Here is a 60,948-nt window from a genome sequence, read left to right on the forward strand (position 1 = left end):
GCATTCAATTAATCGATAATTTCATTTACATGAGTAGTAAGGAATTTCATACCTCAAGGAGCTTTCTAGTGTTATTTATAATATTTTTATCTCATGTTTGTTGTGTAGATTTAATTATTTGCACTTATTAGTAATTGACAATCTTGCTAGTGAGTTCGATCCTCAATACCCCTATACTCAATAAACGACTCGTATACTTGCTGAAAAGCACGTGTAGGCCTGTCAACGGTCCGGGTCTAGATCCGGACCCGACCCGGATCCGTAAAATTATTACGGGTATGGGTAGGGATTTAATTCCGTTACCCGGACCCGGATTCGGATCCGTTTTGTCAAACAAAAAAATGAGTCGGATACGGAATATAGTATTCCGACCCGTATTAGATCCGGATCCGGATATAAATGGATTAATAATTTAAAATATGTATATTTATCAATATAATTTGATTAGGGTAATGTATTTAAGTAAATTCAATTTGATTTCTTTTCTTATTTGATTTTTTTTTTGTATTAGGTAGAAATTAGTGTATAAATATATTTTTTTTCTCATTTTTATTAGAAATTGTAAAACTTGATAATTTTTTCGGGTAGACCCGACCCGGATCCGAGACCCGTCGGATCTGGATCCGAAACATAGAGTAGAAGACCCGTCGGGTAAACGGGTCGGATCCGGATCCGATTTGGTATGCCGGGTCTGGGTCCGGAATAATAAATTCCGGTCCGGACCCGGCCCGTTGACAGGCCTAATCACGTGTGGGGTATTTAGAAGTCTATAAATGTAAAATTTAATTGTGGATGTGTGACAGCCCCACTTTTTCCTAAGGCGAACCAAAGGGTTCGGCAGACCGCCTGCCCAACTCACGCCGGGACTCACTCACTTACTTCGAGCCCAAGTACTAAAACCACAAAAGATCACAAGAACAAGTGCATCATTAAGTCCAAACTTAAAACATATACTTATATACATATCCATCTCAAAAGGAAAACAGCTCAAATATACAAAGGTTCTCTATTCTTCATACATCCAACCCGTGCTAAACGCTAGGGCGAGAACCATTACCAAAAATTCAAAGAACTAGACTAGACTAGTCTATACAGAACTCTCGTCCTAGCTCGCCTTCCGCTGTTAAGGAAAACAAAACTAAAGAAATGAACTAAAAGCTCAGTGAAGTTCCAAACACATAATCAAACAATAAGACCAATACATCAACCATAGATAACAAATAATTCAAGAAACATTTATAATATAAAGCGGTAATAACACATTCATTAAAAGGATACGTGCTCACATGGAGTCATTCATTTATTCATTTTCCTTTCATTTCCTTATTCCTCCAATCATTTGAAAATGCATTTTATAAGTAAAACCCTTCATTTACATTACCACTCGTTCATTCATTTCATTTCACCCCCTTCCGGACGTTGGCCGGACTCCACCCGACAACAAGGTAATACTCGAGTATACCAAACATTCACCCAGGGTCACCAAATCCCCCGACCGAGTCCGTTTCTGGCTCGAGTAGATCGGTAACGAAGGGCAGGGCCCAGTTCAGCCAAAGGCTTACATTCATGCACATATAATCATTCAATCATTGTCAATTTCACAATCATTTAGGTCGAGTGCGATAAAGTACACACTCGCCTAGAAAACTCGTTTTAGCAATCATAGAACGCATTTAACATGTTATCAATCATTCATAACAAGCCATATAATCAAGAAAACATAACAAACAAGAAACACTCACCTATTTACGCAAAATAACGTTCAAAATATCCTTCCGGATAATGCCTTCAGTCACCGATGAAACCTAAGATTAAGCAAGAGAGAATATTACAGTGCATCTAGTAAAACAATTAGGTGAAATCAACGAAAATCCGATTACCTATGAGTAGAACGTATAAAGATGACTTAAAGTGAAAAAAGGGCATTTGGATCTGAGAACGGAAATAATTAAGGGTTTCTCAAATCAAATACAAAACTAAACTCAAAAGGGTTGTAGAAAATTCCAAAGAGAACCACTTGGACTGAAGACCAATCAGAATCCAGCTAGATAGGCTAAAGAAAGATTTGATTTTCCGTGAATCTTCTATTTGGCTCAAAATCCACATATATTCAAGTAGATATTATATAACAAATGTATTGATGAAAATCATGTGAAAAGGAGGACAAAATAACTTAATTTCATACTTAAAACCTTACTTGAAAGTAGTTTTCTCGTGGCTGAGAAATCCCTAATTCATACCTCTTTATTTTGGTAAGGAGTAAGTAAATATTTGAAGCTTCAAACTAAAGAGGTATCATGTGTTAAAATGGTAAAACGGTCTCGATATTCGCCAAGCGAAAATATATAAGTTCGAATAGAAATGTAGCTTCTCGAACACCCTTCGAGAGAACCGACGTAGTTCTCAATGAAGTGCGTCCAACTCGACACAAAAATCACATTTCTAAATCCACTTTAACTTACTCAAATTACCAGAAAATAAACGGACAGCATTTCCTTTTAACCACTTCACTTTCACCTTTTCATCAAATACCAATTCTCATAACAATTAATCACAATCACATAGAATATATTGGAGGCTCTTAAACCCCCTTAAAGTACAACCAATTGGAAACTCAAGAACCAACCATGAGAAAGCCCATAAATTAAAACCCTAAAACTGCAATTTCCGCACAATCGCTGAAATTTTCCGCAAATAACCACAATTAATATACACAAGCTTCATCATATACCATATCAAGCTATCATTCCATGATCAACTAACAATAATCCTATAAAATCAGAAAATTCCCCAATAAATCAGAAATTGGTCCAACTTTATTTAAAATCATGAAATCTTCTACAAAATAGCATAATTAACCACTAACAACCACCAATTAACCATTATTAAAGCAAGAGATGCTTTCTTATTCTTATCCAACTTACCTCAAACTCTAGAAAGCTAGCAACTTAGAGCTTTCCTTTCAAAAACAACTCCACCAAGACCTTTAGTCCTTCGTAGCTAGCACTTGTACGGAGTAGTTTGTAATTCCACCGGTTAAAACTCAAGATTTGAGCAAAAATTGAAGCTAGAAAATGAAGAGCTTTCTTGGTTTTTCTCTCAAGACAGCCGGTCAAGCAAGGAGCAAAAATGAAGATATTTCAGCCAAAAGTAGGATAAGGAAGAAGAAAACAACCGGTCAAACCTGGCTGCCGGACCTGCCACGTCACAATCCGGCCGGATTCAAGGTAGTGGCGGAGTAAAAATTTTTCAAATCCCTCAAGCAATCCGGCCAAGAACTGGTCGGATTTTCGGCCAAATTTGGTACAAAACATTTTCAGCAGAAATTTTTCTTTCCACGTTCACATGCCGCGTTCGTCCGTACTTCCAACAAAGATATATATATATATAATCTCACACAAATACACTTAATATACACAACCACACGCTCACGTTTATAATGAAAACATTCCTTAGAAAACTTGGTTAGCAAATTTTCATTTTAAAAGGGAAGTGAGAATAGAATAAAATAAAAAAATACGGAGAATATGTGAAAATTGTAGGGGTTCTCATAGGATGAGTTAATTATTATATGTATACCCCGCGCTTGTCAGTAGAATATAAGATCATTTACATGTTTTGTGTGAAGTTATTTCTTCTAATGATATACAAAATGACCCTAGCATAAATGATCTATCTAATGCGTGTTTCAATGAGAAAATGTTCATTTTGCAAGATAATATCCTTGGAACCAATGATAAACTTCAAGAAATGAATATCAATGATATATATTTAACCTCTCTTGAGGTGTGCTTTGAAAATGTAGGTTCTAAAGATGTTATCTCCCAAAAAGGTTATTATGAACATTCCTTTGGTGAGTTCTCATGTGACATACATTCAAGGTAATATCTATGAATTACTTGAATTAGGTAAGCTATTTCCATCTCTCATATCATGTGATTATGTGGCTTTTGCTATCAAGTCATCTTTTAATGATCCACCACGATCTAAAATGGTGGATTACTCATTGACTAAACCTCCTTGAAAAATGAGGTTATACAGTGAAGCTAATGACTATAAAGAAGCGCTTGTTGGGAGGCAACCCAATAATTTAAATGATGTTAGTTAGTTTAGTGTGTATTTTATGCTTTAGGAAGCTACTATTTATATTTGTTTTGTTGGTTTTGTAGGAGATGCAAGTTTGAAGAAGCAATTCTTCATAAGGATCGAAGATCAATGTGAAAAAGGGAAGCTTAACCTTTCTTTTTGAAATTACAATGCTTAATTTCTTGTTATAAGGTTCAGTTAGTCATTTGTATAAAGTTGAAGTGAATTCAAGCGTTTAAATGTGTTCATTGTGACGACCCCACTTTCCCCTAAGGCGAACCAGGGGGTTGGCGGGCCGTCTGCCCAGCTCTCGCCAGGACTCACGCACGCACACTAACCCGAATCCTTCCGAAGAATAACCTAATCTATTACAAAACAACTTTTCCCAAATAGGATCATCCTTAAATCTACATTAACTTCAGAGATAGCAGTGATAAAAATAACCAGTCGAGACTCTTAAACGTCCCACGTGCTACGTACCCAAGATATGATGTCGTACCAATCCAGAGATAGAATACATAAATCCCAAAAACAAACTTACAAACCAAGTAACCGAATTAGGGTTTACACATTTTCCAGCTTCAAGTGGCAATCAAAAACAAAAGTACATAATTCAAGTTGAAGCATAATACAACCCACACAATAGCCGTAATTCTCCATTACATCCAAAAGAAAAGAAGCATAAGTAAGTTCAAGGCTTTCAGTTTCCCGAACCTGTCAAGGAAAACAAATAAACGTGGGGTGAGCTAAAGCTCAGTGGTGCCCCAAAAACATGCAATCAATTAAAACAATTAACACGTATTGATTCGACTGAAGTAAACAAATAGGGAGGCGATAATACCCAAGTGTACCTTAGACTGGTCGAGGGATTCACCCAACGACGTTACGTCCAGCACTTATATTATTATTATAGACTGGTCGAGGGATTCACCCAACGACTTTACGTCCAGCACTTGATTTATTATTATAGACTGGTCGAGGGATCCACCCAACGACTTTACGTCCAGCACTTGATTTATTATTATAGACTGGTCGAGGGATTCACCCAACGACTTTACGTCTAGCACTTGATTTATTATTATAGACTGGTCGAGGGATCCACCCAACGACTTTACGTCTAGCACTTGATTTATTATTATAAACTGGTCGAGGGATTCACCCAACGACTTTACGTCTAGCACTTGATTTATTATTATAGACTGGTCGAGGGATCCACCCAACGACTTTACGTCTAGCACTTGATTTATTATTATAGACTGGTCGAGGGATCCACCCAACGACTTTACGTCTAGCACTTGATTTATTATTATAACCATTAAAATCAAGTTCGGCCTTATATATAAATTTAATATTCATAATATTCATTTATCCCTTTTATATCTACTTATTATCTTAATCATTTTCAAACCATAAAACATACCTGTCTTCAAAATTAATTTGTATACTCATTCAATCTAATGAACTTTCTCAATCCAATATTAATTATGACTTATATATACTCCATTCCCCTTACACCGTTATCAGGATATTTTTAAAATCTCAATTTTGATAAGAATTCAATTAAGCATTTAATTAACCACTTATTCATTATATGACATATTTCTAAGCTCAAGGTAAGTAAAATAAAATAAATGCAAAGCTTACACATGATTTCTCGAGTTCTCACATCCTTTCCCCCTTAAGAAAATTTCGTCCTCGAAATTTCATATTTTTAATCGTAAAGGTCCTTGGTATTCTTTCCGTAATTTATCTTCCATTTCCACATCACTTCGTCTAATCGTTCATGTTTACAACAAAATCTTAACCAAAGGAATTTGATCTTAGTGTGTTTTTTTTTTTTTCCTTTCGAAATTTTAAGTGTCGTAACGACTACTTCCCAAAGTATGTAAAAGTTCAACTACTTGAATTTACAATCTATCTGCGCGTTATATTTAATAAATAAAAGAAAAATCTTCACCTAAGGTAGCATTAGAAACCTGGCATTATCGTCCCTTAAGTTCTATATTTCTCACACGAGTTGATTTAAAATAAGTAATAACCAATTATGCATACATACGATTGCGGTTAATTTCACTCCATATATATCATTAATATCAAGTAAATTCATGATCAATTTAATTACATCACAGAACAAGTCCATTACTGCATATATCAAGCTCAAGTACACTCTAACCAGAAATCAAACAAATCTCTTTTTTTTTCTTTTCTTTTTTTTTTCTTTTTTTTTTTTTTTTTTACTCTCATAGTTCTATACACCACCTTGGTTACCAAAATTCACTCAGATTAGTAATTATTTAATTCCCGAGACTAATAAATATTATAGCGTTACAAAAATTAAACACGTAATCATCAAATTATATACTCACAATATAAGTCACATTGCATACCAAATTCATACAACTTCAAAAGCTAGATAGTTCACGAATACATTCAATATTTTCATACATAACTCAAACTTTAATCTTTATAAGCATGAAAGAAAACAATACAACAATACGCAAATTATCATAACCACATAGCTAGTAGCCTAACCCTTAGTTTAGGTTCAACTTAACCTTCATTAGTTTAGTCCTAGACAATCCCACTAGACCCCCTTAGTAACACTAATCAAATCTCCTTAGTAAATTGTAGATCTACTACGTCTAGTGCCAAATCAAATAATATGATCATTACTTAAGTACATCAGTGGCTCTTAAGTATTCTAAATAAACTCAAACATTTCATTCATCAAGTTTTCTAATAACCTAACAACTAGGTATCTTTATTCCATTGGATATTAGCCCCGAACAGTCCTTCAATAAAATTCAAAGACCACAATGTCATCTATAGCTCACCTTTAATTATTTGCAAATGATAGCATACTAATCATGTGGCAAATTTATCAAACTTATCTCTCCTCCAGATTTAGAACCATTCACAACTGCATAGTTCTTATTTAAACTGCTATTCCACTCAAATTCTAAGTATAAAGCCACATTTTTGGTAAGAGGTGACATATATTCCCTTTACCATCGAATGACTAGTAAAATTTTCATCTCAAAACAGAATTGGCACTAATCTTCAAGGTCTCACTATTGGCTCTTCACCTTAACTCTCAAAAGCTAGACTTGTCCTTTCGATTCTACTTCGCCAAATTTAATCATGCTTTCTAGTCCCATCATAATGCGGTATACTAAATTCTTCACAATTTGCAAATACACCATTGAATGAAATATCTGGTATTCGAGTACAGGAATCTAGCAATAGGATAATTCACATCTCAGGCTGGCCAGTCCCAAGAGTAACTTACCTACATTTGAGATTCCTACCCAACATACATATCTAATATCCCCAACTATCGACTTTTGTTTCGCACTTAACAAGTCAATCCCCACAGTCCGAGAGTCCTATCCCGGCACGAGCTCGATAAGAGCTCTGATACCACCTGTGACGACCCCACTTTCCCCTAAGGCTAACCAGAGGGTTGGCGGGCCGTCTGCCCAACTCTCGCCAGGACTCACGCACGCACACTAACCCGAATCCTTCCGAAGAATAACCTAATCTATTACAAAACAACTTTTCCCAAATAGGATCATCCTTAAATCTACATTAACTTCAGAGATAGCAGTGATAAAATTAACCAGTCGAGACTCTTAAACGTCCCACGTGCTACGTACCCAAGATATGATGTCGTACCAATCCGGAGATAGAATACATAAATCCCAAAAACAAACTTACAAACCAAGTAACCGAATTAGGGTTTACACATTTTCCAGCTTCAAGTGGCAATCAAAAACAAAAGTACATAATTCAAGTTGAAGCATAATACAACCCACACAATAGCCGTAATTCTCCATTACATCCAAAAGAAAAGAAGCATAAGTAAGTTCAAGGCTTTCAGTTTCCCGAACCTGTCAAGGAAAACAAATAAACGTGGGGTGAGCTAAAGCTCAGTGGTGCCCCAAAAACATGCAATCAATTAAAACAATTAACACGTATTGATTCGACTGAAGTAAACAAATAGGGAGGCGATAATACCCAAGTGTACCTTAGACTGGTCGAGGGATTCACCCAACGACGTTACGTCCAGCACTTATATTATTATTATAGACTGGTCGAGAGATTTACCCAACGACTTTACGTCCAGCACTTGATTTATTATTATAGACTGGTCGAGGGATCCACCCAACGACTTTACGTCTAGCACTTGATTTATTATTATAGACTGGTCGAGGGATCCACCCAACGACTTTACGTCTAGCACTTGATTTATTATTATAACCATTAAAATCAAGTTCGGCCTTATATATAAATTTAATATTCATAATATTCATTTATCCCTTTTATATCAACTTATTATCTTAATCATTTTCAAACCATAAAACATACCTGTCTTCAAAATTAATTTGTATACTCATTCAATCTAATGAACTTTCTCAATCCAATATTAATTATGACTTATATATACTCCATTCCCCTTACACCGTTATCAGGATATTTTTAAAATCTCAATTTTGATAAGAATTCAATTAAGCATTTAATTAACCACTTATTCATTATATGACATATTTCTAAGCTCAAGGTAAGTAAAATAAAATAAATGCAAAGCTTACACATGATTTCTCGAGTTCTCACATTCATGACCTATTTGCACTCTTTTACCATTTGAGCACCATCATGTGCATTGGAAGTGTCGAGAGAACTTTTTGATCCAAGAACCTCAACCCTCAATTTGCATTCTACATGTTTTTTATCTATTTTGAGGTGTTGAGATTCATGTTTAAATCACATTCCATGTGCATGAAGTGTTGAATTGTTGAAAATTTTGTTGTAAAGTGTAAATTGGGAAGTGTGTTTTGAATTGTGGTCAAACTGAAATTGCAGAAAATTTTATAGTAAATGCAGATTCAAAGGATCCGAGCTCGGATCCTATTTCTGCAATCAAAGACCAATCCGAGTTGTTTGATCCGAGTCCAATTACCATGATCTGACCTCGGATGGTTCCAGAAATATGTCAAAAACGAAGGTTTGGATCACTTCTTCTTCACTTTTTCATTTCTTCTCCGTTAAACAAGATTAGGCATACACATACACTCACATCTAGGACACACACTACTCACCAAAATCTCGCTTTTCACCATTTCCTCTTCAAACAAATTTCACCAAAGCACACTCCACATCCTCTAGAGTGGTTTTCATGGTTTAAAATCTTTCAAAAGCACCTCCAATTTTGCATTGATGCTTTAAGTAGGCTAGGGTTTCATCTTCTTATATCTTTCAACTGGAGCCAAATTGGAGTGCATTTCTAAGGGGATTTCACATCATTTGTATCTCTAATCATTACTCAATGAGTTAGAGGTAACAAATCTCCACTAAACTTTGTCTTTTGATTATTGCCATTTGTGAATATTTCCTTTTTTTGTGGCAAATTCGTATTTCTTGTCTTCATGAAGTTTGGTGATTTTTATTACACTTATTCATGTTGTTGATGATTATTGATGATGAGCAAATCATGAGTTTATGAATATTTGGTAAATTTGGTGACAATTTGCTAATTTTATGCTTAATTTGGCTTGGTGACAAAATTGCATATTAAATGGCCAATGTAGTGCTTAAATTAGCTTAATGGGAGTTTATGATATTCATGTGAGTAGTCTAGATTACCTAATGAATGAAAATGTGCTTGGTTGAATGATTTTTTGAATTCTTAGGTAATTCTAGAAATTGTGGTGAATTGAAACTTGACCTTTAATGGACAAATTCATGAGTGTACTTATGATCTCTGAGGTTCAATGGTTTTTAGCATTTCATGATTTCTAAAAAAGGTCACTTATATTTTGATTTAGTTTTTGCCTCCATTTTGGGATTACTTTTGTACTTGAGGGGACTTGAAACATAATGAAACTTACTTTGTTCGTGATCCTTGGCATATTTGCAAAATTAGCTTAATTTTGCATTGGATATTCTAATTTTATGCTTGAACATTGTGTTAGTTCCACATGCTTGATCCCTTTCCCTTTTTCTCTTAATATTTTTTTTCTCTTAATATGCTTCTTGATGGTTGCACATTTTTACTCTTAAGAAGTTATTTTACTTTGATTTTTCCATTTGAAGTGCTGCATTAATTGAACTCTCATTTCTTTGTTAAATAAGGTTGGAAGTTCATCACATAGTCATGGCTTTGGATAGCACAACTTAATGAGGGAAGTATTATCTCTTACTCTTTATTTATTTTCCTTTTCTCACATTGAGGACAATGTGAAATTTACGTGTGGGGGAGGGGAATAATTGGCTTGCTATTTGATGTCATGTGATGATATTTGTGGATTCAAATGCATTAGAAATGTTGAAATTGTGTTTGAAAAAAATTGCCATGTGGATAATTTTCTTCAAATTGAATTTGTTGGCAGGGAGTTTCATCCAGTTATAAGGGGAAACTCTATCAAAAATTTTTCAAAATCTTTTTCAAAATTTCACTATGGCCCAAAAATTCTTCAAATTTTTGCAATTTTATTTTAAAAAGGGCCAATTTGATCCAACCTTAAGAGCTCTAATTATTCCACTTGTCAAAACTTTATATATATTTTGGGAAATTTGGTTCTCATTTGACTTGAAAATGGTTATTATGCAATTAGAATGTTTGTATTTTAGAAAGTATATCCTGTAAAGTGAGGAAATTATGCCTATAATTTTGCATGTTTAATGAGATTTTTCTTCTTTACTTAATTTTACAAGTAAGTGATTGATATAGTCAATAAAAACTATACTTTTCCTTTGATTATTTTATATATTTGCTAAGAGGGAATGTTCATCTATTGTCTTTTACTAAAAAAAAGAAAGAAGAATAAGAGTTTTTGTTTTACTTCAATGATTCTTGTACCGAATAATCAAGGGTTGGCATTCACAAATGTCGACATTCGCGTAAAAAAGTACTTGAATTAAGAGTATGCATAGCAATTTGAATAAGTGAAATGTTGAGTAACCGGAGATCTTTACCTAAAAGTGTTGATTTTCGTGTCAAAAGACATTTTCACTATTTAAGTTTAAAAAAGTATGAATAAATCCCTCTTACTTGTGAAATTTGAGAAAAAAGATGATTTTAGGAAGAGGTTAGCTATGAATTGACTATGTGATTTGTTTGCTTATGAAATTAGGTTAGGGTGAGAGATTAAATTTAACTTGTTGAAATTAGCGTATAATTATCTTTCCTTTACTTAATATTATGAGTATTTAATATAAATTGAATGATTGTATAATGAGTGTTTGCCAAGTCATGAGAGGCTAAATTCGAAAAAGTGCATATAGCAGTATTTCAACTCTTGAATCGTTGTTTGAATGGTTTGTTGTATTGTTTGAGGACAAGCAATGGTCCAAGTGTGAGGGAGTTTGATAAGTGCATATTTTGAGTGTGTTAAGTGTGTTTTATCATTTAGTTTTGGTGCCTTTTAGTCATGTTTTTAGCTAATGAACTAAGTTTCTAGTGACAATATATATTTTGTAGTTAAAGTGTAAAAATTGCATTTCTATGGAATTTAATGGTGAAAATTTCATATTTTTGTAGGTTTAATGATTCAATCATCAAATGGAATGAGTTGAGAAGATAATTGGATGATTGATGATGGTTTGAAGTGATAAAAAGAGAACATGAAGTGCAAGAGATGAAATGCAATTACAGGAATCATTCCAGCTTTGACACCTTATGGTCTTTCGGTTGTATCTTGAGTTACAAGTATTGGAGTGAAGTGATTCTTGTACCATTTGAAGCCAAGAGATAGATCTACATTTGGTATGAAAACAACAAAGTCCAGTTTAGTTGCTTTCATTGTCAAAAAGTTGAAATACAGAAGTGCATTTTCATTGTCAAAATCTGAAACAGAGTTCTAACTAGTCAAGGGTATTTTGGAATTTCTTGGTCTACAGAGCTCCAAATTGATTGATTCTTAGGCATTGGAAAGCTAACTCAAAGAGTTACAATTTTGATGTTTTGTACAAGAGTTAGTTCAGCTCATATCATCGAGTAAATATCAATTGAAGTTGGTGTAAAAACAGGGGAAGCAGATCCGAGTTCATATCTGAACTGAAACCCTTAGATCCGACCTCGGATAAACTTTTGTAGCCAGAGGCTTTATCCGAGAACAGGATCCAAGCTTGGATCTTCCTGCTACAGGCCTCGAATCCTGCTATGTAGAGAAAATGAAAAAGGAGAAAAATGAGATCTAAGGGGTGTTTTGAAGCGATCCGTCCTCGGATCTTGCCCTTGGATCCCAAATTGCGGCTCTGCGACTTGCACATCAATTTGTTCTGCATTCACACAGCTTTTTCAGCTATTCCAAACTCAGAATTTCGGCTGCAGCTATAAAGGAAATGCATGGAGACTTGTAGAAGTATCTTTTGGGAATCTCAAGGAGCATTTCACATCAACTTTAACATCTTATTGTGCCTTGAATCTTTCTATAAATAGAGGTCTTGGAGAACATTTTCACAACTTTGGAAGGCTAGAGAAACTCCACAAAAATGTAGTTTTCACTAAAATTTTCTTAGTTCATTAGTTAGGATAGGTTAATATAGTTAGTATAGTTTATCCTTGTTGTACTTGTAGCTAAACTTGGATGAAGATTAAGGAGCAAGATGGAGAGTTTGATCTCATATAACAAGAGTGATATCTCTTCTACTACTTTCTCTCTTGTATTTGATTTCATGTTTAGTTATTATACAAGTTTGGATTTGTGTTTAAATATGTTTTTAAAGTTTATGCCTTGGGTCTTGGTCGAACTTTCTATGATTGTTTGGAGTTGATTTCTTGGCTAATTGATTGCTAATATCTTGATTGAGTTATTTAGCACTTTTGCTCTTATAATCATGATTAACTGGCCATTGATTATGATCATTTAAAGGTGTTAGATTTGTAATGAGAATTGGAATTTGACACTAATTCATAGAAGTGTTAAATTTGGGGAGTACACTCACGAAAGTAGAGGTATACCTTTGTAGCTTTTGTGGCTTTGTTCCATGTAATTCATAGAAGCTAATGAACTTGTAGTTGATTTTATAACCATGAAAGTAGGTATGAATTAACTATAGGTATAGTTGATATACCAGCGAAAGCGGGTATCACGTGTATTAGAAAATTACGCCATAATTTAGCTGAGATTTTGGTACTCATTTGGTTAGGGAGTTGCATTAGGATGGATAGATAGGGATTCCATTACCCAAAGAGCTTTTATTTGTATTTATCTATCCATTTATAGTTTAGTTTATTTTTTTTAATTTGTTGAACGTCTAAATAATAGAGAAATTTTAGCAGTGCTGGTAATTATCCATTCCTTCCTGTGGGCTCGATTTTTAATATCCTATACTCGCTCTCGACTCGTATACTTACGAAAAATCGCATGTGGGATATTTAGAATTTTATAAATGTAAAATTTAACTGTCAATGAGCTAATTACTATATGTATACTCCACGCTCTTCACACATAGATCCACGGGCTGTTATTATAATCCACATTTTATTCCTTTGTTTCTTTATTTTTCTCTTTTTTCTTTCAAATTCCCCTACACTTAAGTTTTTTATTTTTTTTTTACGTTTTAACAAGGGGAATGTACTTAATTCTCAGCCGTTTAAACCTTTTGATGTGAACTCCAACATTACTCAACTTTCATCGCTTAACAATCACATACTCATAATTATCACTAATTTTTCATATAAAAGTCAACACTTTTAGGTGAAAACCCCCAATTACTAGGCAATAACAACCAGTGGAATGTAGTCAAATTAATAAAAATAAGCATTTAAGTACAAATAAAAACACAAAAGCCTGCTTTATATCCCAATAATATAGAAAAATAAGAATAGTAATTAAGCCAAATTCACAAGAAAAATGTTAGAAAATTATTTACAATGCCTAGAAAAGTTAGCCAAAATTGAAAAAAATCTCAAAATATCAAATATTCACGAAAGAAGCACTCTAAAGTAACTCCATTTAACACTTAACACATTCATACACATAAACTTTAATAATAATAACTCGAAATACAAGCCATTGTCTATCAAGGAATCAACAATAAGAACAAAAATTTGAAAATCTTAATCAAAAATTTCACTTCACTCATTCACCTCTTCCCTACACTTAAGACAACAGTGTTCTCAATATTGGAGATAAAATAAAGAAATAATAACAAGAAAAGAGATCAAAGTGAAACTCCCCTGATAACAATTAGAGTGCCAAAAACCAAGTAGGGGGAGAGAAGTTGCCCGTTACCATCCAATAGTCAAGTTCAGGAAGCCATCCTACCAACTTAAAAGAATAAGTGAACACTATAAATAGGGGTTAAAAACACCACCAAATAACCCAAACTAGAAAGCAAGAAAATCCTACGGAAATAAACACCACCATTAATCCCAAAAAACAAGAAAAATATTAAATGAAATTAAAAAAAAAAAGTTGGTTGCCTCTCGAGAAGCACTAAGTTTAACGTCTTCAGTCGGACAAGGCTAGATAAGCTCAAGGAGGATAAAAAGTTTCAACCTATCTCATTGCTTCCACGTTATACTTTGGAAGGATCCCAAGGTATGGCTGAGGAAACAACTTAGTTTCTTCCTCCCCAGCTATATTGCGCTTCTGTACCGCACAATAAGTATACTTGTGAAAATCCTGTAGGGGTGCAAATACTAGATTTTGTTCCATGCTTAAAACATTTAAGGCCTTCATACCTTCATCCTCACCCAAAGTAATGATACCTTCTAATGGATCAAATAACGACTCACGGATATATACTCCATTAGAAACAGTATTAATAACATCAAGATGATAACAAGACTCAACAAATGAGGAACATTTTAAAGTTTCAAAAATTTTAAACTCTTGCGCATCTTTACCCATTCCTAAAGCAAGTTTCCCTTCAGGAACATCAATAAGAGCCCCTCTCGTGCCTAAGAATCCTCTACCTAGAATTATAGGCATCCTAATATCTTTCTTCATATCCAAGATGAGAAAATCTGCAGGAAAGTAAAATCTACCGACTTTTACAAGCATGTCCTTTACAATACCAATAGGATATCAAATGGAACGATCTACTAGTTGTAGAGTCACCGTTGTATGTGTGAGCTGAGCAAACTTTAATTTCTTAAAAAAGGACAAAGGCATTAGATTAACACTGGAACCAAGATCACACAAGCACTTTTCAACTAAAATATTCTCAAAATAACATGGAACTATGAAGCTCCCTGGATCCTTCATTTTGACAGGAAGACGATTATGAAATACTACACTACGCTCCTTGGTAAGTGAAACTCTTGCAAATGCCTCCCATTTCTTCTTCTTCTGCATAATTTCCTTCAAAAATTCTGCATAGGGGGGCATATTTGCAATAGTTTCGTTAGCTAGAATATCCATGTGTAACTTTTGTAACCTATCTAAAAGTCTTTGATAAGGGCTTTTCAACCGTTGAGGAAAGGGAATGGATGGCACATAGCTTTAACCTCGAGCACCTGAATGGATTGATTTTCAACTCAAACTCTTTGCCCGAACTAAGTATCTTCTCTTGAGTCTCGGTTGTCTTGTTATCTACTACACCTTCCTCCTTGAGTATACTTTTTGGCTCATCAGTAGGATCATCCAATACCTTTTTTGAATAAAGGGATAATACCATAGCGGACACCATATGAGTCATCTCTGTATTGTTGTGCAATCCCCTCTGCTCCCTTTGAATCAATGCCATAGATAATTGGCCTACTTGCTTCTCAAGGTTATGAATATATGCCTGCTACCATTAAGCCAATTGATCCATTTTCTACATATACTGCAGCATCACCTCCTCCATACTGGAATTTCTTTCTTGTGTAGGTAGTGGTTGACCTTGAGGCCCTTGTTGCTAATTGAAAAACTCTAGTGGTCTAGCAAGTCCAACTCTTGAATCCTTCCATATGAGATTAAGGTGATTGTTCCATCCAAAACTATATGCGCTAAAGTAATGCTCTTGCTGGACACCATAACCTCCATATGAATACGGGTCTTGTGGTTGAGTTGTACAATGTCATAACACTTGCACATGACGACTCAACTCAGCAACTTGTGAACCCGATCACGCTAACGTGCTCATCCCATGAATAGCTACTCTTCTACCTTGAACTACCTTTTGTTGTGAATTACTAGAGAGCAACTCACATATTGCAACCAATTCTTCTGGGGTTTTATCTCCAATATATCCTCCAGTTGCAATATCCACCATATTTTGTGTTGTAAATGTCAAGTCAACATAAAAGAATTATATTTGCAATGCCAAAGGATATTAATGATGAGGGCACTGAGCAAGTAATAGCTTGAACTGCTCCCAGGCTTCATGAATTAGCTCCCCTTCCATTTGAGCAAAGGTGCAAATCTTATTCCTCAAATCAAATGTCTTTTGAGGTGAATAGTACTTTGACATGAAGATATTATAAACATTTTCCCATGTTCTCAAAGACCCTTCTGGCAACCATGATTTGCACAATCCTTGAGACAATAAGGGAAGCACGTCATTCGAAAATCATCCTCAATAATTCTATGCAAAGGAAAAGTTTGTAATACCAAATAGAATTCACGAATGAAGGAGAGAAGATCATCATTAGGAAGACCATGAAAAGATGGAAGCATGGTAAAGTGAATAGTTTTCAACACATAATTTCTGGCCTCTTCACTCGGCCAGATACAATAAGGAGATGCTATAATTATTGGGCGTTGGATGCCTCTCAAACGAAGTCCAACATTATTTCTATTATCTACTGCCATCTTAGACTTGTTTGAATTTTTTTATTTATCAAACTCCAAGGAGATAAAAGCCAACAAAATAACAAAGAAACAAACAAAAGATCAAGAATGTATGCAAATAATAACTAAAGTAAGAAAATTAAGCATCGTCCCTGGTAACGGCACCAAAAACTTGATCGACATTTTCCTGCAAGTGCACAGAGTCAATCGTAGTAATAAAATCACCTGGAATATTCTAGGGGTCGAACCCACGGGACGAGTTAATTTTCTACTTTAATTATTCTAAAATAAAAAAAATTAAATTCAATGAGTGGTATTTTCTAACTAAATAATAAAATAATAACCAATTCAAATAAAGTAGTGGTGAGAAAACAATATATGCGAGTTTAGGGTTTTAGGTTTTAATCCAAAATTTGAGTCAATTATCTAATTAATTTCTTAACAAACCATGAACGCATCACACAATTGTATTTTAGATTATCTCTCAATACATCTAAAGTGTGTCTAATTAAATCTTATGTCCCTCTCAAGATCGCAAGTATTCAATTAAACCTTTTACGAACTTTGGTGATATAAGTGCATCATACAAATCGTAAGCTACTCTTGTGATTAGGCTAAGTATATTTATCTATCTAGTGCAAGGTTGTATATCCCTTCTCAATTCAATACAAACCCTAAAAACATGCCTATGGTGGCCAATCAGAAACATGTGATTAAATCAAGATAAATAAATCATAGTAAAAGAAATTAAACTAGAAAAATTAATCAAATTCCTTCATAAAAACCCTAACCCTAGAAACAACTTGCTACAAAGATGAGAAAAAGAGCAAGAAAACTTCTCAGTTGCTTGCTCTAATCTTCTCCTTACGCACGCCTTTGATTTGCCTCCATTTGATCCTAATCTCTCAAGAATAGACTATGAAAAGATGTTAAAACTAAACTAAACTAAACTAATGTTTTTCCCCCCTAAAAATGACCTAAAGAACTCCTATTTATGGTTTTTTGAAGATATATCCTAAATAGGGTAGGAATAGGCTCTATTGGACTTGAAAAATCACATTTTCGCACATTTATCTGATGAAGACCGGCCCAATGACTGGCCCAATGTTTGGAACCGGTCATTGGGCTGAGTTTAAAACACCAAAGAATCTACAGATGTCCAGCACCGGTCTTGGATCTGTCCAAGGGTTGATATGGATCTGTGCATGGTCAAATTTGAAGCCCAAAAACTCCATCAAATAGGTTGAATTAGTCTTGCTCAAAATAGACAAGTTGTAGCCCTTGGAATAAGCTTTCCAACACCACAAGAATCAAATCATTTGGAGGTCTAGACGCTGAGATAAACCTAAATTCTAAGACCTGGTCATAAGAGCTTTGCAGCGCAGCTGCACTTCAGTAATTTGGATTTTTGACTATGAAAACGTGAGAACCAAATTGTAAGATCTTCATAAAAGTTGTAGAGCATTCTCTTAACTTCAAATTGAATCGAGAATCATCTCAATCCAACTTGGGTATTACCAAAACACTGAAACTTGTCGTTCCTACGAAACCTCTTTCTCTTGACTTTATTCTCTTTCATTGCTTCTTCACACCACATTTTTAGTCCATTTTCTCTCCAATTGAAATTTTCACCTATTAGAACAATATACGAGTAAAATCAAGTAGTTTTTCTTCAAAATAAAGCTCAAATAACATGGTTAAGGAGCAACTTATACCTATAAATGCACTACAATTTACAGCCTATTAGTATAGTTACATTTTTCTTTACCTGAACCCGACCCAGACCTGTTTATGCTAATCTAAAAATGGGTCGGGTACGGAATATTGGGTTCCGACTTGGGTTCGACCCGAACCCATTTAAATAAGTAATTATTTTGATAATATATTTGAGTATTTAATATTTGTTTGGATCTTTTAGAAATTGCAATTTGTAGGCATTAGAATAATTATCTAAAATAATTTGTGATTTTTAATTGAAATTTGTGGTGTACAATTAATGTTTGTTTAGAAAGATATTTTCTACATTTTTTTGGCCTAAATTTTTTGGTCGGGTATGCCTCCAAACCCGATCAGACCCGGATCTGGAAGAATAAGTTCAAGACCCGTCGAGTATTCGGATTGAATCCAATACAAGTATAGCTATGCGGATCTAGATCCAGAATATTCAATTCCGACCCGTTGACAGCCCTAGTCTAGGAAGTAGTGTTCAGTGCAATTGTGTTGAGAATACTTTTTGTATATTGGGCTATGCATATTACTTGCTTTATATAGATAATTTTTGAACATATGTGGTCCAGTGTTACGCACTTATGCTTCTAGTATTGATCAATTGCTCATGTAACTAGTTTTGTGGTTTCGCCTTAAATGCCGAAATAATAATGCGTTTCTACTAACAATGGAGAAGAGACGGATAAGATGAGAGAATGTCTTGGTGTGCCAGTGCAATTAATATGAAAAACAAAGCAACTGGCTTCAACGACCCATTGTGAAATATGTGTTTGGATAATAGATTATTTGAGATAATTTTTTTAAAAAAATACTATATCACTTTTTTTATGTGATGTATTTTAGATAAAAATAAAATTGAAACACGTGATGATAATGCGATCAAATAAAATTTGATAAATAATCTACTATCCAAATAAACCTGACTCAAGGTAGAGCATCTCTTTGCTTTAATTTTTATTTTTGAAATGAGTTAAGGTATAAGCATCCATAAGATGTACTCTTTGTTCCATTGAAAGTATTATACTTTTCTTTTCTATCCGTACCAAAATTTTTGTTACTTTTCAGTTGTACTCCTTTATTTGTTGGTAAAAAACTTGGGTAAATCTGATCTACAATCCTACATATAAACCCTATGGTCTATTTTAAACCACATCTTGATTTCTACTATTTAGGTAGTGTTTGACAAAAGGGTTTTAGAATGGAGAATCGGAATAAACACCAAATTGTTGTTTGGATTAATACTATCAGAATTGGGATTTTGAAATCATATCTAAAAATTTGGAATTCCCTAATCCCTAATAACCTAGTGGGTTTTGGACAAAACCCAAATCTGATTTCTATCTAATTTATCGAAAACTAGGGATGGCAATTGGGGCACCCGCCTAGCGGGGGGGTTAATGGGGCAGGAGGGAATATTTGTCCCCGTTTAGAAATGGGACTCGTCCCTCCACCCGTTAAAAAAATTAATATATAATTATATACATATATATAATTTTAAATAATATATAGTATAATTATAATAGTTAATTATAATAATATATTTTATTATAATATTATTCTAAATATATAATATATTTATAATTATTATACACACATATATATTATTAATATAATTATAATATATTATTATATACAAATATATAATATATTATATAAATATATATTATAATTATAATCATATAATATATATTATAAATATATTAATTTTATACGAATATATATTATATAATATATAATTATAAATATATAAATATATATTTATAATATTATATAATAATATATTTATATTATTTATAAATATATATTATATGTGTATATAATTTGTATATAATTATAATATAATATATTTATATTTATTATAAATATAGTAATAGATAATAATTATTATAATTATAGTATATGTGTATATAATAATACATTATATTATATTTAATATATAATATACATTTTAATTATATAATATATTAGTATAATTAATATTTATATATATTATATAATTATAATTTTATATATTTATATAATAATATTGGTATATTTATATTTAATTATATATAATATTTAATTTAATTAGTCACAAATATATAATAGTGATATTATTAGTTATATGTATTATATAATAGATATTAGTATATGTAATATAATTGATATTATCAATTATACTATTAATTATACATGTTTACTAATAGAAATTATTAATTAGTTATAGTAAATTTTGTAAGGATCGAAGACAATCTAAGAGGGGGGTGAGTTAGGCAGTTTAAAAACTAGCCAAGATATGAGTCACTTTTTGAGAACTTGCACTCCTTTTATAAAGAACCACTCAATGGAGCAATTAATGAATAAGCACAAGTGCTTGGAAGTAGAAGAGATAGACAATTTATATTGCAAGACAGTAAGTAAAAAAAGATAGAATAGCAAACCAAATTTCAAACTCCACTTGAGTTTGAATTTCACTTTATATAGCAAGCTTCTTCAAATTGATCAACTTACAACCAATTTCTTGTATACAAAAGAAGGATCACTTACTCCTCGCCCCAAGCAGCACTTAGTCAAGCAAAAAAATTTTACTATCACTCGAATAACCCTCACAAATCTACACTATTGAAGAAATTGAAACACACTTGAAAAGCTTATCGAAAATTACACAACTAAGAGTACAAATCTTCTTTTTGGAGTATTCTCACACTTGAATCACTCAAGATCTGATGTAGTCTCAATGTGCAAAGTGTTTTTGAGGTGGTTGACTTTGCTCTATTTATAAGAGACCAAAAAGTGCTTCAATTAATGCTATCAATGGATAGAAGGCAGCTGAAGAGTCAACTAGCCGTTGGTGGTGTCGGACGTCTGATAGGCTGGTTTTCCGCGTCCGATCGCAGGCAGTGAGTTGAAAATGTTTTCTTGAAATGTTTAGGACGTCCGGTGCTTCAATGCTTTGCGTCCGAAGTATCGCAACGTTTGTCGAACGTCCGGTACTCAAATATCGTACGTCCGAACGAAATTAGTGAGTTTAGAGAACTCGGCTTATTATCTTCAGGATGTCCGAGAGTGAGTCCCTTATGCGTCCGAAGTTACTCGAAAGTTATCGGACGGCCGATGTAGACTTTTTGTGCGTCCGACTCATACTTCAGCATATGTTAGCCTGTTTTACTCCAAATCTGAAAACATCTATTTAGGAAATATTAGTTACATCCATTTGTTTTGTAATCATCAAAAAATACGGATTGAGATGAACAATCTCCCCCTTTTTGATGATGACAAAACAATGGATGGAGCAAAAAATTTAAGTACAGCTCCCCCTTACTTAATGCATCTCCCATCTTTACTTAAGTACAAAATTTAAGTACAACTTCCATTCAGAATAATGTTCACCTATGTTTACTCAGAAAAAAAATAACTCCCCTTCACATAGAGACCTCACATAGAGAATTCATAGATGACTCCCCCTCACATAGGGAATTCATATCTAACCAAACCATTTCTCCCCCTTTTTGTCATCATTAAATCAACCGTGGCCATATACCAACAATATCATCCAGCAACAAACAATATCAGATATTAAGTACCAAACATTCATCCAAAAATCATAGGAATAACAAATCACAAGTTCAAAACACACAAAATATTCAAATATTCTTACAGACCAGCAGTGAAAGGGAAAGTAGAAGTTTTAATACAAAACACATAAAGTTTGAAACGCAAGGGATGCCAAGAGTCTATTATGAACTATCATGAGGTGCATGTGCCTAGGAGTGCCTAAAATGTGATTTTGGAGGATCCAGGCCTTCTTCTAATCAGACAAAACTGAGCAGGGTCTTCTTCCTCAGTGTTCTCATCCTCATCATCATCCTCCTCCTCTTTAGTTTCTTCTTCAGTTGCCGGAGTTTTTCCCTTGTCCTGTGGTTGAGAACTGGAGGCACGGTATTCTGGGATAGCCTCAATGGTTGGCTCAGTTCTAGGTTCCTTTCGGTGTGCATTTTCATTTTCTGAAGGAATGGGAGATACGAGCAGATTCCTTTTGGCAACGAAGGTGGCTTGTTGATCAGAAATCATGGTCATCATCAAGCCATCTTTAAGAAGCAGGATATGTTGTTTGAGGTTCTCAAGCAGAGTGATGACCTCAAGGTTGGATGAAGGAAATTTAGAGGCCGATTTTCTGGGATGAATGGTGAAGGGTGTCACATACATTGACTGATCACGAGGAGTTCTAGGGGTGACAGGGGTTTCATGAAGATTTTTTCTCCTGGGCTCAAAGACAGTTTCTTTGTAGTACCAATGACTCTAAAAAAATTTCAGATTTTTCCTTTCAAAGTAAGTTTTTGAAAACACAGTTGATGCACTCTCTTTTGGAGATTTGCCAGTGAAAGGAATTTCAAAATGATTAAAAATAGGAGTTAGAAATTTTCCATAGAACAGTTTCCTACGGCTGTCAGTGCTGATTTTTAGAAGAAATTTACACATGACAAAACCAAAATCAATTCGAATTTTTTCAAGAAAACAGTAGAACAGATAAAGTTTCATTTTGTTTGCATCAATTCTGTGACCATCAGTGGGCACCAACAGATTTGAAATGATAGTAAAAATGATCAGATTTTGAGAACTAAGATCTTCCAATCTTGCTTCAGCAGGAGTATTAAAGTGAGACTGAAAATAGGTCATCAATTTTGCAACATGAAAGTGATGGTATGCAGAGGAAAATTCTTCGTAACAAAAGAAATTTACAATTTTGCCTTTAAAATCACTTTCAATTTTGGTTTCCAAAATAGAGTTAACAATGTCACGGTTCAGTTTAATGTTAACAGAGTTGACACGAGAAATGATATCAGTATGCAATTTGCCTTTCCTAAAATTAGCAAAAAACTGATGGAGCATGTCAGGATAGAATATGTTTGGAATGGTTAAAAGATGGGTCTATTTTTGGAATTCAAACAGGTTGAGAACAGGTTCAAGATCAAGTTTACGGAATTCGTAGGGGATAATGGTCCTCTGGGTGATGAAACCCTTCTGCGAGATCCATTCAAACATTTCTCTGGCTTCATCGTCGACGAACTTGGATAGAGGAGTGGGTTCAGTAGCAGTGTGGGTCTCAGGTTGCTCAGGACGCTTCTTTTTTCACTGCGCTGAGAAGTTTTGCGCAGCACTCTGGACACCAGACCTTGTCCTTGGTGATCTCCTAGTAGATGGTTCCTCAGCAGTTTTTTCTGCATTTTGCTGATCCCCGGAAGGATCAACAGTTTGTTTTTCTTTTGGTTGAGTAATGCTCTTCTTTTTGGTAGTCCTTTTTCCTTTCCTGGGTGATTTGGTTACTGTTACATCAGCATTGGTGGGTTGCACTGGTTCCTCTTCATTGTCACTCACTGGATACCCTTCAGATTATTGTTCCTCCATCTGCTCATCAGATGGTTCAGCAGATGGCTCTCTAGTTTGCACATTCTATTTTTTTTCTTGCAGATTATTTCATTTTTCCACTTCGGTTTCCGATTTTCCTCTTGGGTAATTTGATGGAGGGTTCAACAACTTGAACATTTTCATCCTCTTCGTCATGCAACCTGAAAGTGCGTCCGGCACTCACGGATCCCCTTCTAATCCTCAACATGATTGAAGTGTAGTGTGGTTTGTGTTGCGTGATGTGATGCAAATGAGTATCAAACGGTGAAAAGTTCAATATGAACTACAATGGATGCACAAACAGTCCACAGAGAGTGAGTTTTTGTGATTAGGGTTTCGGGTAATAATTGGGTTTATAGTGTAGTTGGCAGTTAGGGGAATTTACGAAGTGCAATAAACCCGTAATAGGTGTGAGAAGGTGACGGTCAGAGTGATTTCTTGATACTTGTTCCAGGGAGAGACGAATTTGAATTTTCAACTTTGAGAGAATGTGAAGAGTTGCGTCCGAGATAAAAGGGTAAGAATGAACTGAATGACGCAGAAAATTTCTTTATAAGACGCGATTTTTGAGTGTCGGACGGCCAAAAGAAGTGAAGCGTCCGACATAACCGTCCGAACCAAAACTTTTCTAGAAAAGAGATGAAAAACACTGTCGGACGTCCGTTCTAACCCATTGGACGTCCAATAAAGAATGACCAGAAAAAAAATCTTAGAATATTTTATGTGAAACGCCCAGTTTTGTTCTCAGATACATAAATTGATCTAGTGAAAGGGCTTTTGTGAGAATATCAACAATTTGATTTTTAGAACAAACATATTGAACACAAATTTTACTTTTGTGGACAAGATTGCGAATGAAATGATGCTTGATGTCTATGTGCTTAATTCTAGAATGTTGAATGGGATTTTTTGTCAAATTGATGGCACTAGTGTTATTACAATACATAGGCACACAATTATACACTAAACCAAAATCATTCAATGTGTTTTTCATCCACAACAATTGAACACAACAAGTACCAGCAGCAACATATTCAGCTTCAGTTGCAGACAATGTAATAGCATTTTTTTTTTTTTTGCTAAACCAAGACAGTAAACAATTTTCAAGAAAGTTACATATACCTGTTATACTTTTTCAATTTACCCTACAGCCACCAAAATCAGCATCAGAGAATTCACACAGAGGAAGTTCATAACATTTAGGATACCGAAAGCCAAAACTCAAGATTCCTTTTAGATATCTAAGGATTCTTTTTACCGCATTCAAATATGATTCCTTTGGACAAAACTGAAAATGAGCATATAGGCACACAACAAATATAATATCAGGTCTACTAGCAGTTAAGTAAAGCAAACTACCAATCATAACTCTATATTTCTTTTCATTAACTTTTGTACCTTTTTCATCCTTGTCAAACTTGGTAGATGTGCACATAGGTGTTCCAATTTGCTTTGAATCCTCCATTCCAAATCTTTTTAGCAACTCCTTGATGTATTTGGTTTGATTGATGAATGTTCCATCTCGGGTTTGAACCACTTGGAGTCCAAGAAAGAAATTTAATTCTCCCATCATGCTCATTTCAAACTCTTTTTGCATGATATTGGAGAAATCCTTGCACAAACTCTCATTAGTAACACCAAATATAATATCATCCATATATATTTGCACAATTAAAAGATCACGTGAACTTTGTTTAGTGAAAAGAGTAGTATCCACAATATCTCTTTTAAAATCACTTTCAATCAAAAAATCACTCAACCGTTCATACCATACTTTTGGAACTTGTTTTAATCCATACAAGGCTTTTGAGAGTTTAAAAACATGATTTGGATAAATTTCATTTTTAAAACCAGGTGGTTGATCAACATAAATTACTTGATCTATAAATCCATTTAAGAAAGCACTGTTAACATCCATTTGAAATAATTTAAAATTCTTAAAACATGCGAAGGCCAAAAATATTCTAATTGATTCTAGTCTAACTACAGGTGCAAATGATTCATCAAAATCTATTCCTTCTTCTTGAGTGTATCCCTTGACTACCAGTCTGGCCTTATTTCTTACTACCTCACCTTTGTCATTCATTTTTTTTTTAAAAATTCACTTGGTGCCAATGATAGGATGATCTTGTGACCTAGCAACTAATGTCCAAACCTTGTTTCTTTCATATTGATTTAACTTCTCTTCCATAACTAAAATCTAGTTCTCATCTTTCAATGCATCAACAACATTTTTGGGTTTACAGTGTGAGACCAATGCAAAATTATCTATTAGTTTTCTAGAGGAGAAACGTGTTCTGACCTTTTTGGATGGATCACCAATGATGAATTCGTTAGGATGGTTTTGGATAAATTTTCAGCCTCTTAGAAGATCATTAAGAGTGGTAGTGTTTCTGTCGTTATTTTTTCTAGTTGGACAGTCTTGAGTTTCATCTTCCTTTGAATCATTTTCTGGTGAAGCAGTGCCTTGGTTACTGATTGTTAGCTTCTTTAGTTCTTCTTGAACACCTGCATCATTATCTTCACCACAACTCATGAAAATGTCACCATTAGATTCATTAAAAATAATATGTATAATTTCCTCTATAACCAGAGTCCTACGATTATAGACTCTAAAATCTCTCTTATTCTCACAATATTTCAAGAAAATTTCCTCATCAGATTTTTTATCAAATTTTTCAAGATGGTCCTTGATGTTTAGAATAAAGCATTTGCAACCAAAGACTTTAAAATATCCAACAACAGGCTTTTTATCAAACATCAGCTCATAGGAAGTTTTGTTCAAAATTGGTCTTAGAAGTACTCTGTTCATGGTATAGCAGGCTGTGTTTATAGTTTCAGCCCAGAAATACTTTGGTAAATTACATTCACTAAGCATGGTTCTAACAGCCTCTTGAAGAGTTCTATTTTTTCTTTCAACAACATCATTTTGTTGGAGGACTCTTGCAATGAAAAATTCATGTGTAATACCATTGTTATCACAAAATTCTGAAAAATCGCAGAAACGAAATTCTGAGCCAATGTCACTCCTTATTTTGATGATTTTCAAACCAATCAGATTCTAAACTTTTGCAAATAGTGAAACAAAGTTTTTGAAAGTATCATCTTTGTGTGCAAGAAACATCACCCAAGTGTATCTAGAATAATCATCAACAACAACAAAATAAAATCTTTTGCCACCTAAGCTTGTGGTTTAAGTAGAACCAAATAGATCAAGATGTAAAAGTTCTAGAGACTTTGTAGTAGAAACATATTTCTTGGGTTTAAAAAATATCTTGACTTGTTTTTCAAATTGACAAGCATCACAGATTCGGTCTTTTTCAAATTTGATTTTTGGAAGCCCTCTAACAAGTTTTTTTTTGAAAATTTCTTTTAGCAAGTCCATATTGAAATGACAGAGCCTTCAATGCCACAGCCAAGGGTTCTCATTTGCTGTTTTGAGACAACTAAGGCTTGAGAAATCAACTTTTTCAAGAATAACTATATAAATGTCATTTACTCTTTTTTCTTTGAAAACAGTGTTGAATTTTGAGTCAAGAACAAGGCATTCATGCTTTTTAAATAACACAAATAGATTCCTATCACACAATTGACTAACACTTAACAAGTTGTAACTCAAATTGTCAACTAAAAGAATATTGTGAATAAAAGTTTGATCATTCTTACCAACATCACCAATTCAAACAGTTTTGGCTTTGTTGTCATCTCCAAAAGTTACCTTTCCGCTTGCTTTTGGCTTGAGCTTGATGAACTGTGATGTATCAACAGTCAGATGTTTTAAGCATCCACTATCTATGAACCACTTTAATTCCTTAACAATATTCACCAGGTTCACCTACAAAGAGATCCACAAGATAATATTTGGTACCCTTTATTTTTTAGGTCCTTGAGAGATAACATTATATCTAATCATCCATATGCATCTCATGCCAATTCTCATATTTTTTTTAACATAACAATTGCTTTTTATGTGGCCAAATTGACAACAGAAACTACACCCAGTTAAAGAATTATTCAAATGAACAGGTTTAATAAATCTGACTTGCCTTTTCCTATGAATAGCAAACTCATTTGCATTGTGATTTAGCCTTATCTGATAAGTACCAAAATGAGGTTTTGCGTCATTCCTTTGAAAACAGTTTTGTTTCTTATGTTGAAGCATCTGACTAAAATCATCCATTTTTCTTTTCAAGTTACTTTGTCCATTTTTTAGTATGTTACAGAAGTTTGTTTTCTATCACGTTCAGCATGCAAATCATTTTCAATTCTTTTCAGGTTCTCATTTTCATTTCTCAGACATTTATTTTGTCAAAAAAGGCTTGCATTGTCTTGTATCAGAAAGTTAATTTTCTGTTTTAGTTCTTTGTTTCTAACATAGAATTTTTTCAAACTGTTGTGCATTTTTTCCAAAAATAAATTAACATCATCATCAGATTCACTATCACTATCAGTTTGAGAGTTACACGTGATTACCTCTTCATCACCAATGGCTATGAAAGCCACTTGGACAGATTCCTCTTCTTCTTCGATTTCACCTTCTGAATTGCAGTCATTCCAGGTGATCTGAAAATTTGTTGAACTTTGATTTTCGTTTAACTTTGCTCTCCTTCTTTTTCTTCATTGAACACTCATTTGCATAGTGTCCAGATTAGCCGCATTCAAAGCACTTATCAGTTTATTTTTTGTTGAACTCTAACTTCCCTTTGTTTCTCAAGTTGTTGAACTGATTCGGAAAAGAATTGCTAGGTCCACCTTTTCTGAATCTTCTCCTGTTGAGTATTCTTTTGAAACTTCGTGTGATGAGTGCAATATCAATGTCATCACCTTCCATGTTAGCTCCTTCCACGAAGGCTGTATCATCTTCATCTTATGAAACCTTCAGAGCAATATTCTTTCTCACCTTTGTGTTTTTTTCTTTCCACACCTTGGACTTGAGTTTTAACTCATAAGAAGTCAGTGAATTAATAAGAAATTCAATAGGTAAGGTATTTAGATCTTCGACTTCCTCAATGGCAGTCACTTTACTCTCCCAATCCTTTGATAAGGCATTCAGGATTTTTCTATTTTTCTCACTTAGCGAGTAATCCTTCTCAAGCACTTCTAAATCCTTAATAAGATCATTGAACCTACAATATATCTTGTCAATATTTTCATGAGATTCCATCTTAAAAGATTCATACTTAGTGATCAGAATAGATTTCTTCTGTTCTCTCACATTCTCACTTCCTTCATGGATTTCTCTAAATTTATCCCAAATCTCTTTTGCAGATTTGTAACCCTTGACTCTAATAGACTCATTTGAATCTAAAGCACTGTATAGTACATTCACCGTCTTGGCATTTAGAGTGAGATGAATTCTATCTTCAGCAGTCAGCTCACTTCTTGTTTTTGGTCTCGGCCTATTAGTATCTTCATCAATAATAGAGGTATCATATGGACCTTCATTGACAATAAACCATAGCTCAATATCAATAGATTGTAAGAAAATAATCATCCTCTCCTTCCAACTCACATAATTTGATCCATTGAATATTGGAGGTCTAGTGACAGATTGTCCCTCAAACAACATGGCATTGTTGGTTGTCATTTTTACTCCAAAATCGATTGAGTTTAATCTCTAGAAGACCAAACTCTGATACCAATTGTAAGAATAAAAAACAACCTAAGAGGGGGGTGAATTAGGTGGTTTAAAAACTAACCAAGATATGAGTCACTTTTTGAGAACTTGCCCTCTTTTTCTAAAGAACCACTCAATGGAGCAATTGATGAATAAGCACAAGTGCTTGGGAGTAGAAGAGATAGACAATTTATATGGCAAGACAGTAAGTAAAAAGGATAGAATAGCAAACCAAGTTTCAAACTCCACTTGAGTTTGAATTTCACTTTATATAGTAAGTATCTTCAAGCTGATTAACTTACAACCAATTTCTTATATACAAAAAAAGGATCACTTTCTCCTCGCCCCAAGCAGGACTTGGTCAAGCAAGAAAGTTTTACTATCACTTAGATAACCCTCACAAAGATACATTATTGAAGAAATTGAAACATACTTGAAAAACTTATCGAAAATTACACAACTAAGAGTACAAATCTTCTTTTTGGAGTATTCTCGCACTTGAATCACTCAAGATCTGATGTAGTCTCAATGTGTAAAGTGTTTTTGAGGTGGTTGACTTTGCTCTATTTATGAGAGACCAAAAAGTGCTTCAATTAATGCTGTTAACAGATAGAAGGCAGCTGAAGAGTCAACTAGCCGTTGGTGGTGTCGGACGTCCGATAGGCTGGTTTTCTGCATCCGATCGCAGGCAGTGAGTTCAAGAAGTTTTCTTGAAATGTTTAGGACGTCTGGTGCTTCAATGCTTTGCGTCCGAAGTGTCACAACGTTTGTCGGACGTCCGGTATTCAAGTGTTGTACGTCCGAAAGAAGTCAGTGAGTTTAGAGAACTCGGCTTATTATCTTCGGACGTCCGAGAGTGAGTTCCTTATGCGTCCGAAGTTACTCAAAGGTTATCGGACGGCCGATGCAGACTTTTTGTGCATCTGACTCATGCTTCAGCATATGTTAGCCTGTTTTGCTCCAAATCTGAAAATATCTATTTAGGAAATATTAGTAACATCCATTTGTTTTGTAATCATCAAAAGATACGGACTGAGATGAACAAATTTACTAATACATTTATACTAATACATTTAATTAGTGAAAATTTCTTATATCCCATTTTGAAAGAGTTAATAAACCAAATATAAATTATAATAATGATATACATTCCTGATATTAAACCAAACATATGTATTGGAATGACTGATTTAACATTCCAAACACAAGATGAATGATTCCAAATCTGAATCCAATTCAAAGAAGCGAACCAAATGTTACCTTAGTTCTATCAGCTTCTACCTTCATTCCAAAGTCCAACCAAAGTTAAAAACATTCTTTTACTTTTCCATAATTGTCCAAATTTCTATAGTTAAAGTTCCACTTATACTATTTAATTCCATGGCGGGATCTCAAAATTCAAATCCAACTTCTTCATCAATCATGGGTTCAGTTCCTATCAACATGAACTCCATTTGTGTACTTTTATTGCTTCCTCTATCTCTCTTTTTCCCTTCGCTGACAAAACAGTCACCTGCCAAACACAACCTTATCCATTGCTTTCACCATATCCATTTTTCATTTATGGCAAAACAACTTCTCTCCTTTCTTCTTCGATTTCTACAGTGCTGTTTTATGCCCTGCTTGTCTCGCTTTCGCAATGCTTACTCCAACAACCCATGCTCTGTGTTCTTTTTTTACATCAAATTGTATACTAGTTTTTTTTTGTTTTTGGGTAAATTATTTAGTTTGGGCAAAATTTGTATTTATTTCCAATTTACTACCTTTAATTGATTTTGTAATTGGACCTTACTCGGCAAATAGTTTTTTTTTGGAGCTGATCTTGGTAAAAGTTGTCATTTTTACACGGTAATTTTCATACGTGCTAGTCTAGTGAAGTTGAAATGGATTGTTTTGGAGTTTGGTAACACATGTTAACTCCCTGAATGCTAATGCTGACCAAGCCATTAAAGAGGAGAAAATGCTTTGAAGTTTTCAAATGAGGAAAAAATCTTATGGAAAAAAATGCTTTCAAGACTTCAAAAGGGAAAAAAAATGAAAAAAAAGAGGCTTTCATCAAAACTCGCCTTGGAGGCTAAAACTTGTCATTTTGCTTTGGTCAAAATTGGAAGCGAGTGAGACTTCATTCTGGAAGGCAATGAAGGTGTTAGGTTGAAACTTCAATACTTTGGGAGATGGGATATTTTTAATCACAGTTAGCTTTAATGATAGAGAAGTCTTACTATAAGATAACCAAAGGTTTCCAGTTCCTGTAGCATGTTGTCTCACTGGCACATGGCACTCTTGGTGAATTTTTGAGCTTTCATTCTTTCCTTTTCTTTTCATAGGCAATGGTAGATAGATTGGACTGCATTGCACAGTGACCAAATTTGGTCTGGCCTTGGCATTCAAGTATGAGGTCCAATTATTTTTATTGGACTTTTCAATTTGTAAGCCTTTGATAGATGTAATTCAATTACAAATTATTATTATTATTATTATTATTATTATCATTATTTTAGTTTATATTTATTATGATGTCAATTTGAGAGAGTATTTTTCAAATCATCGTATTTTCAAAAAACATAAAGAAATATTTAAAATTGATTTCAAGTTCTAGGTCTTGGACAGATGTAATCCAATTATAATATTATTATCATTATCATTATTTGAATTTATATTTATTACGATTCGAAATATCATTTAAAGTTATATTTCACAAATTAACTTGAATTTATTAAAAATCATAGAATTCTATTCGTCTTTTTGAAAGTTTATATTTTTTTGCTACGTTGTTAATATAACTTTTGCTATTTTAGAAGCCGTCAAAAAATGATAGAAAAATTGTCACATTTTCAAAAATTAAAAGAAATATCCAAATCTCATAGCAAGAATTTTATTATTTTAATCTACATGCTAAAAAAATATTTAAACTTTCTTAATCAAACCTTGGCTATTTTTGAAACTCGGAGGAAAAGAAAAAGATATTTTCAAAGTGGGAAAAGTGATAAAAAAAAAAGAAATTGGTAATTTGTTATAAATGCAAAACTGAAACAGCCAACTAATAGAATATACACCTTCGAATCAATTTTATTTTAATTTATTGATATGTGAACATTTGTCTTTTATTTTGACAAAAAAAAAATTTTGTTGAGCAAATGAATGCATTAATTTCTCAATGACAAAAAATATATGCTTTTATTCTATTTTATTTAGCTACTTTTTTTGTTATTTAAGTGCTAGCCGTTACATTTTTTTTTTTTTTTTGCCTTTTTGCCTTGTCATTGGATCATTAGATTATGCAACAAAGCTTACATTTCTTTTGCTCAATTTTAAAAGCAGTCAACCGTTGCTTTTATGTCTGGTTCTCCTTATTTCCCTCTTATTTTCCTATGAGTCAATAATGTAATCCTTTTTCAACTTCTCTACTTTTTCCCAATTACCTAATCAGATTTGATAGCTGCTTTTTCCCTTAATGTTAGGTTGTCCTTGACAACAATCTCAATTATGTGATGAATTATCAATTGTACTTCATTGTTTCATAACTATTAGATTGAAACACAAAGTACTGGGTTAGTTTAGATATCATTGACTAGCTTTTTAGACAAAATTATTATGAACAAACAAATTTTCAATTATATAGTACACCCTGCTAGGTAGACTTGCAAGTGTTGCTCTGCTTCTCGTTGTTCGTGCTCTCACAAAACATAGAGAAAGCCTTTTTCAGTTTCTCGGTTTCTTGCCATTTGGTAATATGGTTCTTCTCAAATTTTTCTTCAGCATACGTATCCCCATTTATAAGTTACTATACTAACATTAGAGGTGGCAATTTGTCCCAAGTTCCAATGGATTACCCATGCCCATGGGGACTTTGGGCGGGATGGGTACTAAAATTTGATATTGAGTTTAAAATGAGACAAATCCCAATTGTACCCATTAATTGATGGGAAATTTTGGGAAATACTTGGGTACTAGAGGTGGCAATTTGTCCCAAATCCCACTGGGTTACCCATGCCCATGGGGACTTTGGGCGGGATGGGTACTAAAATTTGATATTGGGTTTAAAATTGGACAAATCCCAATTGTACCCATTAATTGATGGGAAATTTTGGGAAATACTTGGGTACCCATTGGGCTCAAATAGCAAGGGCTCCATTTGGATTAACTATTTTTAGGGGGTGTTTTTGAAATATTTTATTGTAATAGTATATATGAAAAATTTTTACTATAAAATTTTTTTGAAATATTTGATATACTAATATGGATGGGATGTTTTTTGAATTATTGTATATTACTGTAATATTGTATTTGAAAAACTTTTTTTTTGAAAAAATAGCCAATCCAAACGGAGTCTTAGATTCAAAAATTATTTTTAACAATTTTTATAGTCCTTTATTTGTTAATCCAATTTTTGGTGGGAATCCTAAGTATAAAGCACTTGTATGTTTATTTAATAAAACTAAAAGAAATTTAATAAATCAAAAATATTAAAATTATATAGAAAATAAAAAATGAATTAAAGGAAAAAAATATGTAGAAAATAGATTTGGGTATTGGGCGGGATCAATCTAAACCCATCCCAAACTGATCCCGCCCAAGTTAGTCCCAAAACACATATGGGTAAGGTTGGGTCCAAACCCATATGACTCGGTTTTATCTCAAACCCAAACAAATCCCGCCCATCCCGCCCATTTTGCCAACTCTAACTGACATATAGTTTCTTTTACATGTTTTATGTTTTCATTTTGCAGTATTAACATGGTTGTCGATGAATGTTGCTTTGCTGATTACATCCCTTTAGGTTAATCACAATGCCTATAACTAACTGGCCTAATGTTTGATAGAATACAGCTTAAGTTTGCTTCCTATTTATAAGCTTGATCAGTAAACTATTAGTAGTTGCTTGCTATTTGAACAAGTCCTACAGTAGCTGAAATATAATCTGGTTTGCCGTTTATGTATAACTTATCGCATAATGTACCTGAAAGTGGTCTCTTTTGGATTGGAAACCAAATCTGCTCACAAGCTGTAAATCCATTCTATATATAGATGTGCCTTTATGAAGGAAAAGAATTCCGCACAAGTTCTTTGCATTGCTTTCCAATTCCTTTAACTATTTAACTTTTAAATACAAAAATCATGTAAATATCTATTGAACTAAACTTAAAAACTATATTACAAATGCATTGTTAATCGCATTGTTTTTCAATTTCTTTGCTTATATTTATCCGATCATATTATACATATAAATACATCATGTACTTTCCAATTACTAGATAAACAAACATTACAAAAGTTATTAACCTGAAAAAATCTTTAAAAAAAAAAATAATTTGTTAATGTACACAATTAACTAGACTCATTTTATAAATATTGCAATTCACTATCGAATTACATTCCATTCCTCTGCCAACTCTAAAATCTCAAGACTGCACAATTTGATTAAAACATAATTAGAGTTTCAAAAATCCCAAAAAATTCCATGTTCCACAGCCTCCACATTTTGAAAATGAAAAGGCAAAATTATAGCATACAAATTAGAAGCAAACAATTAATCAACAAATCTAAATTTAATAAAATTTCTACTAAATTTTATCTATGATATCCACTTCAATTACTTATAAAATAAAGCAAAAAATTTTAAATAGCAAGAAGAAGTAAAGAATTCTTCACAGTACTCAATATACACACAATAGGTATAGATTTAAAAATGGCACTTAACATAGGGATATTTTTTGAAAATTTCCCACTCTTAAACGCTTTAAAATGGGCACCGGCTGTGCATAGCATAGCAAAGACTTACTATTATATATATATATATAGAATTGAATGGCGTGGCTTAATGTAGATCACTTGGTCTATTCATGGGCTTGTAGACCAGGTCTACTCAAACTTTTACCTTGTTGGTTTATTCGCGTGGCTTATCAATCTTTGTGATAAAATAGATCAATTCACGTGGCTTTTCAATCTTTGTCTTAAAGTAGATCAATTGGTCCATGAGAGCTTTAGATGGACATTTACGAGTCTTACATGCTAGTTAAGCATTTATGAGCATGCGGTACAAATGCTTGTTTCAAATGTTATTTAATTGCAAGAAGGCCAACTGCCAGTATCATATAGAGATATCCGGAGGACTAGGTCTTGAATAATAATTTTTTGTACTTACCATTCTCCAATCATTCAATACGAAGAAAGATCAAAGTTTCGTACCACTAAATATGATGGAGATTCAATTTATGAATGGAATATAGATGGTAAAGCTGAATATGAAGTATTAAATAATTTGCAAGAAATGGGAATGGCTAGACTTGCTTATAAAATTAAAAATATTCAAGAGAGAAATATTGCAACATTATTAGTTTCAGGATTCACTGGACAATTAAAAAATTGGTGGGATAATGCTCTAACATTACAAGATAAATTATCAATATTAGAACATACCCAAGAAATTGAAGATGACCAAGGAAATATTCAGATACAATCAGACGCTGCAGAATTCTTGATAGTAACAATAGTAATGTATTTCATAGGAAATCCAAAAGAAGAATTAAATTTTAATAAAACATTTTTAACAAATTTAAGATGTCCTACATTATCAGACTTTAGATGGTATAAAGATATGTTTTTAACAAATGTATTAAGAAGACCAGATTGTAATGCTTCATTCTGGAAAGAAAGATTCATAACAGGATTACCAAGTTTATTTTCACAAAGAATAATGGATAGTTTACAAAAAGAAATGGGAACAGATGTAATTTCATTTGAGAATATTACGTTTGGACAATTATTTGCATTTGTCAAAAAAGAAAGATTAATGTTATGTTCAGAATTAAGATTACAAATAAAATATGGTTCTAAAACAAAGGAAGTAGGATCATTTTGTGATGCATTTGGAATTAAAAGAATTAAATCACCATCAGCATATAAAAAGAAAGCTAAAAAATATAATACAAAAATAAAATACAAAAAACCTAAAGAAGGTCCACTACAGAAACGAGACTTCATAAGTTCAGGGACTTGAGAATGGAACAAAAAACAGGGAGACTTAATCGTCTTCCAAAAAGAGATGCAGCTATGTTGAAAAGACAATTATCTCGTTTGAAAACATATCTAGGCGGGATTAAATATATGACAGGGTTACCCGATATTGTAATCATCATTGATCAGCACGAAGAATATACGGCCCTACGAGAGTGTATTACTTTGGGAATTCCAACAATTTGTTTAATCGATACAAATTGCGACCCCGATTTAGCAGTAATTACTTTTAAGTTCTTAACTCCAATAAAACAGAGAGAATTACAGACTTTACAAACATCTTCTATTTATAAAACAATAAATGCTATTACTAAAGTACAACAACATATAAGCTATATTAAAGAAGAAAAGTCTTATTTAAAAATTGAAGAACAATTAAAAGACCTTAAAATACAAAAAAGAATATCAGAACTAGAAGAGTTATTACAAAAAGAAATTTGTGCAGATATTCCTAATGCTTTTTGGGATAGAAAACAACATATGATAGAATTACCTTATGAAAAAGATTTTAATGAAAAGAATATTCCAACTAAAGCTAGACCAATACAAATGAATTCTGATTTATTAGAATTTTGTAAAAAAGAGATAAAAATATTAATAGATAAAAAATTAATAAACCCCTCTAAATCACCATGGAGTTGTGCTGCATTTTATGTTATGAATCAAGCAGAAAAAGAACGAGGAGTTCCAAGATTAGTAATAAATTATAAACCATTAAATAAAGTATTGCAATGGATTAGATATCCAATTCCCAATAAAAAAGATTTGCTTGATAGACTATTTAAAGCAAAGATATTTTCAAAATTTGATTTAAAATCAGGATATTGGCAGATATTAATAAATCCAAAAGATAGATACAAAACAGCATTCACAACACCCTTTGGACATTATGAGTGGAATGTAATGCCATTTGGATTAAAAAATGCACCATCAGAATTTCAAAATATAATGAATGACATTTTCAATCCTTACAGTTCATTTAGTATAGTATATATTGATGATGTATTAATATTTTCTTAATCATTAGAGCAGCATTTTAAACATTTAAATATATTTTTAAAAATAGTCAGGAAAAACGAATTAGTGGTTTCTGCAGCAAAACTGAAATTATTCCAAACAAAAATAAGATTTTTAGGACATGACATATACCAAGGAACAATAAAACCAATCAATAGAGCTTTAGAATTCACTACTAAATTTCCAGACGAAATAAAAGATAAAAATCAGTTACAAAGATTTTTAGGATGCTTAAATTATATAGCAGATTTCTTTCCTAAATTAAGACAAGAATGCTCTATATTATTTAATAGATTAAAGAAAAATCCAAAGCCATGGACAGAAAAACATACTCAAAAAATAAAATTTTTAAAGGAAAAAGTTAAATCCTTCCCGTGTTTATGTTTACCACATCCTAAAGCATTCATGATAGTTGAAACAGATGCATCAAAATTAGGATATGGGGGAATACTAAAACAAAAATTAGAAGAGTCAAAAGAAGAGTTAGTCAGATTTCATTCAGGAACCTGGTCTGATCCTCAAAAGAATTATTCAACTATTAAAAAAGAAATTTTATCAATAGTTTTATGTATATCAAAATTTCAAGATGATTTATATAACAAGAAATTTTTAATAAGAATAGAAATTTTTGATTTTGATATAGAATTCATTAAAGGAGAAAATAATTCATTACCAGATTTTCTTACTAGAGAATTCTTACAAGGACATGGATCGTGAATTGATGGCTCAAAGAACAGATCGAGAATATACCAATTATTTGAGAGCTCAAAGAGATTCTCCCAAACTCCAAAACAAAGAAAAAGTTATCCGATCCAGAGGTTATCAATACTTTGTTCAAACTAGCCATGGTAGGCAAAGTATTCCAGCCTATCAAATTCCTAAACATGATACCATATACATTCAAAAAAGCCCTTATGCTACCATTACTCCACAAGAAAGAGCTTTTATTATTGAAAGAGAGATTCAGCGAAATACTATCCGAATTCAAGTCCTGAGAAGAGTTGAAAGAAATGAAGAATTTATTCAGTACTACAAAGAACAAAATAAGCAATTATCTGACCAGCTTAAAGATATTGTTTATTAATATTGCAGGAATATGGATTCAAAAGCAGGGAATTCCAGGCCAAAGACTCCTCAAGATTATGAGATGAGTCTAACTCCTGTAACCCAAAATAGATTCCAAATATTGCAGGATTTCCCAGCCTTGACATATAGTCAAGCTGCCTGCACTCCCACTTCTTCTCAAATAAAACCTCTTCAACAAATTCCAAAACCCTCAGAAAAATCCAATGAAAATACCTATTTCACCAAGCCATTTACTCAACATATTACTCTAACCAGATTTCAAGAAGTACCTTTATACTCTACCCTCAATCAAATTACCCAAAGAATCTTTCCTCAAAAATGCTATTGGCAACCAGATGATTCCTCAAAAAATTTGGATTACTATGAATTAATTCTTACAGATACTCAATCTGTTGAAATATTTCCTATTCCAGATTGAAAAAATCCAAATATAGTTAGCCATTCAAAATGTATAATAAAGAAAGTTTGTTCTCCCAATGAATGGACTTCTCTTTATTCTAAAAAATCCTTTTCAGTAAGATTCATTCCAGATGGATTTACATATCAAGATTACAAAATGGCATGGTATCGTGCTTTCCTTTTTAGACCATTCAATCATTCCTGGTTCTTCACATTCAAAGAAAGTTACAGTAGAGAATTTCCAATTTGGTTCAATCATTGGTGGAAATGGTTTGGACCACAACCAGAAATTCTACCTCCAAACATGCTCATGGGATTTCAGACATACCTAAAAAGAGCAAAGGGGGAAGAATATACAAGGCCAATTTTATTTCATATGGAGTTCAAAGTTCCATGGATCTTTTGCTGGAGTTTTAAGATCCATCAAGAATTAGAAAAACCACTTCCAATGTCATTGGTCAGAGAATTCAAAATTAAATGGTGGACAGGATTCAATCAGGAATTTGGGGATCAAGTAAACGTCATCAGATTCCTAACAACCGGGGACAAACTCAAGTGGACCAAACAGCTACCTACTCCAACCACTACGGTACCTACTACAACAACTTCTCCACCTACTCCAACCACTATGGCATCTACCCCAACAACTACTCCAATAAAGAAAGAAAAAGAAAAAGATACCGAGATGGTATCCGAGGCAAGTTCAAATGACTTTCTGATGAAAAAGATGATTCAAGATCCAAGACTACTCAAAGAATATTTGGACTATTTGCAAAAGCAGGATAAGAAAGAAGAAACCAACAAAATTGACGAGTCAGCAGAATCATCCGAATCTACTTTCGATCCTTTCGGAGGACCATGCGGACAAGATCCAAATGACTTTTGAAAAAGATGTCGGCCACAAATAAAGTGTCGACCCAAAAGACAAATGAAATTCAAATGAAGATGAAATGAGAAGTCCCGAGCCTCTATAAATAGAATCAAAATTCAGAAGAAAGGCATCAGCGAACACTACGAGATTAGATCAGTGAAAACTCTCCCTATTTTGTAATTCAACCAACCTCTTTTCAAGTTCAACCACTCTTTTGTATTCAAGCCTCTTAACTTTCAATATTCAATAAAGAAAATTCAAGGTTTCTACAATACAAGCTTCCGTTGTCTACTCAATATTCTTGTAAGTCCATTTACATTAAATCTATTACTTTTCTATGCAATCATCAATAGAGTGCAGCCTGGGTAGAAGTGGTATCAGAGCTAGGTACTGTGTATCATTACTATAGTTGATGTTTGGTTCGTCGACTCTTTCGGAATGGAATATAATAAATATATTATAAACCCCATCGTAAATGATAGTTATTGGCTCTTTGTAAATGGGATATAAGAAATCTTCACTAATTAAATATATTAGTATAAATGTATTAGTAAATTTAGTCTAACTAATTAATAATTTCTATTAGTAAACATGTATAATTATTAGTATAATGGATAATATTAATTATATTACATAAATTAATATACATTATATAATACATATAAATAATAATAATATTATTATAAGTTGTAACTAATTAAATTAAATATTATATATATAATTAAATATAAATATACAAATGTTATAATATAAATATATAATTATATAATTATATAATATATACAAATATTAATCATAATAATATTTTATATAAATATAATATATATTACATATTAAATATAGTTATTATTATATATTATTATATTTAAAATAATTATTATTATAATTATATAACTTATTAATATTACATACATGTATATATTATAATTATATGCACATATAATATACATTTATAAATATACATATATATTATAAATATAATATTATATAATATTAATAAATTTATAATATATATTATATAAGTATAATTATATTTAACTAAATAATTATAATATATAATTATATAATACAATAACATCATTATTATAAGTTTGTAACTAATTAAATTAAATATTATATATATAATTAATTATAATTATACAAACGCTATAAAATAAATACATAATTATAATTATATAATATATAAATATTAATTGTACTCATATTTTATATAAGTATAATGCATATTAATATTAGATATAGTAATTATTATATATTATTGTATTTTAAATAATAAATATAAATATAATTACAATTATATAATTTATTAATATTATATACATGTGTATATTATAATCATATGCACATATAATATGCATTTATAAATATACATATATATTATAAATATATTATTATATAATATTAATAAATTTATAATATATATTATATGAATATAATTATATTTAACTAAATAATTATAATATATATTTATATAATGTACTAATATTATAATTATAATATATTATATATATGTATATATTATAATATATAATATATATAAATATTAATTATATCATTGTATAATTATAATATGTAATTGGATTTGTTTCTTGGAATCAAACTTGGGAATCGGACAGAACCCACCAAAATACTTGGGAATGGAGAAACACCAAATTTTTAGAAATCATTCCAAGATTTCAATTCCCATTCCAGTGAACCAAACACCATTTATGGGGTTCATTCCATTCCCCAAATCCGATACCCTCTTACCAAATGCCCCCTAAAGCTTATCTGCTGAAATTGGAGGTAGCATTGGTGAGCATAAGTGAGCTTTTGAACACTAAAAAAATCTCTACATTTTTCGCGAAAGTATTATCTAATCAATTTTTTATCTCATATATATCAAATTATTATAATATATTTTTTTTATAAAAATTTTAAAAAATTACAATCCAAACACAACCTTAAGTTTCCTTACTCTGATGCCTCTTAGGTTTCCTTACTCTGATACCTCTAAATAGCCTGGAGAGTTCTGACAATGGATCTTTGTTAGGTGTAGTGCAATGTTTATGAGTCGAAGTTGAATTAAATATGTATCAATGAATTCGTAATTGTGATCCACGGCCTGTGACTATTTGTTTAATTATTTAGCCTTATTGCTTTCATGTTCCTATTTTTTTTTTTTTTTGAGGCAAAGTGGTCCTCGGTGAAAGTGGCAATAATGTTTTACTTAAAGTCCATCATGGTGGGGTAATTGTGGAGGAAACTATCAAAAAATATATCGGTAGATTTGTTGAGAGTTTCGCCGCGTGTAATGCTGAAACAATGAGCTTGTCCGGATTGAAACACGTTGCCACCGATCTTCGGTATCCGAAAGCTACAAATTTTCAGTATAGAGATCCTGATAAAGATGTGAAAACGATTCTTAGAACTCTAAAGAATGAAAGGGATGTTAGTGAGATAATATATGATTGTTCAAAGGGCAATGGAAAAAGGGCTAAGGAAACTATACGTGTTTAATCCTAAAAAATATGTTAGTCCATTTCTTATTTACAGTTGCTCATTTATATACATCTGCTGCTGGCTCATGAGCCGGAAAATGCCACTGGAGACTGATTGCAAGGACTCTAATGCAGCTTCTGCAGATGTTGCTGAAGAAGTTGAAGTCTAAAGGGAATTTAGTTTTGGCTAGAAACTTTTATTGTAATTGTAAACCTTTGACATAGTATTTGTGGCCTTATAACTTGCCATAGTTGTGTATATTTTTGTTGGTTTTTTAATTGAAATTGAATGTAGACTTAATTTTGGTGGCATGTGGACTTGTATTCTGATAACCGGAATTATATGCATTGCTAAATTATACACTACTTTAGTGATGCATAAATTATATACTAAATTTGGTAGCTGATACAATTATTCTTTACAATTGCTGTTGAATGTTTCAATTTAGGGACACAGTAGTGAGTGTGTTTGGATTGATATGATTTGAGAAAAAATAATTTGATTCGTAAATTTCAATCACCCACTATAGGAAAATAGGCTTTTTGTGACGTTTTCGCTGCGGCACAAGAAGAAAATGCAGCAAATAAAGAGCACATTTCAAATTATGTGGCAAGGTTGATAAAGGGGCATAATTTTTGTGGCAAAACGACGTAGTTTTAATAAATCCAGAGTAAAGAAAAAGGGAAAAGAAAAGGGAAAGCGCCTTTCACTTCCAATGTCTCCTTCATTCTCCGCTAATTTCAAAACCCCCCCACTTCTTTCTTCTAAACTCTAAATTCTGATTCCAAATTCCCAATGAACTTGTCTCGCTTTCTCTCTCTCTCTCTCTCTCAAATGGTCAAATCTAATTCCACCTCCTCTATTTTCCACCCAATACGGCCAACGAATATGTGGCGACCACCTTCATCTTTGAGATACGGAGGAAATGCGGAAGAGTAGACAGATTGATTGCTAATTGGTTTTGACGCCTGAAGCTAGGGTTTTAACGCCAGGAAGATGGACCTCCTCCATTTTTATTCTCAGCAGTTGAAGTCGATTCCCAATTGCAGTGTTTCTTCCTTGTTGTTGTATCTCTCTTTGTTGCTCTTCTTCTTTGTCTCTTTCCAATTCTAAAGACTCTATCACATTCTCAAAGGAATATGGTGAGATTTATAGCTAAAGATAGTTTTATCTCAATTTTGTGTTTGTTCTTAGGTTTAATGACTTCTGGCATGATTTTGAGAAGTTAAACAGTTTCAGGTCACTTTGCCAAAAGTGAATAAATTGGTTTTCACTGGCTGGATTTGCTTCTCCATGTAATTTTGATCATCGGTGAACTAATTGTAGCTTTGGGAGAACTTACCCAACAATTTTGCTAGCTATTCTGGTTCAAAAGCAAGGTAATTAAGCTCAATTCCTTTGCGATTTTTTTCACTTTATTCATTTATTTTATGGTATAATCAAGAGAATTTATTACATGCCCTTAGTGCTCAGGAGTTTATAGACTTTTGCGATTATTTTTATGTATTTTTTGTAATTCTTTAAAATATTTTTAATGCGACTTAAGGGGAGATAATAGGAGTTTACTCTCGTTTTAAAGAGTCCAGCCCATATTGCAGATGGACAATGGAATCGCCTGAGAAACTCAATACAGTCGTTGTCTTGAAACAACGAGATAGCAGCCGTTGGCAGAAGGTACATTTGAAGCTTAAGTGCACTCCATCCTCTAGTTTATATATTTGTCCGATTATCATGCTACTGATATTAGGTGTTATTTGTAATTCTGTCATAAATGCCTGTAAACAACTCTCCCTGTTCTTGGAGACTGGGGACACACAAATAGTTTAGGAGAAATCCCAACTTTGGAGCATAATCATTTCAAGAAAGTGGAAAATGGCAATCAAGTATTGCTGTTTTAGATCAAGTAATTCCTGATTTAATCCTTAAAAATGGTTACAAGGCATACAAACTACTTAAAAATGCACTTGCTTATGGTAGTAAGAATTTTTGCGTCACACTATGATATGGTATGATAATATTGTAACACAAAATTGTTAAGCATGATTGCCTCTACGGGTATAATATTAGGCCCACCTTCTCTCATTATTAACTTGGTGTTACTACTTGTAGCAACTTTGGTTAATTCTTTTACGAGTTCCAGTTTCTTATATGTGTGTGTTATTCTGCCCAGATTAATACATGCAATGGCTTCTAGTTGGCTATATCCCAAATAAGCTTATAAACCCAGGATGCAGACTGAAGACTGGACTGGGTGGTAAATTATTGCTTATTTTTTCATAGATGGTTTGACAAAATTTTTGAAGTTTTATAACAGGAAATTCACTGTCTTATGTCTTCATTTGCATGCTACTTCCCAAATAAGCTTATAAACTCAAAATTTTTGAAGTTTTTATGCAAAATGGTCTGTTTTCTTACGAGAAAGTTTGGGGATCTATTTAGTAGAAGACAAGTGCTAAACTTCTCCTTCAATTATGTCCCTTTAACCCTGTGGTCTATATCAATTCATGCGCTCAATATATCTATAAGGGTACCACTACTAATGGTAGGAAGGTTGTGCTCAATAAGCTTGGGTTGTCCAGATGCAAGGTAATTAAGCTTATATGATCTGCAATTCATTTTTATTTATATGCACCTTTTATCATATTTATGGAGAATGATTAAAAGTTGTTCAATGTTGGCAGTTGTTAGGTTCTAAATGTGGAATTTTATGGTGTTTTTGCCTTCTGCTGTTTTGGAATTTAAAGTGATTAAGGTGAAATAATGGGGATCTAGCATCAAATTTTGATTAGCATTCAACTTTAATTCCAAAGTTTCTGATTTCGGCTAATTTTCTAATTCCCAGCAATAGTGTACTTCATATCATTAGCTTTTGACGATGCATTTATTATCTCATGGATTTTGGCTTCATTTTTTTGCTATTTATACTTTATTTTGAGTGAAATTTTCAGAAAAAAAGGTTTTTTTGATTTAAATAATGGCTACTCTGCCATTCATTGTCATAGACCCATTGTCATGCCTACTCTGCCATTCATGGTCACAGAGTTACTTCCTAAAGCAACTCAAATTCCGTTAGTCCATTGGTCATGCTCCCATATCCTGAACCCCTAATGCCAGTGTGTGTTGGTTACCCCATCTCCAACGATGCAGTTATTACTAGTTAGACTCATATTATTGCTTGTTGATATTAATTTCATGTCATTCGCCATTATTGATGCCCATGATACCACCACCAAGCTGATTTGACATCATCGTTTCATGTATGATTTTTTGAACAGAACTCTGGGAATCATTTGCATCTGTGTCACTAGAAAGTGCTGGCTGCTGCATTGCAATGTTCGGTGAACTAGCAGAATTCGTGTGCATTCCAGTCGGTAAGCCACCAAGTGAAGTCTGTGGAGGATCGTTAGATGATGATGCCGTTGGAGACTGGAAAGGAGAAGGATTGAGTTGCGGTTGTAGTAAGGTACTCAAGGAACACTAGGAGATGGCATCTGAACACCATTTCCTCCGTAAGGACCATTTGTGCTACTCTTCGGGTTTTTGCTGTCTCGAGTTCATTGAGTTTTGATGACGCAGCCCAGTTATATATGGCACTAGTAGAGGAAGTTGCAGGAGCCGAATTCAGTGGATTATTTACATTTGCCATGCCATTTCTGGAAGGAAGTTGCAATTATTACGAAAAATGTTTCAATGTGGCCTAACCATATTGAAACGTGATGACTTTTGCAAAATTGGTTGGAATTAGGAACTACTTGTACCTTTTAGAATTAGGTTATGATGATGAATTTGGAAATTTGCAGTGATTGTTTCCATTTAGATAGTGAATTGAATTACTTACTTGAAAGGGAAATGTACTACAAGCATGAAAAATAATTCATAAAATATGCAAAAAGTGTAAATCACTGCAGTGCATCTGTTTATTGAAGGAGACTATTTAATATTTGTGACGCAATTTTTGTGCCGCGTGACTATTTGTGGCACAATTTTTGTGCCGCTTGCATATTTTGTGGCACTAATATGTGTCACTAATTGAGCCGCAAATGCTTGCGACACATTTAAACAGAGTGTTATTTTCTTTTGTAACGGCTACTTTTGAGGCACAAAAGACTTGTGCCGCAAAAGCGCCGCAAATACTTTTTTGCGGCGCTTTTTGGGCTTTTTGTGGCACATTCTTGGCGTTGCAACAAGCCATATTTCTTGTAGTGATCTTTTTATCTCACAAACATAACATTACAAAAGTGCTATAGTAATTATTTTAAATAAATCATCTAAATAAACTCATATCCAAACAAACTCAGTGTGTTTGGTTGTTGTTTGAGAATGATTGTATTACGGGGCAAACATTGCCCAAATTTCTAAAACAAAAAAAAATGTTCGATGTTGTCCCATCAAAATTTTTTTAATGATTTTAATAAGGGCTGGAAAGTAGGCTTCTTTTTTGACCCCTCCGTCGACTGAGAAGATTGGTGGCTCAACCCGAAAAGTACTAAATTCGCTAGACATATATAATTGAGCGACTAAAGCGGCCCCAATTAAAGTTTAGAATTTATTGCAGTTTTTGATAAATAGTTTAGAGACTATTTTGGCCTTTTGGTCTATTTGTTAACCATGTTCAGAATAGTTCTCCAATTAAACAAGCTGATGCATTTTGCCTACTGGCTTTCTACTTCTTTTTTTCTCTATTTAATGATTTTCAACTTTTTCTCGATATCTCTCACATATTTTATTCTTCTAACTAGTCACCTTACTCCTTAACGTTGCTTCTAACTAGTCTTCTCAAATTCTTTTTTTTCCCTCTTTTGTAAGGCAAGTGATATTGCTTATTTGTCGCTTGTTTTTCCTTTTTTTTTTTTGTATATTATGCTATATAGGTCTATCTACGTGCGATGTATGTATAAAACCAGAGAATTCAAGCAGCACTAATTGGAAAGTTTCGAAAATATTCAAGTGATTCATAGAATTATACTTGATTGAATCACGTCCTAATAATTACAATGGAAGAAATTTAAAAAAAAAAGAATGTTGGGGATGAATTAGATCAACTTTGCAAGATGAAAATAAGGGTAATTTTACGCAGAGATGAATGGGATTATTTGAAATAAAAATAGGGAAAATCGTCCAAAACGTCCCTCACATTTTGTAAAATGACTTTTTTTGTCCCTCACTTTTAAAAGTGTAATTTTATGTCCCTTACATATTCACATCGGTTAAATTTAGTCCCTAACTAGGTTTCCGATCATTGTTTGGCCGGAATCCATCATGTGCAAGGCACGTGATCATTTTTGAAGGGTAAATTCGTCAAATTATATTTTACATAATCTGATCTATAGTCCTCCACATTTGATAAAATAAATTTTTTTGTCCCTCACATTTTATAAAATGATTTTTTTCATCCCTTACATTTCACAAAATGAATTTTTCCATCCCTCAGATTTCAAAAAATGAATTTTTCATTTCTCACTAATTATGTGTGTGAATACATTTTTTTTAAACACATATATATGTCTATTTGATTTTGTTTAATAATAATAGCATAAACACATGTATGTAATTGGGCCCAACTTGTGGGATATCTTCTCTTTTTGTATGATTATGACTAATATTTACTAATAGAATCTTAATTTGCATATTCTTATTGTATTTTGGCCGAAAATAGCTTTATTGGCCAACTTGACAATGAATGCAAGATTTTTTACTAGCTAATACCAGATGAAATCAAATGATCACGTATAATATATGGTATTCGTATTGTTAAGTGAAATCAAATAGACACATACATATATTTATGCTATTCGTATTATTAAGCAAAATCAAATAGGCATATACATGTGTTTAAACAAAATGTATTCATACACACATATATTTTTTTTTAGGGTTTCCCTCATACACATAATTAGTGAGGGATGGAGAAATTCATTTTGTGAAATGTGAGGGATGAAAAAAATATTTTATAAAATGTGAGGGACGAAAAAAATTGTTTTATAAAATGTGGAGGACTATAGATCAGATTATGTAAAATATAATTTGACAAATTTACCCTTCAAAAATGATCACGTGCCTTGCACATGATGGATTCCGGCCAAACAATGATCGGAAACCTAGTTAGGGACTAAATTTAACCGATGTGAATATGTAAGGGACATAAAATTACACTTTTAAAAGTAAGGGACGAAAAAAGTCATTTTACAAAATGTGAGGGACGTTTTGGACGATTTTCCCATAAAAATACATAAGTAATACAATACAAGAAATATTGCAAACAACCACTTATTACTTCCTTAGGTCGAATTTAGATGTTGGATGAATTATTGGATTGTAATGTTTCTTTAATGTTTTTCATAATATATTTCATCTTTTATATTTATTTGATTAAAAATAATTATTTTCTTTTTCATTACAGTTTTTTTTGAAGGAAAAGATAGCAGGGTAACATTGTACAATTTAACTTATTAAGCATTTAGTTTTAGATGTTTATCAAACATTATAGATATTAGATAGATTCAGTATTAATATTTAGACATTCATATATTTATTTTCACTACTTAAAATTTTATAAATTAATTGTTTCAATATTCAAAATTCAAAATTCAAATTCAATTTTATGAAATGAGACCTTTGTTTTTTTGGGTAGGTACTGTTCGTCTGTTTACTCCATCTCTCGTCCAAAATTGTAGATTAATCTCTCAAATTTCTCTGATCCCTCGTACCATCTCTTCCTTCTCCTCCTCACTATTTTGTTCTCTCTCCTACTCGCGTCCTCCGTTTCCCCCAAAAATCTTCCCAATTTTAAAGCCAAAAAATGCATGCAAGGCTTAAAATTTTGTCTACATTCTCTCTTCATTCCCCTTAAATTATCTTTGAATGTTTGCAAAACACCATATTATGACCTGCTCTTCAATTGTTACTCGCTTCGTCTCCATAAAAGTGAGGTGCATTATCTTCGTGCTTTGAGTTTTTTGATTAATCTTGTAGCTAATGATCAAATATTGTTGGTTAATTTTCGGATTCGAATGTCGCATTAAATACAGGTGAATTGATTATAGTAAATGAAAGGTTGCTGAATGCATGGAATTTTGTACAGGAAAAGCTTCAACGCAATTGAGAAGTTGGAGCTTTATCGGAGGGCTGATGATCAGGGTATGATTTGGCAGAGGGGCAGAGGGGCCGGAGAATTCTTAGAGATCTATGACTATGTACACCTCACTTCGATTTTACTATACTCATTTTCTATTATTTAGTTTTTACATTTTTTGAGCAAGAACTAGAGAGCTTTTATGAAAATTTGTGGGAACAGCACATCCTATGTGTGTACTTTATACAAAAATCATTTAATAAAGATTAAGGTTAATTTTTGGTAGTTACAGTCATGATAAATCTAAAGAGGTGTTTTATATGATTTTGTACGAGGAAGGAAATGGAAAATGGAGAAAACAATTGTTTAGTAGGAAATAAAATCTCTATAAATTAATAACCTTGGCACTATATAAATTCTATTAATTTAAAGAGGTATTAATTAATAGATATATTAATAATTTATTAATTTTTTTACTGTAGTTATAATTCAAAGAAACAATCATTTAATCAACTAAAATTTCATTTTATTTATAAAAATATGAATTACTTTATTAATAAAAGGAGACTAAGAGTCTAAGGAATATAAACCAATACATCTCAATAACTCTTCATAATTTCTTATTGCAACATGTGAATTCAAGTCCATAACTTTTAGATGCAATAATAAAAATTAGGGCTGAGATTCAGGTAGATTAACTTTTAAGGAAAAAAAAAATAATAGACTCATATTTTATATTTTATGAAAATATGATATGTAACTTTAGTGAATTATTAATTTATAATATGAATGAGATCAAAGTATTATGTGAAGTAGAGGTTTTACTTTACACATGCAAAAGTAAATTCCATGTTTTTCTCATTATTAATTTCTATGCTTGTCTAAGTTGTTAAGTAGCATAGTGCTCAATCTCACAGGGGAGTAATTAGCAATACATTAAATGATATATTTTTTTTAACATCAAAGATGGAAAAAAGCATTACTTGTACGGGAGCAAAGACCTCGTTTACATGACGATAGCAATAGTAAGCTTTTACTTGGTTGTTATTACCTCTTATTTCCTCCGTCCCAATTCGTTTGTTGTGTTTTGAGAATTAAAAATCTTTTAAGAATAGTACTTTGATTGCAATGCTGGTACTTTTCTTTCTAACTTTATCTCTACAAATTCATAATTTGAATTTGAATGGTAACATGTATATGATTAAAGATAAGAACTATATTGGAAAAAGCGACTACAAAAAAGTTTTAACTTTTTTAACATGACAAATATTTTGGAATATCTAAAAATGAAAACTATAATACTTTTAATGGGATAGGGGGAATATTATTCATATATTTATATTTATATTTTAATAAGTATGCAATATGGAGATACAACCAGTAATCATAAATTTAGGAATCTAACTTCACAGTTCTTTTTCAAACTATTTAATTATTAATCTTGCATTGTCTGTACCAAAATACAAATATCCAAAAGCTGATCGACATTGAAATCTATTCAGTAGTCCAATTATATGCAAAAAGATTCATTAGTCCAATTCTTCTATTTCGGTTTGACCATAAGCCCACCAATATGAACTCAGAACATTCTTATTAATGAGATTAAGTTACTTATATCTAGTGGCGAAGATAGGATCTTTATTCAGGGGATGCAACAATTTTACGTTAAATTTACAAGGTGTAGTTGTCGTTTGTGAGCTTTTGGTGCAACCAAATGTTTATTATGAGTTTAACAGGTACGAACCAATTTATTCAATATTACAAAAATAAAAATTAGAAAATTGTCTATAACTTGTTATTTATTATGTGCTAAGTTATCAGGTCATTTTATAGTATAAAATTAAAAATATAGAATTGTTAATATTATGTATATGTGTAGATATGGTGTAGATAATGTGTATATAGTCAAATTGCCAAATGAACATTTGGTTCACTTCTAATTCATATGGTTGGACATATATGTAAAGATCAATTTTAAGTAAATAAAATTTTTAGAAAGAAAATAGAAAAATAAATCATTATTTGATTCAAACTTTTGTAGAAGAAATGATAAGGGGAACTGTAACATGTCAAAACATCAATCTTATATCTAGATTTAAAATTCTATTATAATATGTCAATTCTTATGACATTGATTGTCCTTTTATCATATCAAAATATGACATTACTTATTCAACATTTAATATGAGGCATACCAAATTAAAATTCACAATGTATGCTTTACTAATACCATTTCTTTTAACTGCCAATGCCATTGATCATGTATCTACTGTAAAAGACAAATGTTTCATATTATGGTGGGATGTATTTAGTATGATACAGAACTCAACAGACATGATAAGCGTCTTCAATTGTAAGATCTTCCAATAATATGTTTTCATGGGTTGACGAGTGAATGTCACAAATTGTCATCAAATTATTCATGCAGTGCTATTTGCTCCTAAACGGTAGTGCGTGATGCCGTGTTTTCATTTCCAGCTTTGGACTAGCCGTTCCTCCATTGAACTAGCTTTTTGTCTTCACCAAACAAGCAGGAGGGCTATTAGATAAACATCTGCATGAATTGAATTGGAAGCTTATGAGTGTCTGTGAAGACACATACACAAGCAGGAGGGCTATTAATATTTTGCTTTAAATTGTTATCTCCAAGAAGAAACATCCACTGGTTAGTTTGGTTTTGTTTATTTTGGTAGTCCTCGGTGTAGCAAGTATATGGAATTGTGTATAGTTTATGCTTGTTATAAGAATCAATGGGCATGTTACAACTGGGATTATGTTTTTGGTTGCATGTACTGTATTTCTATTAATTTTATTTCTAATCTATGGAACCTACAATTATATTAGGTTTTCTGAGACTTTTTGTACTTGATTCTTATTTTTAATTTATGGAATGCTTAATTATTCTGAGTTTTCTTGGATCCTTTTGTACTTTACTATAATTTTTAGAGTAAATTTCATATATACTCACTACAAGAAAATTGCGTTTTTGTGACAGGCGAAAGTCGTCACTAAAAATTCAGAAGTCGTCACAAAAAAAGTCAGTGACGACTTTTACTGCTGTCACAGAGCTGTCACTAGTTCTATGTCACAAAAGGGGGTCCATGTGACGACTGTTGAAAGTCGTCACAAACGATTTCGCTTTTGTGATGACTCTTGTCGTCACTCATTGTTGTACATTGTGTGATGACTTTTATTATCGCTAAGCTGGCTAAATTCTTGTCATAGTCAACCCTTGGAGTTGTCACATTATGCTTCCGTTCAGTGACGACTTTTGTTGTCATTGTTTTCCATCCATAAAAAGTGACGACTTTCTGGTGTCACTAGTGAAACTTGTTGGCAGTGACAACTTTTTTATTATCATTTATTTTTTTGTAAAAAGCAATAATCTAATGTTAATTACGCAACATAGCTGCCAACAATCACAAAACGTTCATTGAGTAGCAAAGAGAAAAAAAAAGCCAACATACGAAAAGAAAGCCAACATTCATTTCCAATAGAAGATCAACCCAAATACATATATATATAAATGTTGCCTCAAATGAGTCATAAACCATGCACCATCCAAAATAAGCCATTCAGTTACAATACTAGTGATTTCCCATCCACAATAGAGAGTAGTAAAGTTCTATACAAAAATATGAGCACGATTCCCATCTAGAACAAAACATGAGCACGATAGGCCTTGTAGTCTTCAATTCAAAAACCATCTTCACAGCAATGACTGGCTTCTTCTTCTTGGGAATCGTGTTAGAACCTACACGTTACCAAAATTGAAGCAATGAGCACTGGTGTTAAAACTGGAACTACACTTCTAGATAGGCACCATATTATAAAAACTAATGTCACTCTAATTTGAAATTATAGCAATCTAAATAAATTGCTTAACACAAAAATAAAGTGAAATTATAGCAAATAAGACATTGAATGTATATTCTGTGAAATATAGAATAACAATACAAACACAATAAATATCTGCATGTTCACAAATATATATGCAATAACAATAACAATAACAACAATAAAATCCTAAAATCATTGAGAGCCTAGATGATCGTGAACCACACAGTATATCAAGAAAACACACACACACACACACACACACACAATCACAGGTGCCTCTTTTTCCTTAGCACAAAAAAAAATTCTGATACAGAAAAATTTAGATGAGTTCGACAAAGAAAAAAGTGGAATACATCCCAACGTTCAAACACATTTGCTTTAAAAACACTAAAGTTTTGGTTGCAACATCCAGCACCTCAATGGCTGTAATTAAACATGAACAAGATTTCAAGCACCTAAATCAGCCTCAAGCAACTCAATTGCATTAAACAGGAATCAGATTTGGTGGAACCAGATTTCAAGTGCCATCAAGCAACTAAATTGACATCAAGCAACCCAATTGTATTAAAAATGAATCTCTATTTTGTAGAACCAGAATTCAAGTGCCTCAATTGTAATAACTATGAAGAGCAAACAATTTATTTATACCTGATACAGAAGTTGCTTATTTGCGCAAGTCATTGAAGGACTTTCCAGCAATGCATTGAAGGACTTTATAGTCCACCCGCTCATTGTTTTCAAATGGAGCAAAGTGACTACAAAGGATAGCTTTGAGTAAAAATGATTCCCTGGATACAGCTCTTTTTTTGCATCTTCTAACAATTTAAGAAAGTTATTTGTGTCACTATGATTCGCATTTAGACTATCATCCGTTGATTCTTCCCTACCAGCCCAATTGTCCCCCCATTGTGCTGTCCCAATGTCGTGCAACATGTCATTTAAATCTTCAGTATCACTATCCTCCTCTCCATCCCCATGTTTAGTACTATCCCCACAATTTTGGTGTCGAAATTGTTCCCCATGGTGTATCCATCTTGTGTAGCTTTTACGAATGCCTTGAGTCAATATGTGATCCTCCACAACTGTTTTAGTTTGGTTACAAAAATTATTGCATTGTGTACATGGGCATGGGATTTTCTGATTTTCAACTTTTTGAGAATATGCAAACTTGAGGAAATTTTTTACTCCGAGTTCATAAGCCTTGTCCTTCCTATTGCTAATCTTCATCCAAGTTTTATCCATGTCCTAGATATAGACACATCAGCCTTTAGTACAAAATACTTTTCTAATATCAAACCAAAGAGAGAATCTGGGCCCGAAGCATCTGGTATACGCAGGGTTATCCGATGAGGATATTCAAGTGGTCTCCTGCGTTCCATGTTGATAAAGAACCATCTACTGTCCCGGTCTGGTTCCAACTTCCTAAGCTACCGTTGCACTATTTTCATAAAGAGGTCCTGTTCCAGATTGTTTCGGCACTGGGGGTTCCGCTCTTCCTGGACGCTGCAACTTTGGCTGCTTCCAGACCGAGTGTGGCGAGGGTGTGTGTGGAGATTGATTTGTTGAAAACGCGGCCCTCTCGCATTTGGATTGGTAATGGCAATCATGAGGGATTTTGGCAAAATTTTGTCCCAGAATATTTGCCTGCCTATTGTGGGCACTGCTTCCGGCAGGGCCATGCGGAGACAGAATGCCAGATTCTGCATCCGGAGTTGTGGCGACCCAAAGCTGAGAAGAAAAAGACGGGCATGCAGGAATATCGGCTGAAGCCCACTGATGGAGGGCCTGTGCCTGGACCAGTGGAGGCTGCACGTCCGCTGACGGAGGTGACAAGGGCGACTGAGGAGCTTGCTGGAAAGGTAGGAGCAGTACCAGGGAACGGAATAGCAGCAGAGGCAGTAGCGGCAGTTTCTGCTCTTACTATTGCTGCAGCGGATCACGGACCTAAGGTACATATGGTAGCGGAAGTGGCGCTGAGTGGGAATGGGGCAGCGCCGCCTGCCCTGGTAGCACCCGTGGTTATACCGGAGGCGGTGGGAATGGGCAATGGGTTGGACCAGCAGCAGGGGGGAGTGGCGTACTTAGGTGTGGGTGAGGGGGATGGATCGGAGGAGATGTTTCCATCGCTACATGTTGATTTGGGAGGTGTAACAGTGGTCTCCACAGCTGAGAGGTTTCACGAGCTTCAGGCACGGGTTGGCAATTTATCTCCTCGCGGCTCAGCGTCGAGGCAACAGGAGAGGAAGGGGAAGGATACAATGGCAGCGCTGAATCTTGACCCAGTGCTTGTTACAAATTCGTCCCAGGAGCCTTACATTCCAAAATTGCGAGGTAATCGGGCTCATTTTCCTTCGGATCGTACTCTACGCTCTATGGCTAGTTCTTCACGAAATTCTTTTGCTCTGCTATCCGATGATTAGTGCGCTATTTTGGAATATAAGGGGTATTTCCAGAGGCCCTAATTTGAAGAGATTACGTAAATTGATTAAATTATACTCCATTCAACTCGTGGCCATTTGCGAACCTAAGGTTGACTTGGATAGGATCAACGAATTTAGAATGAAACTGGGAATGCACTGTTGCGTTGCAAACCAATGGGGGTCATTATGGGTATTTTATAATTCGGTTTGTACCTGTCACATACTTGGTGAGTCGGAGCAGCACCTGACATTAAATGTACAAATGCAATGCCTACCTTCAATGGTTGTACTCTCGGCTATCCATGCTAAGTGTACTGCTCAGGAACAGAACCAACTGTGGCTCGACCTAGTACGAGAGAAACCATTGGACATGCCTTGGTTGCTTATGGGGGATTTTAACGTGATTGCCCAGGTGGAGGAAAAGAGAGGTGGGTTACCGGTTCGACCGGAGGAAGGGGGGGAGCTCCTTAATTTTATGTCCTCAGCAGGAGTGGGGGATGCCGGTTTTACGGGGTCGAGGTTTACATGGTGTAATAATAGGCAAGAGAGGGCTAGAATATGGAAGCGGCTTGATAGGGTTCTGTTAAATGACTTGGCTGTGCACTCAGAGCATGGTTTTGGGGTACAGCATCTGGGGAGGGACCCTTCGGATCATGCACCATTGCTAATTTCGGCCGTAACACGGCTTGATAATAAGCCAAAGCCGTTTCGCTTCCTGAATGTGTGGACGAAAAATACAGGATTACTAGATGTTATTGCCGAGAGTTGGGGTCAGCCGATGTCGGGGTCACCGCTACGTGTCTTATCGGAGAAATTGCGAGTTGTTAAGCAGGCTTTGAGGGCGTGGTCGAAGACAGAGTTTGGGGATATATTTGTTGCAGTTCGACAGGCGGAGAAGGCGGTGATGGAGGCGGAGGAGGACTATGATCATCATCCGTCGGATGCCAAGTGGGTGCGACTCCAAGAGGCAAGGGCCAGGTTGCGGAACAATCTTACTATTGAGGAGGGTTTTTGGAAGCAGAAGGCTAGGGTCAAGTGGGCTGTTGAGGGTGACAAGAATTCAAAGTACTTCCATGATATAGTAGCTGAGAAGCGAAGAAAGGCTATCATACACCGCATTCGAAAGGCAAACGGAGAATGGGTGGATTCTGAGGGTCAGATAGGGTGCGAAGCGGTATCATTCTTCCAGGATTTGTTCACCGCAGAGGCGAGTGTTCAACCACAGGACTTCCTGCGGGTAATTCCGAGATTGGTATCTGAGCAGGATAATCTGATGCTGACAGAGGCTCCGACGTTGCATGAGGTAAAGGAAGTTATTTTCTCAATGGATGGAGAGAGTGCAGCGGGGCCCGATGGATTCACAGGGAAGTTTTTCACCTTTGCTTGGGAGGTTGTTGCGGCAGATGTGTATGCAGGGGTGGTCAGTTTCTTCTGTGGTGCGGAATTGCCGAGAGGGGTTGCTGCTACTTCTATTGTGCTAATTCCGAAGGTGCAATGCCCACAGGATTTCTCACAGTTCCGACCGATCAGTCTTTGTAATTTTATCAATAAAATTATTTCCAAGGTTTTGGCTGATAGGCTTGCAAGGATTCTTCCACAAATTATCTCCCCACAACAAAGTGGATTTGTTCAGGGAAGGTTGATTTCGGATAGTTTTCTTCTCGCGCAAGAATTAGTTACAGATATGAAGAGAGGGAACCGTGGGGGTAATGTGATCCTCAAGCTGGATATGATGAAGGCATATGATCGAGTCTCATGGCCCTTCCTGCTGCAAGTTATGCGCCGATTTGGCTTCAGTGAGACCTGGATTGACATGATTTGGAGGTTAATCTCCAATGTCTGGTTCTCGGTAATTGTAAATGGACTTCCCCAAGGTTTTTTCAAAGCCACGCGCGGGTTGAGACAAGGAGACCCTATCTCTCCGGCTTTATTTGTGATTGGGGCTGAAGTGCTATCGAGGGATTTGAACGAGCTACCAGGGCGGAGGAATTTTAATCCTTTTAAGGTTCCAGTGGGCTGTCCAGCCATAACCCACTTGGCTTATGCTGATGATGTGATAGTGTTTACTAGTGGTCTGAAGCTGTCACTACAGATGGTCATGGGGGCGTTGGAGGAATATTGTGCGGTTTCAGGGCAGAAGATTAATCATCAGAAGAGCTGTTTCCTGGTTCATCCGAGGTTGCAGTCCCAGCGTAGGATTTTGATTGGGCAACTAACAGGCTTCCGACAAAGGAATTTCCCAATTAAATACTTAGGTTGCCCTCTGTATGTGGGACGGATGAAGAAAGAGTATTATGCTGATATTGTTCACTCCGTTACCTGCAAAATTTTGTCCTGGAAGCACAGGACTTTATCTTCTGGAGGCAGGATTGTCCTTATAAAGAGCGTCCTTGCATCCATGCCGATTCATTTGCTAGCCGCGGCTTACCCACCTAAGGGAGTCTTAAGGGAGTTGGAGAAGATTTTTGCTAATTTCCTTTGGGGCTCATCGGATTGGGGTCCTAAGTTTCACTGGTTGTCTTGGGTCGATCTTTGTCAGCCTTATAATGAAGGGGGGATTGGTATTAGGCGGCTCAATGAGATTTTTGATGCATTCTCAGTCAAACTATGGTGGCTTTTTAGACAGAAAAGGTCGTTATGGGCAGAGTTCATGTGGGCAAAATATTGCGGGAATCTCCATCCTTGTCTGGCTGAGGCGGGCCCGAGGGGCTCAGCTACGTGGCGGCGGATGCGATCGGTGCAGCGGGTGGCTGACGAGCACATTGCATGGATTGTTAGAGAGGGGATGATGGACTTTTGGCATGATAATTGGTTGGGTACCGGGGCCTTGTGTCAGACAGTAGATGTCTTTCTTGAGCATCGGGTGCAGGACTTCGTTGATGATCAGGGGTGGAAGGCACGGGAGCTCCGGCAAGTTCTAGAACCCGGTTTGATGCAGCGTGTTTTAGATACGCGGCCGCCTGACATGAATGGCTGCGACTCGATGGTATGGTCTCTTACGAACACTGGTAAGTTTACTGTTTCGTCAGCTTATGCGGTTATACGACAGGAAAACAATCGGTCCTGGTTGGCCTCATATGTCTGGCATAAAAGTCTTCCTTTTAAAATTTCCTTCTTCATGCTCCGACTGTTATCTTCTAAGCTTCCTCTTCAAGAGTGTTTGCGGAGGCTTGGGATACAGGGTCCTTCCAGGTGCTGCTGCTGTGGGTCACCCCAAACGGAGGGGTTGGATCATGTATTCTGCACTGGTGACCTTGCCATGCAGGTATGGGGCTATTTTGAGACTCAGGCTGTTGATTCGTCAGTTTGCACGACTCGGCATAGGGTCCTGAGATGGTGGTTACGGCCTTCCAACAACCGGTTCTTGCGTTATATTTTTCGGTTTGTCCCGTCGTTGATTTGTTGGGAGTTATGGAGGGCAAGGAATAGTGCTGTTTTTGAAGGAAGGGGGGCAGGGTGTGAAGGAGTTGTGCGGAAGGTCCTCCAACATCTGGGGGATCTGTTTCATGGGCAATTCCCGGGTGTACGAGTGTCGTTTCTGTCCTGGAGAGAGTGTTGTGACTTCTTGGTCAGGCAACAGCGGCAATTTGCGGTTGTACCGGTGAGCTGGGTGGCTCCAGGTGGTGGGTGTAAGATTAATTCAGATGGGTGTTCGAAAGGAAATCCGGGGCTCAGTGGTGGGGGTGGAGTCTTACGAGATGAGCAAGGCAATTTTTTAGTGGGGTACTCTTGTTTTTTTGGCAGGTTGACGAGCTTACACCCGGAACTTAAAGCTCTGCTTTTTGGAGTCAGATTGTGTTTGGAGAGAGGATACACGGACTTGCACATTGAAGCGGATTCGCTTGTTTTGATCAATATGGTGCAGGGGATTTATGCGTGCCCATGGAGGTTGCAACAGGATATGGAGGAATTGATGACCTACAGGCCCCACTTCCGTGGCATTTCGCACTGTTATAGGGAGGTGAATAGACCAGCGGATACACTAGCAAATATTGGGGTGGAGCTAATGAGAGACTGCATTTTTGATAGTTTTGCTATGTTGCCAAAAATGGCTAGGGGGAATATTAGGATGGATAGGTTAGGCCTCCCGAGCTTTCGGGCTAGGCTCCGCTGACTCAACGGATGTTAAACGATGCGATGGGCTTTTCTGCTTGGTGGAATAAAATAAATGATTAAAAAAAAAACAAAAAACAAAAAAAAACAAAAAAAAAACTAGCCTTTTCAAAAATTAAGGCTACAAGTCATATGAAAAGCAGCCATAAAAGTAATATGAAAATTCATATGAAAAGCCATGAAATCAGTATCATATATCAAGAAAAGTAATATGTAAAGCAGCCACGAAATGAACATGAAATTAACCATGAAAGCAGTTTCCTAAAATCCAAAAAAGCCATATGTAAAGCAGCCATGAAATTAACCATGAAATCAATAGAAATTAAAGAGGAGAGACTTCAACAAATGCACTAGCAATCAACAAATGTTAATACCAACTGATGGTTAATACCAACAAATGCACTAGCAATCACTTGGTGCAAGTTGGAACTGCAACAACTGCATAATCCCTATTCTTTTTGCTTCCTTTCTGTTTCTCTCTATTTGTCATTTTCTATTTTCAGGGACTTTGGTTAGGGAATTAAAGGCCCCATTAGAGAGGGGATTTGGTTACACTTATGAGAGAATCTAATACAGACTGGATGTATTAACCATATATATAAAATAGACCATTTTTTTTTATTAGAATTTGTTCTTTTCAGTTTTTGACCATCTATAAGACTATGAAATGAAAGATAACCACCCCTGAATGTATTATATATATAAACTAGAGAACTTTTATCATACATTGTAAAAAATTTTGGATTTACCTTTAGTCTTTGCAATTTTTACGAAACAATGGCTTTCTCCAGTGGCTCCAAAAGTTTTAATAACCATTTCTTTTTATTTTTTTGGTCCTATGGGGGAAAGAATAAACCATTCTTTACAGCCATATAAACCCAAAAGGTCTAAAGAAAAAGCAAAATTTCTGTTTGCTGGCATTCTAACATCTTGATAACAAAAAATTGAATAATCAAGTTAAGAGAATAGAATAGCAAAGAATTTATTCCTTTTTCTCTGTTTTGCTGTGGTATATGTTAAAACTTTGCTGTTATATATTTCATATAAAATGTCATGCAGTTCTTTTTCTTACCTTTTTCAGAGCAGTTTGA

At 34.0% G+C, this 60,948-nt stretch overlaps 1 protein-coding gene, 1 long non-coding RNA gene and 1 other non-coding gene across 7 annotated transcripts; all 3 read left to right on the forward strand.

Moving 5' to 3' along the window:
• The first annotated feature begins 16,351 nt into the window (after window positions 1-16,351).
• Window positions 16,352-16,458, forward strand: LOC113713120 (small nucleolar RNA R71). The gene has a single exon (XR_003453450.1). It is a non-coding gene; the product is annotated as a small nucleolar RNA R71 (small nucleolar RNA).
• A 26,658-nt stretch (window positions 16,459-43,116) lies between these two features.
• On the forward strand, window positions 43,117-46,352 carry LOC113712711 (uncharacterized). Of its 5 annotated transcripts, XR_003453330.2 has the most exons (5): window positions 43,117-43,554; window positions 43,646-43,791; window positions 44,011-44,086; window positions 44,583-44,998; window positions 45,094-46,352. It is a non-coding gene; the product is annotated as an uncharacterized lncRNA (long non-coding RNA). The 5 variants fall into 5 exon arrangements; XR_011821974.1 differs by having other exon boundaries at window positions 43,638-43,791; window positions 44,583-46,352; XR_003453329.2 differs by having other exon boundaries at window positions 43,959-44,086; window positions 44,583-46,352.
• Window positions 46,353-56,114: 9,762 nt separating this feature from the next.
• Window positions 56,115-59,858, forward strand: LOC113711475 (uncharacterized). The gene has a single exon (XM_027234639.2). It carries the CDS (start codon window positions 56,115-56,117, stop codon window positions 59,856-59,858), a length of 3,744 nt encoding a protein of 1,247 aa, XP_027090440.2.
• The last annotated feature ends 1,090 nt before the right edge of the window (window positions 59,859-60,948 follow it).

This window comes from Coffea arabica, chromosome 10e (genome assembly GCF_036785885.1).
Source record: "Coffea arabica cultivar ET-39 chromosome 10e, Coffea Arabica ET-39 HiFi, whole genome shotgun sequence".
Taxonomy (NCBI): Eukaryota; Viridiplantae; Streptophyta; class Magnoliopsida; order Gentianales; family Rubiaceae; genus Coffea; species Coffea arabica.

What these genes read in the sequence shown, in the direction of transcription:
- LOC113711475 (XM_027234639.2), top strand. Translation starts at nt 56,115, where the DNA reads ATGCCTTGGTTGCTTATGGGGGATTTTAACGTGATTGCCCAGGTGGAG.